This window comes from Falco rusticolus, chromosome 1 (genome assembly GCF_015220075.1).
Source record: "Falco rusticolus isolate bFalRus1 chromosome 1, bFalRus1.pri, whole genome shotgun sequence".
NCBI classification, from domain to species: domain Eukaryota; kingdom Metazoa; phylum Chordata; class Aves; order Falconiformes; family Falconidae; genus Falco; species Falco rusticolus.
The window spans coordinates 120,980,074-121,052,162 of record NC_051187.1 but is presented as its reverse complement, the minus strand read 5'-3'; the positions used below and the strand labels follow the sequence as shown (position 1 = coordinate 121,052,162).

The window sequence follows — 72,089 nt, the reverse complement described above, 5'->3', positions numbered from 1 at the left end:
GATCCCTCCGTTTTCAGCCCGTGCCTCTGGTTGTGTTTTTTATTTTTGGCCATAAGTCAGAAGAGATTCAAACGAACAGCTTCTGACTATGAGGGAGAGAGCCTCCACCACAAAGGTAAAAGGGGATTAAAAAGACAGAAAAGAGAGGGGGCATTCCCTGTGCCATTTTTATTGAAGCTGTGCTGTGTGCAGAAACTAGTTTTCCATCCATCTAGGGACACCCTCAAGAAGCAGCACAACCCTCCAGCTGAGACTCAGATGCCTTTGCCTGCAGCACTAGATGTGTTTTTAAGGACTCCCATCCATGCACAGATCTGGTGCAACTCTGTTTAACTTGTGAAACCTGATCAGAGCATAAGGTGATACGACTTAAGGCAGAGTCGTGGCTTTAAGAGAGAAAAATGTTTGTAGTGCAGTAAATAAACAGCACTAGAAGCTCTGTACAACATAACTTTCAGCCAGATTAAAGTTACCTTTGATTCCAAATTTGTATGATCTTCTACCAGTTACATTAACTGTTGGGACACTGGTATTGATGGCGTCTTTAGGACAAAAGAATATAAGTCCTAAGTCATGCGTACTGAGATCATAGACCAATTACAGGATCTTCTTCTGCAGTTAGCTCCAAACAGATTTCTGTGATTATAAGAATGGATAATTATGTTTATCTGAGAGGAACAAAGACATTATTTTCCATTATTATAAACCAAGTCAACAGGGTTCCCTGTAACATGTTCCTAGAAATAGAGGTTACCTTTCTTTTCCTCACCACCAATTTTAAATGATGATTCTAATCATGCATCAATCTAAAGTTAATTTACTGAACCTAGTCTAGACGTACAGTAGTGTAAAGGAAATTTGGTAATACTTGAGGAACATAACACTGATGAGTGTTCCTGGCAGTCTGAGATGATATCCCCATGTACCTTTATCCCTGGACAAGGCATCCAGATTCCATTGGCCATGCCAGATTCCAGGCTTACATATTTCTATGGCCATGGGTCTGACTCCCCTCAGTTTGACCAAGGAGGATAGGAAATGCTCAAAAAAATCTGAACTAATATATTCTGGGAAAGCACACATGCTTCAGTTAGTTTATACTGAGCAGAAGCTCTGAAACTTTCTACCTGAGCAAATAAGACACCCATGCTCAGATTTTATATCTGTAGGGTCCTTGGAATGATTAAATCAAGAGGAGAATATGCAAGTGGAGGAAATTAGTTTCCTCCCCCATGCTTTCTGGCCCTGTCTCACTTCCTTCTGAAAACTCACCACCTCTTCCCATAAAGACAAACTGTACCTTGTGCCTCTTCTCTGCAGTGGACACCAGCCACAAGAAAGCCAGAGAGCAGAGCAATGAGAAAATGAAATGTGCTTGTTCATAGTTCTGAGTGATGTGGAGAATAAAGCAAGCTGAAGCAGGCGGAAGCCTACATTGTGGAAAACCTGGTACAGGTTTTCCGTAGATTTAAGAGGTCCATGTGGCAAAAAGACACAAAAACTAAAGTTGGGTGCAGATTAAATTTTTGGTCTTTGAGGACTTCGGGATCAACATCCAAAAGCTACCCTGACCCAGAAATCTAAAGAGGAGGAAATCGCATCAAATCAGCTAAAAATTTCTGACCACTCATCTTATACTCTTAAGATTTTCATGCCTGTCCTTTACTTCTGTTTTTAGAGGAAGTTTTACTTTAAAAAGCTGAAGTAACAGAATTAGAAAATAAAATGCTTTGATGATTTCAAACCTTACAGAAAATTAAAATAGGAGTTTTCTCTGAATCTGTGATTTCTGCTGAACTGTTTCAATCTAGATGAATTGCCACTTCCAAGAGAACCGTGTAAACAAACCAGATCTTCCCTGGGTTTTCCAGGAACCCCCATGTTTTCAGCAACAAAACCTGTCTGAGACATGCAGACTTTCTGACTGTACTTGAATCAAGGTAGAATTTGAGAATCTAATCAGTTGTACCCAGAGGCATCTTTTTAATTGTCAGTGTAACACTCTGTTACCTGAACACAGTCTGTTGCTAGTGATATTACTTACAGTAATAGACCAGGAGGACAAATGACACTTATCTTTTCTGGTCCCAAATGCCTCCTCAGAGCAGTTAAAAAAGAAGTGTTTTCTATTTTGGAGGTAAAGATAGAGTGAAGAAAGCGTTGCAGATCCTTGCTGTGAGATTGGTACCACATTTTGCAGTCAGCACTGCAGAAGCGAGGATGGATATTTACTGCAGAGCGTGCCAGTGACTGCACTGGATGCTCGCAGAGCTAATGGGGAACATGTTCAGAAACGAGCTTGCACCACAACAAAGAAATTAATCATGATTTGTTGGCATGAGTCTGAAAACAATTTCTCTGGGTCTGAATTGACTGCAGTTATAGTTGGCTTTGAGTCTCATTAGCATTTATAGTTCTCAAAATACTGTAATATAAACATTATTTCATTGGGCTAAACTTCCATTAGATTTAAGGCCCATGAAAAGAAAGTGTATTTATCTTCGAAACAGAATCTAGATTAAAGCAGTAGCAATTTGCCAGAGGAGTCTCTGATGCCATGTGGTTAAGAAAGCCTGAAGAGCCAGTGGAGCAAAGCCAGTGTGAAAACAGGCTGGATTGAAGACCCGGGGGCTCGCTCTGTGCTCATGCCTCGGGGCTGGGACACACCACAAATCGCGCACAGTGCCACAGCCGGGACTAACGGTTACAGTCTGAACATGGTTAATGTCTTAGACACAAGCATCTTTTCTTCTCCTTAAACCCAGCCTGAGTACAGGATGGGCCAAACAGCATGAAAGGATAGCAGTGAGAGAGCCTGCAATCAGTTTTTCATCTGTCCCTTAGGATGAAAGAGGAATATGTGAGTCATTTTCTTGTACAATGGAGAAGCCTGAATCCCACTGCATCTGGTTAATACCAAGGACTGTCCAAACAGTATTCCATTGTAATTTGTCACAGACTAAAATGCGATCATAAATGTTGCTTGGAGTATTTTTTCATCAGTTTTGAACTTGGCAGTAAAATACTGTTGTTTCAGTGGAATTTCAGTTACAGAGCTCCTATACTAATAATGATTAGCAATAAAGCAATTTCATCAATAAATGATAAATGATTGTCATTATTTCTGCCCCTTTACACTGAACACCAGAATCCTGAAGCACAGTGCCAGAGACGTTCACGTGGGCTCAAGTTTATTGTTTTATGTGTCTTTTCAGACTCATGTTTTGAGTCTCCTTATGCTAAGGTTTCATAAACTGCTATTGCAGCCATAAAAACTGAGCTAGGGGAAATATCCAGGAGTTACACCTGTGTGTTTACAAATGATATTGCATAGTTCTTTCTGATATGCATGCAGGCTGGTGGGAGGAAAGGGACTTGGGATTTGTTCCTTTTTTTTTTTTTTTTTTAACCAGTATGGAGATTCTTGCTCTGTGAAATAGCTTTCCTTTTTAGTCAGCCTGCTCTGCATTCATAAAGATCCTCCAGTCCCTGCCAGCTGATGGCTGGTTGATGCGGTAACAGTCAGCTAAGCCGTATTCAATCCTGCTCCATTTGGATTGCTTTAAAGTAAACCGATTCTCACTTTACAGTAAACTTGAGTTCGAAGAGATATTTGGGGATTAAAGTAGTGTGTAAAATGAGCAGATACGTTGTTCTGGTTTCTCCTAAACAACCTAATGATAGAGGGGAATTTCTGCCAAGAAGCTGGTAACCACCTACCTCAAAAAGACAGTGGAGACAGGCTCTATGCTAATGATAGTACACACCTCCTGCTGGAAACTAATTTTACTTCTAAACCACAAAAACATGGGTGAAACTGAGACAAAAAGCTGGTGCCAAGCCTACATGAGATGGAGGCAGTGGGTTTTCACTCTACAGAATCAGTATCACAGAACGGCCGGGGTTGGGTGGGACCTCTGGAGAGCATCTAGTCCAACCCCTGCTAAAGCAGGGTCACCCAGAGCAGGTTGCACAGAGTCGTGTCCAGGCAGGTTTTGAATGTCTCCAGAGAAGGAGACCCCACAGCCTCTCTGGGCAGCCTGCCCCAGTGCTCTGTCACCTTCAAGGTAAAGAAGACCTTCCTCACGTCCAGAAGGAACTTCTTGTGTCGTGGTTTGTGCCCGTTCCCCTTGTCTTGTCACTGGGCACCACAGAAAAGAGCCTGGCCCCGTCCTCCTGACACTGGCCCTTCAGATATTCGTAGCCATTGGTAAGATCCCTGTCAGTCTTCTCCAGGCTAAACAGGCCCAGCTCTCTCAGCCTTTCCTCATCAGGGACATGCTCCAGGCCACTTATCTTCTTCGTAAACCTCCGCTGGGCCCTCCCCAGCAGCTCCCTGTCTCTGGAACTGGGGAGCCCAGCGCTGGGCACAGCACTCCCGGGGCGGCCTCCCCAGGGCAGAGCCGAGGGGCAGGATCCCCTCCCTGCGCCTGCTGGCCACGCTCCTCCTCACGCCCCCCAGGGCGCCACCGGCCTCCTGGGCCACCAGGGCTGGCTGCCGGCCCAGGGGCAGCTGCTGTGCCCCGGCACTGCCCGGCCCTTCCCCGCAGAGCTGCCATCAGGGTCTGAGAAGGGCTCACCAGTGACGGGCCACTCCAGGCCCCCTGTGCTGCTCCACCACTCCAAGATGGATGGAGCCAGGTCTTACTGCTTAACCTTGGTCACACAAACCAAGCCGGCAGGCAGGAGGCTGGCACAGACGTGACAGGGCTTGCAGGCCTAGGCAAGGAGCTGCACCAACAGGTCTCCACTGCTTCAAAGGCCAGCTCGGCAGCATCGCCTGGCAGTGCCCCCATCTAATGGCAGGGGGGCTGTTTCTCTGTGTTCTGGAGAGGGAGTGCAAGGCAGTAACGTATAGAGAAACACTTGAGGTCTAGCCCTGGTGCGGTGCTGGCACCACACTGCTGCCTCCCTGCCTGCTCCGCAGCACTTGTGGAAATGTCTTGGCTCTGGCACAGGGACCCACAAACACCCCAACGCCTTTGCCCGGCGGCAATGCTGAGCTGGAGCGGAGAGGCCCTGGGGATGGGCTGAGACACGTGGGGTCTCTCCGCTCGGTCCCCTCTCTGAGGATGTTGTGTGAGTTCAGGAGCAGCCCCGGCCTCAGCTGCCTCCTCGTCCCTGCTCAGTGTCTGCGTTAATTAGCCCTGCAGGAGCCAGCACAGGTCAGGAAAAGCCAGCGTGGCCTGGGAGCTAATAAACTTGCTGGCCGATATATAGGTGGATGTTTGCAGACTGCATTCCCACCCACATCCTGCTGTACCGATGTTTGAGGGAGCATACCTGGAGAATCCCAGTCTTTTATGAATCTTAAGTAGCAGATTGAACTGTTGTCATAAGCCGGCTGCATTTCCTACTTAGAAAGAGACTCAAGCTCTTTGAATAGCCCTGAACGACAGAACTTGTCCCCAGCCAGCCATCCCCCCCCACAGCACAGGAGGTGCTGGGAGTTACTGGCAGACAGCCTGCCTATCTGGAAGGATGCTTTGCTCTGGTGGCTGCTGGCACTGGATGCAGTTGCCATGTTGCAGTCCCAGCCATGCCACACGTGACAAGATATTGCTGGTCCTAATTGCACAACAGACTTAGGCAAACACCCCCAAAATAGAAGAAACCCACTTAAATAGCCTTATGTAATTTCACATTAATGAATGCATGGATTAAAGTCCACACCCTAAGGGAGTGGTTAAAATGTGCTAGCCTACTTTCTACCTTAATGCTAGAGCAGCATCCTGATAGCCAACCAACATCCTCAGACCAGCTGTTCTCAAACAGGGGATAGCCCAGACTACATTAGCAGCAACGTGTACACTCATTCTGTGACCAACTCGGTCTTCAAATAAGACCTTTCTTTTCAGGGCTTCTTTTGTCAGTTTCAACAATCTCTTGGATAGAGGAGCACTTCTCTCTTCTCACAAGGTAAAACTCCTGTGTCTCACATCTTTCTAGTATGGCTCTTGCTATGTCACCTTTCTCTGAACTGTCATCCCCTCCTCTATCACATTAAAAGAGAGCTGCTTGTGTTTGTTTTTGAAGACTTTGATTTCCACTGTCATCTCTCATTTATTATTAAAAGGTCAGCTCTCACTCTGGCCAGCCTGTGCTGCCCACCACTGCTGCCCGCCACCGAGCTGGATACCCAATCAAGGCATTCTGCACTTCCTCCTGGATTACTCGGGACAGTAATAAGCATCCACATAAAGGTCAAGCCTCTGTCTTCCACATCCATTCGTAAAATTACATTTTGTATCTTGAAGCATTCAAAATTCAATAAAACTTTAGCTGCTGGGAAAAAAAGAAAAGAAAAAAAAAAAGGAGTTATCCATCCTGGTGCCTTGCTGTTTCCTTGTCTAGGAGCTGCCTACATGTTGCCTGAGGTTGATATGTAGCACTGTGGCAAGAGACAGCAGGTTGTTCTGTTTGCCTGGTTCCACACTCAGCAGCACTTCACCCCCCAGTTAGGGGATGATTAAGTGAAGAACAGAGCAGGTTTAATTGAGACTGTTGTTTTGCCATGTGAGGAACAGTGCCCACAACTTAGTAGTCCTGCTGGAGTGGGAAAGCTGGAGCAGCCAAGGAATGCTTTGACCACAGCGTTATCTAAGTTGTGGAAACTAGTTTCACTTCTAAAGGAGTAATTAGGAGCATGGAGAACATGAAGTTTAAACCAGCTTGATGCTACTTGGCAACTTGTAGTCACTGTCCATGTGATCTATAAAAATCACAGAGTAAAATGAAAACAGATTGAAAAGACAGTTATTATTTCTGCAGGGTAAGAGCTTGATCCTGGGAATATGACTTGGCAAACTGGGAGCTTAGAAAACACAGGAGGGAGTACATCTGCTAGATTCATTTTCCTTTTCACCCAGTTACTGTCATGCTGCACAGTGGCATCGATGAGAAGTGCAAAGCTAATACTCTCTCGCACCTCTGCTCCCCTTTGTGCACACTGAATTTTAAAAACACTGATTTCTGAGAGCATGCATTCCTTATTAGTGACATCTGATGGCTATGACTAGTAGTTGATGCGACAGTGAATCAATATCCAAGTTTGTCCATGTTGTTAACTGGCAATAAGGAAACTAACTCTGATGTTTTCACTCTTGGGTTTGTCTTGTCTCTATGCAAAAAGACCTACCAGCTTCCCTACAAGGTTATGGGGTAGCACAGTGGGTTTTCTTCCTTGCTGCAAAACAGGTTTTTTTGCAGATGTGAGGAAGTTCTTTTGTCTCAAGTCGTATCTTTACTTTCTGCACTGTATAATGTTAGCATTAAGCACTCCGCATTTATTTCATACCAAACAAGATTTTTTTGACATACAGAACTCTGGTATAAATCAATTTAGAGATTAAAACTTGTGTTCAGTAGCTGATTGGTCATTGGTCTTACACTTACAGAACAAATATTAATATTTTTTTTTTTTAAATTACAACGTGCTTTCTCCAACTCAGCCACTTATTCCTGGCTGATTTAGTTAATACTGACCAACATTATTAAAGACAACGGCATTGTCTCTGGGTTCAGAAATCCTTGAAACACAAACTGCCAGAGAGCATTCAAAGGAAAAATCACTAAAAGTTTACCCTGTTCTAATACTCTTCTATTTACGTCTGATATTGGTCATTGCTAATGACAGATTCCTGGACTGGATGAATTTCTGATGTGTCCTGAAATGGCTGTTCTTAAATTCATCATCCCATCTTGGCAAAGGGGAAAGACTTACCTTTTGTATGAACAGACTTCATGCAAATGAGCTGGTGGAGTGAGCCAAAAAGATCTGTAATATCAATTTAGGTGCAGATTCTGCTACATTTCCTTCAAGAGAAGGGAACTGCACTCTTGAGGTACTGTTATGGAAAGCCGTGTTAACTACCTCAAGGAAGGAGTCTCCACCCCATGTAAATAAGAATATCCCTGCATAATTTTATTACTTTTGTATGTTAAAAAAGTAGTTGGCAAAATCATTTCAAAACCAACTTCATCCAGTCCTCTGGTGGGAAATCTCAATGGAAGACAAGTAGACTGAATTAACTATGGTGTTACCAGGGCAAGCACTGCAACAGAGCCAGAGCAAAGGTACTTCTGCCTCATCCCTGGTCTACAACGAACATCTCCTGTGGACAAATGACTCCTGCTCTTAATTACTTGCCCACTAATAATCTCAAGGTTTCGTCTAGTACTGAAGTGTTTTAGATGTGGCAATTAGTGAACTGTGTTTTGAAGACTTCTGAAATGATGTGAACCTTCTCCCCAGCCCTCGTCATGTTTTCTCTCACACAACCGAATTTGGTTCTGGTGGTTTTTGCTCTTGCCTTTCAGAGAAGTCTAACTGGAAAGATACGTAGACAGCTTGGTCCTATCTAGCTTATGAAAAATTCCTATGCTTTGAATATTTTGCCTGTAAAAAGATCTTGTCTCTCAATACCATGAATACCAGCAAATGACAGCCTTCAGAAACAAGACAGCCCCATTAATTTGTCAAAAGACCGACAGCTAATCAAGGCACAAAGGAGAGATTAAATGTTACCAGAGGCAGAAACATGCACGTTGCTTTGTACTCCATTCAATACAGAGTATTGCATTAGGAGAAAACTGGCACCAGAGCAGGAAGGCAGGGAGGTATGCTCAATTATTGCTCCTCACAAAGCCTGAAAAACTCTGGGGTCTTTCCGTATTTGTCAATCGGGTTCCCAGATATGCCTTTTTTTTTTTTTTTTTTTTCTTCCCAAGAGGGGCTTTTGAGAGATCTGATTGCAGTAGCAACAACGAGCACACCTACACGTGGAGCTCGGCTCGCCCTCCCAGGCGCCAGCCCACCGGGGCAGGCAGCCGGCGCAGTGAGGTGGCCCTCTGCCCGGCCCAACGCCCCGCGCCCCGAGAGGCCTCCAAATCGGAGCCGACTCGTCCCAGCGCAGCCCGAACTAGCCAAAGCTGGAGCTGGCAGCACCCTGCCGCGCGCATAGCCTCCAGCGAGTTATACTGCAAATACGGAAAAAGCGACTAAAAAAAGCAGACGAATTAATGCCAACAACAGGTTATTCAGGGCGGCAGGATTGCCTAGTGCTTTTCCTGATAGTGTTTTTGGCCTGTTAAGTGACTGAGAGGGCAAACATATCTTTATCTCAGTACCCCTCCTGTCTTTTCTGTGAAGTGTTTCGGGATTTATTGGTAAACAGTACCAGCTTCTAGAAAAGAGATACGAAAATTCAGCAATGTAATCCATTATTATTAATATCAAAGCAATCTCGAGCACCGTAGCATTGCATTTTGTCCAGATATACAGCTGAATATGCCTGGACTGTTTTGTACTTGGGGAAAACACAATGGTAAACTGAATAGCCAGTATAATGGAAGATGACAGAACAAATTGTAATAAAGGTCCACTCTGTCATCTATGGATAAAGCTTTGAATTTTAAACAGTCTCCCTATGATGTTGCTTAATATTCGCCAAGACATAGCAAGTACACAACAGCTGTGCTCACAGCCTTAACTAGTAATGAAGAGAATTTTATTTACATGGGGTTTTTTGTTTTGTTTTGTTGTGTGGTTTTTTGTTTTTTTCTTTTTTTTTTAAATCTCTTTACCCCTAGGAGATGCAGACTGAAAACAAACTATATCAAAGAAGTTAAAGGGAAAAAAACCCCAATCCAAACCCCCAACAGTTTATTCTGGTTTTTTTCCACAAAACTCCCCTCTCTGGAATCTTGGTATTTTCAGAGGATCAACTTCATCAAGAAATCGGTAATGTCATCAGGAACTGGGAGGTTGCTTTGCTGGCAAGCTCATTTAATAAAGGCACCAAGCATCTTGCAACAGATTCTTTAAAAACTTCCTGCCTTCTCTGGCAGTTCCAGATGAGTCTGCCTTTCTCAACATACATTGCCAGATGTGTATTATCACCACCACTCCAGCAGTAAAAAAAAACCCTAACCCCCACAAACAAACAAAAAAGGGAAGTCTTTAACATGGTGAAGTGAAATATTATGAATACCTACTTTAACTTACCGTGGTTTGGCCCTTCCGTTACACCCCTCACCAGCTAACTGGACCACCGCTTTTCTGTATACTCTCTTCTCTTTTGGGAATATTAGCTTTGCATGCAGAAAAAAACCGTATCAGCTTATGTACAGGTGCTGTTCCCCCAGAAGGCAGTGTTTATTATTTGTCCTAGATCTGTAATGAACAGAACTCAAGTAGCAATATAACCATATCTTTAAATCAAATCATAATCCAACTGCCAGGCTTTGACTGGAGACACTGCAATAAGTGCCTGTGAGAGCTTTCAAACTTTTTGCATTTTTTTTTACGTGCTCCCCAACCAACTTGTGAATCAAAAACTACTATCCTTAAACCCACTAACTTATTTCTTTGAAACTTTAGTTGTGGTTTTCAGGCTTTTTGATTTGAAAATGCCTAAGGCCCCCTTATGAATTAAAGTAGTCTGATAACAGGTTTTCTTTTTTTTTTTGTTACCTTTTTATGAAGCTCTTAAAATTCATTCATGAATCATGAGGGTTTTGCAGACCACAGCTGGAAAACCACTGTTTAAGGGGCAGCAGCTTGCCCACATTATGTGAGTCAGACTTCTCATCTTCACTCTGTGACCTATCATCATTTAAAAAAAAAAATAAAATTAAGAATAGTAAACAGACTGCGATGAGGATTTCTGGAACCTGGCCTATTTAACACAGGCCAACAGCAAGTGAAATAGAAGAACCCTGTAGCAGACTAACATGCAATTAAGAACAATTCTGAACAACACATTCGTAGACTTGGAAGCTAAAGATTTCAGTCTCCTCAAACAGGCTAGTCAACCGAGCTGCATACTGCTTCTTTGTAAAACCGTTTCCTCCAAGAAGTTTCTCAGGCAGAATTTATTTTTCCTCCCAAAACCCAGCAGATTGTTTCTGAATAAATACAGTTATTCAGCAAAGATCGACTTTTACTTGAAATGGCCATCTACCCGATACACCCAGCAGCACAGGGTCGCCTGCCCTCCGCCTAGAGCTGCGATGCCCTCCCGCTGGTGGGCTCTTAGTACTTTAGAGAAAGCCTGAATCAGTGCTTCAACTGAAAGAAACCGCTAAACCAGAGATAACTGCTTTAAACCTTCCATATTCCAAGAAGCGGCAAGTATTTTTCTGATTAGCCCTATCTGGCATAGGTGTTCCCTGCATCATCCTCATCTCCCCGTTTTTCAAGGATACACAAGAGCAACGGCCAAAAATACTGCACCTCTGGCATTCCCCTACGCAAACACTGCAGCAAGCCCAGAAAGCAACTACAGAACAGACAGGGCAGTCCAAGATGAATTAGTGAGGCACAGAGACGAAAAAAGATCCCAAACCAAACCACAGAGTCCTTTACTGTGTTTTTAATCCATCAGAAACGGTTACAGGATGCAAACTAAATTCCTGAAGGTGCATGATTTTATCACAGGAGTCCATTAGAAGTTGTTCAGCTTAAAATCTAACTGCAATTGTAGTTCTTTGATTTGGCTGGTCTAATACAAACTTACAAGAATAGAAGTGAGAACAGTAGGTCTTTCTGGGACACCAGCAAATTAGATTTTCGTTCTGAAGGTCAATTTATTTATAGTACCTACATATAAATTTGGAGATTTCTTTAATAAAATGATTTGCCAAGTAGATTTCTTAGTCTCATACCCTGTTTCTGTGACCCTTTGTAGCATAAAATGATTAGGATTTAGATCAATGCCAAATTCTCATTGCTGTCTCTCAAAGGGCCTCCAACTGAAAAGCTTTAGGTCACCGTGCCAACCAGTCCCAGCTTGCTTTCAGAAAATATATGTAATACACAAGTCAAATTGTAAAGATCTCACAGAAGATGTGAAGCATTATTCAACATGATTCTTTATAGTCCATAGAATAAGAGATTAAAAACAGGTGGTGAATAATTTTATTTGAATATTATTACAGTGATTATCTGAAGAAAATTAATTTGTCTCTGGAATGTAATGCTACTTACTCAAAGATTAATTCAGTGAAAATGATTTTTTGCCTCAATGAAAAATAGCCACTGAACTAATGTATCTCATACTTTGTTATTTCAGACATAAAGAACTGCACAAAAGAGGGTAAATAATTATTGTGACAAACCACAGAAATATACAGAAAACAAGTTAACAGTTACCAACAATTCTGTTTGTCATTCTCCTAATCTTGGAAATCAGTTGACCCATGAGCACCAACAGCTGGAAGCAGTGTGAACCAGAACACATGGAGCTAAACCTGAACCATCATCTGCAGAAGGCGAAGCCAAACTCTTCCTTTACACTCAACAACCCTCTGCGGAGAAATCATGATGGGCGTATAATTGTAAAAAAGATTATACCAAACGGACTTTAACTTCTCTCCCCCCCCCCCCTTTTTTTTTTTAATAACAAGTTAAAGAAAAATGAGTAGCCATTATCACTAAGTGAGATTTTGCTTAAACTGAAAATACTAGAGAAACACTGATCAGAGATCATTACCAAATGCCATTTGAAGTGGTAAAGAACTCAGAGTGACTGAAATATTGAATTTATTGCCCCCCTTGGTATATACAGTATATAATGGTAATTTTAAACAAAACATGCAGCACATTTTCTCCTGCAAATGCTCAGTATTGACTCAGATTAATGCGAAAAAGGTCAGCTGAGTGATAAGCAGGGTCATAAGAATTAACACTGGGATCTGAGTTTTGATAGCCTATACTACCTACTGGACACACACGTCATGTTTCATTAAGTACTACACAAATGTTAATCAAGTTTAATAACCTTTTCCTGAGATGTCCCAGGAAATGAGGTAGTAAAATTAAAACAGTTAGATGTCTGCTGAAAAGCAAATATATTTATTATGCACTTTCATATACACAGGGATTTTCGCTTGATATAATACAAGGAATAAAATAAAAATTTTACAATGTGAAATTCATTCAATGTACATTAAAAGCTATTTACAACCCACTCCAGGAAAAACAGTCTATCTGCAAACCAAGTTAACTGAGGAGTTCAGATGGGGAATATTAAGCATAACAGACATTTGCATAGCAGAGTAACTGATGAGGGAAAATACCTTTTTATTTTTAAATAAATGGTAATGTTTTCAATACTTATCACAGAGAAGACAAAAATTCATCAATTGTGCCTCTGTATCTCTTAATGCATTTTGCTTCCGTACGGTTTTTCCACATGCATACAGTATCGATATCTGTGTGTCCACAAAACAGTCTTTTTCCCTACCTTTCCCATCAAGAATTTTAGACGTCTTGCGGAGGTAACCTTGGAAGGACCAGTGAAATGGGATGAAAAGAAACAGGATCCATGTTTTATTCAGGATTTTTAGGTGGCGAGAACTGTTACATTACCAGAAGAAACCGTGCTGAGTCACAGCTATGCAACTCTGTTCACCTCACTTACTTGTACGGATGGGAAAGAGCAGAGCAGAACAGAGCGAACACCCGGGGAACAGCACCTTTTCTTTGCACGCAAACCCCTCACAAATGATGACACTAAAAAATCACACGCAACAGCAATGCAGAGTTACACAGACCTGCGGAAGTAGACGTTTTAAAGCAATTCATGCTCTGTTCCGAAATGATATTCAAAATCTGTAAGAATTTTCATTCTGAAAACATTTTCAACAGGTCTACTTTCTGCTGATTTGTATACAAGGTTTCCCCAGCAACTGTTTTGAATGTAAATATTATTCACACGAAAACCATCAGGCTATCTATAAGTTGTGGCCCCTTGTGAAACTGGCCATATTTTTACGCCCTCTGTCCACAAGGTGCAATTAATAACAACACAATAAAATTAAATAAATACAATCCCAATGACAGTCAAGTTCAGTAGAAAAATGTCAGCATTCAGGGATCCCTTTCTACAAAACAAAACATACATCTAATAACTAAGAAGAGTTGTATTCTTGCACAGTATTGCAAATGTACTATACTTGAGGTTCAAAACAAGTTTGCTGAGAACATTTTGGTACTTTTCTCTTTACCAAGCCACTAACCCTCTTAAGGCCATTCTGCCAGACTCCTGTTATGTTTATTTTATAATTGTCCCACGGGGACAAGAAATTCAATACATGAAACATTCAGAATAATCAATATTGCCGTGTGTCAACTTTTAACATCTAATTTTACTATATGCTGAACGCCTGACTATAAAAAATTATTTTTACATTTAGTAACAAGCAAATAAGAATGGAGGTGCAAGATATTAAAAAAAATGTTCTGATGATTGTTGATCATAGTAACAAGACACGGAGCCCTTTAGTGCTTCAGAATATGCACTACATATACATCCAGGGGCCATCTATCGAAGTTTAAGGATAGCCATACATCTAATTAATCCTCTATGAAAAATAACCTCAGCTTTCTATCATCTTATTTCTGGAATGATCAGAATTAGAGTATGAAAAAGGCGAAACCCAAGCCTTTAGAAGAAATACTCACATACAAAAATAGGCTTATTTTCTAAAGAGCAAGGCTGTGTAATGGTGAATAGTAGAATATAGCTTGCATTTGTAGGAGAAAATAACCCACTTGTTTCATTTTATCACACACAGAGCTGTGCAAGTAAGATGTGCACATTCAAAGGAAAAATTCATACTGTTCACTTTCACAACAATGGCCTTGATTTTGCCCTCTTTCAGATAAGTGAAATTCTTCTGCTGTAAGAGTGGGGAACCAGCTTTCCATTATCTGCACATGGACTACCCTGACTGCCGATCAACCACGCTCCAGGTACAGAGATACTCACGCTGGCTCTACCTAATCAATCTGAAGCAGTAACCACATTCATACAAGTTTGTGCTTTAAAGAGTTATTGTCTCAGAACAGAGCTCTCTCAGTGATCTCTGTACTCCCCACACAACGGTATTAGGAACCGTTTGCTTTTCCACTGTATTGTCACTGTATATTCTCTCGGCCTCATTAACAGAGTTGTCTGTATTTTCCACGGTTCGTTTTACTGACATTCTTAATACAGTCCTTTACCTTGGAAAAAAGAAAGAGCTGTTTCTAATGTATAAAGATATACATGAAAGCAGGATCAGACGTTTTACTTTAGCACCTAAAACATACCCATATTCAGTTACCTCATTGCCATAACAGTAACAGAGGCTATGTAAGATCAAGTGTCCTCTTGCTTTCAGCGGTCACAGTCTGCCATCCAGATTTGGTGCCGTAGTTAGTACCAGATAGTGGATTTTGCCTCTTTAAAATCCCAAAGACACTGCAGATGCTTGCAGTCTGACTCCTTCGCTACCACTGAACAGCCATAACACAGACAGAACACACAAGTACAGTATTTATAAAATACTGTTACAAGACTTGTATTTCTGGAGAGAACTTCTTGAAGTACACAGGGAACTGACCATACATTACAACAATGCAAATGTGACAAACTGTTTGCTTATTTTCTTTAGCCACAGGAAAATAAATACAAAAAGCACCGCTTTTCCATACGTAATTCACTGTGGCACATGCACCTCTACCAAGCATTCTGGAATAGGAAGTCAGAATTCCTCGTTCTTACCATTTTCAGCTGTTGCCCAGGAAATACAGCACATAACTTTCTGCAATTAAAAAAAGTGCTCATTCTGTGTATTAAATACAAAGTACACAAAATAAATTTTTGAAGCACAGAGGGTTATACTGAGAAGGCAGCCTGAAAATGTAGGCACGTTACAGTAATTAAGGTAACTGTACTGGGGTAATCACATTCTTGAATTTCGAGGTGGACTAAACAAGCATTGTATGCTTTCATCCCAGCCAGCTGATAAATCATTCGGAGCAGAAGCGCTTCTGTTCATAGCATCATGGAATTGGCCTAGAAGTACAAAATGAAAACATTAAGTTTTTGAAACACTCCATAATACGAACAGCGTTGTCAGAAAGCAAGCTGTATAATTTTCTAATTGAAGTTAAAAGCGCACAACAACATACCAAAACCAAGTATTTCCTTCCTAACTCAAATCCCATGACTGATTCCCTGTGCTCTCTACCATCCAAAGCAGCTACGAGGTCCCCACCACAGGAGAGCTTCTTGAACAGAGCTCAGGAGCAGCAGCCAGGGAAGGAAAGCCGTTCCTCAGGTGCTCTGGTAGAGTACTTCCGATGAGGTTCTCCACAGGTGACTAACTTACTCACTGGTCAGGGAAACTACAGTTTTTGTGCTCGAGACTTGGCAAAAGAGGAGGTAAATTATAGCCTGCACCAAGCAATTCACAGTCCACACAAAACTGTTTTAAACCTAAAATGAAGGTATGTAAAAATTGTTAAGAGAAAAAACAAAAGGAACCATTTAGTTATCCATCACCTCATATGCTTAGCCACTTGCATAACCAAATACTTCACAGAAACCCCCTGAATTTTCAAGAAAGCACTATTTGTTCCAGATAAAGCAAAGGCCAATTTGAGTTTTAAAGTTATGTGTAGAACGTTCACATTTTTTTACACGCTTTTTTAATATTTTAAAATCAACAAAGATGGAAAATTCATCAGACCTGGCCTTTTAACGGCAAGTCAGGTCAAATCATTATGTCCTAGGTCAGAACCACACAATTTATTTACAATAAAGTATAACACGAAAGCAAGTAATGAACATCAGGCACAGGCACATGAAAGTTAGGTAATACAGTTCTTAATTACACATTTTAATATGTTTTATGGAGGCAGGAAAAGAAATCACAAACAAATTTAAATCCTGTTTGGACATGATGCAGAACTGTGGGAATCTGAAGCCCTTTTGACTTCAATGAATATTTAGGGTCCATTCTCTCTCATCTGCTTATTCCCCTCTACTGTCTGCTCCCGTTGTCCTTCCTCTTCACTTTTGCCTGCCCCCCAGCTCATATGACCCTTTGCTAATATTCACATTTTACAAATGTGCAGGCTCCAGAATATAGCTTTTTGAAACGCTGCATTGTTTCAAATATTTTAATTTAACCAAAATATGAACCTGAAGGAAACATCTTAAGAGTCCTGCATAGTACTCTAATGCTCTGCAATTCACGAGAGATCTCTCAGCTACATCTAGAGAGATGCATCCCATTATAGTGAAATTAACTTCCAGGACATTTTGGGAAAAAAACCATTTATGTGTTTCTGACAGCTGAAAACCTCCCGTCTGTGGGTTCTACACCACATGCAATTGTCCTAGAAACGGCACCTGCAGTCTTTAACGTCTTGCAGCAGAACTGAGTCAGCTAGCAAGAACATTCTTGTTCTAAGGAGCAGCACACTGATCTGTCAAAAAAGCAGCATTTACATAAACAAAAAATGTTTTCAAAAATAAGCAATAAGGGATATGCATACATTTCCTTAAGATGCTGCTTCTCTGAAATTCAAATAGAAAACATATTAATTATTAACACATTCCCAATACCCTAAAAAAGATAAACCTCATCAGAAAGAGGGAGAAAAATAGTTCTATTTTAGCTGACTCACTGAGAACTCAGGTCTGGAAAAAAACTACATAAAACTCCTTTTACAGCTTAAAATTCAGTATGGGAGAGAAAATGACCAAACTAAATGAGCTCCATTGATTAGGAACTACAGAATGGTCAGAAAATTGGTACGATAACATAGATTCTAGTTTTGCTCTAAGGAATGCCATCTCTTTTATAGGAGGGTTACCCTCTCAGTAACAAAAATATAAAATCAAAGCTTTAGTGCAGTATTTTAACTTTTTAATTTATAGACAATTACGCTACTGAGATTTCACACTTAAAATCCAAACTCGCAAAAGTGGTTGCCTGCAACTTAAAACAATGTTCAGAAGCTTCCCCAAAAGCAATTTTGTAAATAATGAAATAATTACTGTATATGAAAATATCACATATTAAAATTCCCGGCTGTCCTTATGCTTGAAAAGAGAGTTCCAAATCAAATCTGCATGAAACCTGCTGTTTTAGTTGGTCACATATGATAGACAGGGGGTATGATTTGAGCAATCAGAATTCAACAGAAAATATGACGGTGATCCAATTCCTTTACAGCTGGTGCTTTGAAATTACAGTAAAACAAATACTCGCCAGGTTAGGTTCTTAATATTCATGGTCTTCACCATGAAAGCAATTATGATGCTAAATGGCAACGAAAGGTAATTTTAGTGTATTTAAAATGCACGTTATGAAATACATGCGTTTGCTTCCTTTGTGCCTGGATAGGTTACCTTCTATAATGGTGTTTCCTTCTTGTAGTTGAAACTTGGGTCGCTACCTTCAATCTGAAGTTTTAAGGCTTGCTTAAGGCTGAGTTCTGTCTCTGCAGGAGGATAGCCTTCCAGTACTTCCTGATGCCCTCTATCCTGCACTGTTCGTGGGACAGAAACCCTACCGAGAAAAACCTGATTGCTCTGAAGATGGTAATTTGGATTCGTCATAATTCCATTTCTCTTCTTCTGTTCTCCACTCTGTTGGTGAATCAGGAACTGTTGCTGAGATCGACCAACTTCTTGCTGAGCTGGCGGGACCAAAATTTTGCACTGTGGCTCTGCCGGCATTGATTTAAGTGGCACACTTGTCCCAGATTTGGCAATAGGTACTCGTTTATCAAACTGAGTCATTTCATACTCTAACACTTTTGGCTGGGAGGAACTATTTTGTTTTATTTTTTTTCCAGCCGACCCAGATTTGCTGGCGTTGTCCGTTTTCCCCCCTTTGTTAGCTTTAGTCGATTTCAAACTAGGTTTTACTTGGCTCCATTCAAATTCACTACTTGGTGAATTATGATTTTGACCTAGGGAATGAGTCGTGGAAGAAGGAGAAACAATAGACTGCCTACTCCTGCTGCGTGGCAGGGAATGCTGCTGTATTTGCTCTGTGAATGACAGGCTGTGGAAACTATCAATAGGCACCGTTTGAGCCGTTGCAGTCGATGATGTGGTGCGGAGAGAAGAATTCTTGGAACTCTTCAGGGAGTTGTTTGATAAAGATGACTTCTGACGGTCAACCGTAGAATCAGGCGACTCAGAAGGAGAACTGAAGGCATGAGCAGGCCCGTTAGATAAGCCACGCATACTAGGCTGCATATCTCCACCAGTACTCCCTGAACTATTGGACTTCATCGTTAATGACTGCATTTTAGAGGAGACTGACTGTAAGGGTTTTTGCTCCATTGTGTGGACTGGAGATGGAGTGCAACCATTCAGAGTAGATGCACCATATTTTTCCAGTAATTTAATAATCTGAGAGTGTCCATTTTTAGCTGCAACACGCATAGCAGTGCGCCCAAACTGGTCAGCATGATTTGGATCGGCACCATGCTCCAGTAATATCTGGACAACGTCAATGTGCCCTTCTTGGGCTGCAATGCAGAGTCCAGTAGCACCTTGATTACACGTATGGTCAACCAGAGCTCCATGCTCAATGAGAAGCTGCACTACCTTCACATGACCTTGCCATGCAGCAGACTGCAAAGCAGATCTCTTCTCATTATCTGCAGCATTCACATCAGCATGGTATGTTATCAGCACCTGTACCATCTCCAAATGGCCCTGCCAGCAGGAAACATGGAGCGCTGTTCGTCCCTCAGCATCACTTGCTTCTACGTTTGCACCATTTTCTAAAAAATACTCAGCCATCGTAAGCTGGTTTTCTAATGCTAAGATATAAAGTGTTGGCCGGCCATCAGCATCTTTGTAGTTTACATCTGCCCCGTGGCTGAGCAGTAGTTCAACTATATCTCTGTGACCTTCTAAAGCAGCAACCCGGAGAGCGTTTCTCCCATCATAGCCTCTCTGATCAATGTTGGATTTATTTTCCAGTAATATCTGCACACAATCATAGTGACCTTCTTGTGCAGCTAATATGAAAGGTATACGCCCATCATTATCAATTTCATTTGTCCTAGCACCTTGTTCTATCAGAGCTTCACATATCAACCTGTGACCTTCAAAAGCTGCCATATGCAAAGGTGTCCAGCCCGCATCATCTCTATGATTTTCATCTAGCCCCCTGTCCAGCAGAGTCCGTACTACTTCAACATTGCCTTGTGCAGATGCTATGCTCAGAACCGTTCTCCCCTCACTATCAATGCTATCAACAGCTGCACCCCAAAATAGGAGCGTATTCACAACCGAAGCGTGGCCCATGGAGGCTGCTGCCAGAAGCGGTGTACGACCATTGTTGTCTGTGTGATCAACGTCAGCTCCTCCTTCTAGAAGCAGATCAACAACATCTACATGTCCTTCATATGCAGCTACCAGCAGTGGAGTCATGCCATCTTTATCACAATGGTCAACTTCAGCACCACGGTCAATAAGAAGACTAACCACTGAGGCATGTCCCTTACTGGCTGGTACACAAAGGGCAGCGACAGACAGCGCAGTCCTTCCATCCACATCCTCATGGTTCACCTCTGCACCATGATCCAGCAGGTGCTCCACGATCTCTTTATGCCCCATGTATGCAGCTGCAATCAAAGCTGTTCTGCCCTCATTATCAGCTTTATTAACTTCAGCACCATGTTGAAGCAGATTCAACACAATATCTTCATGTCCTCCCCAGGCTGCTGCTCTCAGTGCCGTTCGACTATCAGCGTCTGCACAGTCCACTTTGACTCCAGCGTAAAGGAGCGCAGAAACCACCTCCGTGTGCCCACCCCATGCTGCAGATCGCAATGCCGTCCAACCGTCATGATCGGTGTGATTAACGTTAGCCCCACATCCGATCAAACAATTGACAACCTTGGTATGGCCCTGCCGAGCAGCTAAGGTAAGTGCTGTTTGCCCATGAGTATCTTCTATCTCTAAATCTGCTCCCCTTGAAACCAGTAAGTTAACGACATCAAGATTGCCACTGTACGCTGCATTGGCCAAGAGCGTTCTCCCATTGGAATCGCACTGGTTTACCGATGCTCCGTTGTCTAGCAAGGTGCGAATGGAATCTTCTCTCTCCAGAGCCTGCCGAACAATGCAAGATGTGCGGTCATCTTCACTGTTGACGTGAGCACCAGCTTTTACCAGCAGCTGCAAGACTTCTTGTTCTTTAGGAATTAGGGTTGACAGAGAGTCTTTGACAGGTGTGCCATTCCATATCATCCATAAAGCCAGCTCTGAAGTCTCTAACTGTAAATTTGAATTAATTAGATGCAATGCAAACTCTTGAGCTTCTAACGGCGTTAAATCCTTTGCTCGGCAAGTGTAGCTCATTGCCAGCATTCTGTGTCCCTCTGCTGCGTTACATAAGTATTTCTGCGTACAGTGCTTTACATCTAGCAACCATTCTGCAAAACTGTAATGAAACAAGATTTTGGTATTTCCAAGTCCATCAATAAGGACTTTTGACAGGACATCCAATTTGCGTTGAAAGTCTTCCATCGTCAATGTCATATTTTTGGTCCACACTGCATGATACAGTTCCGTTGTGGTTAATGGCCTACAGGCTGCAAGAATTACGTTAAGAATAGGCTGGACCTTTGCAAACTGTTTTCTCACAAAAAGTCTCTGACAGAGCCAAAGGTATAAGCCGTTTAACGTTCCTGGAATATCACGGATCTCTCGTAACATAATAAAATTCTCCACAACTCCATCTAGGACACGTTCCAGATACAAAAAGCAACCACTGCTTTTGATGTGGAGCTGATTCAGCATTTCTGCAGTTTCTTTTGTGAGATGTTGTCTCAGTGCTTCTTCCTGATCTAAACGATGCAGAATATATTGTTGCACATCTTTCACAATATAAGCCTTTCGCAGATCATCCAGACTTATTTTTCGAAAACCTATTAAAAGGGAAGAAAGTTATTATTATTTCTGACCTAGTTTTGCTGAACTCAGTGTTAAAAAAAAAAAACAGACATTTCTGGGTAGGGAACATCCATAATAATACATTTTGTGTGTACACATAGTGAATGTAAATGAATAATAATAGCAGAGAACTTTGATTATAGACACATTTTTATCATCATCTACTATATAAGAATAAATGCTACTAATGAAGAAAATTTCCAAGATCCCTTTGAATCAGGCATTGTGTGTCTACTTTGACTAATACCAAATACTGAAGCAAAACCACTAAAACTGCAACCAAAATAGGATTATTAAGTATTATTAAATTATTAAAGGAATAATCCCTTCTCCAATGTGGTTAACAATGGAATTCCAAATAATTTTCAGCTATTTAGTTTACGATGACTATTATATTAATATAATTATAGAAGATGTTATTCGCACCTGGTGCACATGCATGATGAAATGTACATAAATCTCTAACTTGACCATGTTAGTTTCTTTAAAAAAGTTTTATGATACAGGAGAGAAAGACACTCAAAAATAGTTTTAAATTTCTTTACACTCTGCGCACTGAAAATTACCTAATTTTTTCAAATAAGGACTGAGTTTCAGATAAATACGCTGGTTCTTTGGTAGGTGACTCATTGTATAAGGAAACAGGTTTTCTCACAGTCATATGATCTCATTGTTTTTGCAATCCGTTTACTCTTTAGAGGAAAAAAGGAAATTATTTCATACATGCATACCATGTACATCTCCCTACACATGCACACGTATGCGGCCTTCTGCCCAAACCAAAGAAAACTGTTCTTCACATGTGCTAAGAAGTCCCTAGGGCAACCTTGGTGGCCGTAAGGCTCTGAAGAATGAGGTGGAACGAAGATTTAGTTGTATGGACTACAGGGCTATCTCTGTCATTAAAGACATTTGCTTTGGTAGTGCCAAGTTAAGCATGTGACGAAGACCTACCCTTTTTGATTAATGACATATTACGTGTTACATTGTTGGAACACTACTTTTCTGGAAGCTATGGGAAAACCGCAGAGGTCACAGGCACAGCAGCTTAAACTACCGTGTTTTAGGCCAGAGCTGTACCTCCCTTCTCCAGGGACAGGCTGTAATCTCTTCCTCCAGTGTAGCAGACCGCACACATTTCCTTACAGTCAGCTCAGCTAGTCATAAAAACCCCAACTTTGCTTTTCAAACCAATGCAGTTCCTAGCCTCCAAATTGTACTGAAGGAAAAGCAACCACAGAGCAGTGCATTCAATGCAATTTTGGTCCCATCTCCACGAAACAATTTGAATTGAGACCCTGAAGAATGTTACTTTCAGATCTAGTTTTTTATTGTCTTTAAACATTCTGTGGATCGAGCTGCTCAGTCTGTGAACTCGTTCCGACTGACAATTCAGCCTGATAAGAACACTAAATTTTTTGTTCCCGGGTATCTTCAGCAGAGGTTCTGAATGTCACATTATGGTCACTCTGTTAACTGTGTAGTCTACATGAGCACTGTACAAACACAATAGATTAGGACTGAGAGGCAAACTATGGCAGTGTTACTACAGTATTTCTGCTTCCCTTATTCATTATGGTAGCATTACAAATCTAACAAGATTAAATCAATAGAATATTTAAAACAAAATCATACTTCTCCCCAGAATAAAATCACTGAACAGGACACTTTCGCGCAGCAACTTCTCAGGCTAAGACTACACTAATAAGATTGTCTAATTGAAGATTTTTGAATGAGAAGGCCAGGAGGCAGAAATTAATTATTTGAGGGGGATCTTTCTTCATTCTGCAGAGGCATTTTTTTTTCTCTCAAGAGAATCACCATAATTTATCACAACTTCAAGTATTGTCCTAACCTGACCTGCAGAATGGCATAATTAATTGATTAACTATGCATTTGATTAAAATATTGTGTATGTAACTTTGTAGAGCCCTTAATTTTCACAAATAAGCCAAATAAGAAACTCTTTTGAGTAAGAACAGACAGTGCCCTGCGATTCTGCAGATCCCAAGCTTCCACTTCAAGAGAAAGACTGTTTCCAGGTTATGATCCTTCAGAAGATCCAGAAGTGAAAACAGAGGAGTAAAACCCAGGGCATCGCTTGGTGCGTGCATTCCCAGTCGCATGCATACACAGAGCTGTAAATAGAGACAAGTGTCCCTTTGGTTGTCTCATGTGCAGGCAACAGCTCTGTTTTGCTCGATTCAGAGCAAATGCAACCACTACATTCGCTCACCTTCCAGTTCTTTGAACCTCTCTGCTTCTCCCAGTAAAGATTTGTATCTCTCACTTGGCTGGACAGGTAGAGAGCTCTGCAAACGCCTTCTCAATGTGTTTAGTACTAAGTGACTCTGCTCACACCACCTCCAATCTCACACTAACTGCATGCCCACATCCTTCCTTCTGATACGTTATTTTTACATCACTCAAGTGTTTTTTCAGTAGTTGATTCCCCCCACACACAAGAAAACCCCTGACTGACTCGCATGACAGCAAGTCTGAGATTTCAGCTGGTGTTCAGTGCTGCCTAATGACTACACCTCCCTTGACTCCCGGCCTTCACATGAAAACCTGCGGAGTGATAACTGTTTGTCTCAGTCCCTGTCTGTGTTTTTCAAAAGCAAAATCTTGCTTATCTTGCAGTGTTCTTCAAATGCTATTTTTCATTTTGCTTCCCAAGATGGGTGGGAAAGTGAACAAAACCATTTCAGATGTGATAAAAAAAAACAACAAACCCAAGCCCTCCAAAAAAAAGTAAAAAGGGAAGTGTTTGTGTGTTTGTTGTTAGGTTTCTCCCCTTTAAATGAGGCTGTATCATTACTTTGTTCCATGTTAGGGTTAAAAATACAGCCTGCTCTGTACTTACCTGAGACATACCAAATATCAAAACACCTCAGCCAAGCAAATACATTTCAGAAGACTTCAGAGCAGTAAACATTCCAGAAGTCAGTAACTCAAACAAATTGATTGGTTGTATGTTCAGAAGCTGTATATTCACAGAAGCTAAAACCTGTTTCTTTTCTTTTGCAAATTTCCAAATAGCCCTTGATAATGAGATCCTATATATTATATTTGAAGACAAGTTTGTATAGCAAGAAGCATACTACACTCATACAGATCTTTGCACATCCCAGGGATGATATGCTCTTTAAGTGCTGAGATTAACAAATGGCCATTGTAACAGACTTTTGAACAGAAACAGGTTGTTAATTTTAACCACTGCACGCTATACCATAATAAGCAAATAATTCAAAAAAAGGCCACATAAGATAGAATTATTTATATTTTTTTAAATCTCAAATTCTCATTGCTAGCTTGAAGCAGGAAAACAAAGCCATGGTTTTTTTTCCCAAACCTCTATCTAAATGAGGTCATTTTACATTTCCAAACAAAGATCCTGCAAACTTGCTTTTCAACCCTACCAGATACAATAAGTCACTTTCATGGACAAGCAGCACCAAAACATTAAGAGAAAGCTCATTTTGTTTCAGATGCATTCCCATGAACTACTTAAGCTCAGCAAAACAGGAGTGCAGCAGACAGAAGTTGCAGTCCCACGACCCTGCTTTTTGCATTGTTAAAATTTTTCTTATAACACATCACTTTCAACCCAATGGGAGCTCCAATATGGATTTTCCTGATTTATTAAATTCCTGGCAGTTCTGTAAACAAATCAGTTCCAAATGTATTTCTTGGCAAGATATAAGGTCATTCAAAGGGAAAAAAAAGTATCTTGGCTACATAAAGACTTCCACAGTATGTCAACCTTTTCAAACTTTAATAATAACAAATAAGCTATTAACTAGCAGGTTCCCGTAAATACTTAAAAATATCCTTCTACTTTCATACCTTTAAATACATTCACATAAGTATATTACAAAAAAATTTAATACATTTTAATATATTTCATTTAATTGAATTGTTAACTTCAAAGTAATTTAAATGATTACACACATGGCAATGTTCTGGCATTAATAATTTACACTGCTGATCTAAGCATATATTTAATTAGGTATTTCTATGGCCGTTTATTGCTCAAAAAGAGTAACGTATCCAGCAGAGTAAAATGCACCTGAAAATGCAAGCAGCACACAGCTCTTAGTGCATTTGCAGCATACTACGTGTTACACATTTCACTGCGTCTACCCCAGAAGCTAAGAGCCACTGAGGCTGAAATCTGCTGCTCTCACTTGTCCGTGTCATTGCACAGACATTTATTTAGTTAAGATTTACAGGTAACAGTCGATTTAAAACAATTTAGTCTTTCCTCTTTAATTACAAAGCAGATTAAGTTAAAAATTCCCATACAACCTTTTACTAGGAAATATGAATTTCCCTGGGATCATGTTTCCAAAGCGGTAATCAGAAGAAAGCAGTCATGAGAGGAAAGAAAACAGTAATTAAAAACTCCCAGTTTATTTCCCAAGCCTTCCAAATATTTTTTTCCAAAACCCAAACCAAAACAACAAATAAACTTTTCCGAAGCTTTAAGATCATAGAAGTAAATTTTACAAGTACATAAATATATAAAAATTACGTTTTACAGTAAAAATTCAATCCCCACAAAGACTTTAAAGCACAATGATATCACCCAACTAAATTCCAACCTACTAAGAAAACTCAGAGGACAACTTAGAATTTCTTTTTTAAAGCAATCTCTCTTGGGTGTGGGCTCCTGCCGTGTATTTTCTGGAATGGCAGCTAATGAGAAAAGGTTCAGGCAACTGATTTAATTTCGGGATTCAGCAATATGACTACCTCAGTAGCTTCAATTACCAAGCAGGATGAGTTTTCTGGGTTGTGATTTTTACTACATTTCTCTGAAGTTTTCATATTTTCACTTCTTAATTTTCAGAAAGGCTACAAGAAAAAAACCCACAACCTAACGCTCCACATCTTTTCAGACCAGAACCAGCAAACAGCAGCAATATGGAAAAGACCTATGCTCCCAAGATTTCTAATCCGGCATAAATTTGGATAAATATCAGCTCTTAATAATATCTAGCCGTCTGGAATTGCATGATAGAGAAAAGGAAGAGTGAAAAATGAATGACGGATTGCTTGCTTTTGCCTAGGGATTTTAAGAATGGAAATGAAGCTCCCTCTGAGACTAAACTGAACCCTTTCACATCCCGTTTTTGATTCTTCTTACTGTATTTTCCAGTATCTTTCTCGTATCTAACATTAACTTTATGGAAACTGGCTCCCTGAGATGTGACATCTGCATGGGCTTTACCACACTGGTGCACTCATGCCCCACACTTGACATGGAATTCTTTGGATGAAGAATGTCAGTGTTCAATTGAGGGCTATAATCAAGCCAGATGCCACAGATACTTGATTTATACGTGTAGCAAAGAAGAAGAAATTAAGTAAATGCCTATTTAAAAAAGTCTATTTGAACCAATGAACAGAGCATTTGTACATATGCACTTTTGTCTATTTAACTTTATGCTGTTAATGAGAAATTACCTGCTTTTCACTCAAAGGTATATCTACATAAAATACCTTATTTTAAAATGCCTAAAGTTTTTTAAACTAATATGATAGATCTTTAAAAAAGGAATTTAGTTTTGTAAGAACAACAGCTATGCTTTCAAGATTTAGCCTCATTTTCAAAGAAGCATTTTTATTAGCTGATTAGCTCATGCATAAAAAAAATAAAATTGTATGTTCTGCACCACTTTCACATTAGAGGACTTTAGTTATTGAGATACAGAAAGAAAATTTTTCTGACATGTTAATACAAAGATTAGAATGACTATGTTTAATGTAGCTGCTTGACTGTCCATACTGGTAGCCAAATGATAGCAAACAATGGCATGGGAGATAATGTGGATAATTATGGGCACAACACAGAATTATTAAATTTAGGGCAAAGGTCCACAATAAAAACAAACAGGCATGATGTGGCAGTTGGTAAAAGCGCACACGCAAGAGAAGGCAGGAGGACACACATTATCTGTTCCCCTCCTTTTTTACTCAATTGGCTGGCTTTTGCTCACTGTGGAGGGTGACCGCAGACTCATGCAGGCATCATTTTACATTTGGTTCATATTTTTGAGGTTGTCTCTGCAGCCACAAGAGGCAAAACCTTTTTTTTTTTCTTTTCTTTTCTTTTTTTTTTTTTTTTAAATTAATGAAAGCTGAGAATCTCAATAACGGGAAAAAAATCTGAAGCACATTGTGCTACTACAGAATCTGGGAATACAGAAGGTCCCAGAACACAAGCTACACAAGATGCAGGCACAAATACTCAATTTTCAGAAGTCACCAACAAAAGTGAAGGAACAAAGAGCATCAGAATAAACACCCCTCCTCCTTTTCTCATTCTTACAGTGGTAGGGATGATATATTCACCACTGGCAGTGGCAAGGTGACAGTGGATGAGAAATACTGCACTCTTTCTTCCACATCATCTTCACTATTTTTGGCTAGGGAGATATGCTTGCACAACTGTCATCTGTACTGGACACCCAAAAAAGAGCACTCGGGACCAGGCCACTGCAGCAATCCTGCTCCCAGTCATTATAAGACTTTCTGACAAATAGGTTTAGCTCTCATTTCAGCAGATACTTGGAAGAAGTTTTCACTGCATGAAAATTTTAAGTGAAAAATGATACAAACTGATAGTAAACAATATTGGTTCATATGTGTTTTATATTGTATTCTAAAATTTTTAACAGAAAAAAAATACAGATGGGACACATTTTCCCAAAATAATCCCAAAGGGATTCCAATCTATCTTACTGAGTTTCACTGTAACTGATTTTTTTTTTGGTTCCAAATTAAAGAAACACATTTGAAGAAAATGTACAGTGATTATATTATCATTATGGTTGGAAACATTGATTTGCTGGGAGGTCGGAAGTATTAGAAATTCAGTATGATAGTGTCCCAGAGTGCAGTGCACATTATACACGTTTTATTTCTTCAGTCACGAGTCCAAAAAATACTTATTGTTGATCTTGAATTCTGCCTGCCCACCAATGAAATGGCTTTATAAATTGGCTTGGCGAAGAGTAAATATTCAAATACCACAAAGGAGGAAAAGAGTTTGCCCCATTAGAAGTGTTAATGACAGTCTAGCCTTTTCAGGTTACAACCAGAAAAGAAATCAACATTATCTCAAGTTTTACAACACAAAGTTGCAATGTATCTGAAGTTCATAGAAGCTTCAGCCATGCTCCTCACATCCTCACTATACCTTTAATGAACTTGAATATCAGCTCTAAACAGGAAAATCAGCCAACCGTGTATAAAGCAGGCAACCGCCGCATTGGCTGTAACGTCACAGTTTTCTGTGAAAAAAGTGGAAACGCCACTTCCTCCAAACAGACCCTAACATTTCTTCTCAGTTTGCATCCAATTATTTCAGGATTCATTCTTTCTTTGCTGTACCTCTTCCACAGCGAAGGTGGGATTATAATATCAGAAGCCAACTTCCTTTATGCTATTCATCAAGTCATTCTCCGTGGAAATGAGAAGTTAACTTATTCAAATTAAATTTACTTTAAAGGCATATCCATTAGTTCTGCTGATTTTTCCCATCAGGAATTCCATCTGGAAACATACTTAGAAGACAACAGCAATTTTTTAGGACTAGTTTGAAACATTATATGATTCAATGGAAAGGAAATAAAACTGCTCTGAAAAAAGTTTTGTCTGTTTTTTTGGCAATGACAACGTATCTAATCAGCCAAGCCTTGACAAAACTATTCCCATATGAATGTCCAAAGGATCCCTGTGAAGCTACCCCAAAGTTTCCTTTAGTTCTCACATACTTTCAAATACCAATCTTCACGTCTGCCACTGATTAATACAGTACTTCATTCCAAAATGCAATTATCCCATTGACCTTTAGCCACCGTGGAAGCAGGCAAGCCTATGGGTCTATGTTCTAATAATCACATTTTTGTCCTAATTGTACCCTTAATACACACAGGCTTTATACATAGGTCTGGAATCCAGTCTAGATATCACCCTTTATTAAGTTTCAGAGAACTTCCAGTAACAATGTCATTATAGTGAAGAAATGCTCTCATGACACAGTAAAGCTTAGATGAAGAAGCTGTAAAGAATTTTTTTACTGTGCAACCTTGGCCAAAAATATTCTCCAAGAATCTACATCTACACTGCTCCCCTCTCAAGTTGCACCTTCCAAGATTACTCCCTGCTTTCTGAAAATAAGGGGAACGATTTTAATAGGAGATGAAAAAAAAATATCTTTTGAGGTTGTAAGTAATGGGTGTATGCAGCTGACATACTTAGACATCACCTACACTGTTTCAAAGCTTTTTAAAGCTAGCAAAGCAAGAGAAAACTCAAAGCAGCCATATTCCTTGCAGATGTATTGCAAAGACAGAATTTACCTCTAAAATACTTGGCTGATTCAAGCTTTCTACAATCTTCAGTAAACTGGAATGTGTGTTATTTAGAACTGTCATTTTTGTGACTGTCATTTTTAGAACTAAGCATGCATCAGCGCTTTCAAGCATCACCAAGGGTCATGTAAGTACTACGTACTTAGTTACAGGCACAGGTGACAAACACCTCCTATGCCCTGTACTCACCTGTAAACATTTTTGTAACAGCTTTACTCTGCTTGCGGGCAGAACACAGAAGGAGCAGCCAGGGAGGGAAGAACTCAAAGTGGCCAGCTAAAAGCTCCGCTATTGTTCCAGATAAACTCGTAGAAGTTTGTTCACCTTCGGAAACGTTACAGCCCTCATCGACTGAATCTATGAGCAGGAAGAGGCTCTGCTGAGGGGGCTTCATTCCCAAGAGAGGGAGCAGAATGCACCTGTAAGGAACATGAAACACCATCAGTCTTTTAAATGCACTTAACAATATATTGAGTACTATGTAGTCATTCAAGTTGAAGCTATGATCAAGTTAAGATGCAAAGCTATTTTTTAAACAGTCTAAAGAAGTTTTTTCAATAACACAGAAAATACTGAGGTAGACTGAACTAACAGTTTGAACAGTCAGTGACGTAATTCCTGCTTAGGCAGTATTACTTTTTAATGAACTTGTAATTTATAACAATTCTTTAAAACAATGTAATGTTGTTCAAGACTCCTTAGAAGATTTAGAAAAATGTTACTTCACTACGAAAGAAGCTACCTGGCCTAAAGTTTAAGAACTTCATTACTGTTGCCTCTGCCAAAGCTGCTATTGCTTATCAGAAACCAATAGTAAACAATAGCTGGTCATGAAACAGAAGTCTAAAAGACACACAAAATATCAAAGCTTAGAGTTCAAGTCTGAACACCTAACAGTTTTACAAAGAACAGAATTTCTGCCATACCTTCACAAATGAAATGCAAATTAATTTAGTAGCAAACTGAAGCATTTGGTAGTGACTTTGACGTATTAGTTTTTATTTATATTGAAGTTACCAAGTTCATATTACTGGAAGAGGATTATAGCATGCTGAGGATGCATAGCATCTATACCAATGCATCTGATTGTGCAACCAAAACACTAAAATTTGCACGTATTGTTGCCACCCTTAATGGTACTCCTTTAAAATATATCTAACTCAGCACTTAAAAGTATTTTTAAATAGCTACTACGTAACTGTCACGCATCTATCCAGTATTTCCACACTACGCTACTATTTTTTGTGAAACTTCATAATGCTTTAGGCTCCTAAGTTTCACTGAGTAAATTATCTTTAAACACATTGGCAAGTAAAACTTTGACTTCATAGTAGAAAGATTCAGAAAATGAAACAAGGTGGAAAAAAAATTGTACCTAACAGTTTACTCTCTTTTGTAGATTTATTATTTACACATGTCCAGGAAGCATGCACATCAGAAGTATTTTTTGTTTTACTCAAGCCAGTAATAATCTTTCTTCATCTGTTTTACCGAACCAATTTTTCTTCAGAAGACTTTGATCAACACATTCTGACCTACCAAGCATTCAAACAGGAATATAGGCAGATGTTGCCTGGAAGAACACAACCCACTTCAGACATAATTCGTAAGCCCTGTTAGTGGAAGGTTTGTTATTTTCTGGTTTTCTGACTGAGAAGAAATGGAAACAGAATGGTGCATGCCCAACAGTAACAGCAGAATCTAGCAGAGCAGACTAGGTGATCTCTTACACTTGGAAAAATTTTCCCAAAGGTATAAAGGTATAAAAAGGAAGGACAAAATACTTGTGTTCTGAAAGCACCCCCTTTTATGCACAAGACTACCGAGAATTCTTCGGTACTTCCATAGCTAGCTACTCTTCCAGAAGGTGCCTGAAGTACAACTAAAATCACTGTTCACTAAGCTGGGAAGTTAAGCAGCTACCCATTTACAGAACAGGAAATTAAAGTAGCCATAAGGTTAAAATTACTTTCCTAAGTGATGCCAATCCCACAATGAAAGGAGGCAGTTGGAAATGACCACATTTTCCACCCCTTCCCCCACCAGAATGCTGCCTTGCCCCCTCAGCTATTTATGTCAAGGCATTTTCCCTGCAACATTATTTTTTCTATCAAAACCAATTTTTTTTTCACATAGCCCTCTATAAGAAATCACTTTTTGAGTATGAATGTTACTAGGAATATGAAGAAATGGTAATGGTATCTCAAATTAAAATCTCACTTAAAATCTGTGTGACCCTAATGAAGTGCCTACCAAAATACCTTAGGAGCATCCAACAATGTTCTTGTGTCAGGATTTACCTGTTGGGAATGCCACCAAGAAAAGCTAACTGACAGGTCTCGGAAAAGGGTCTCAAATGATTCTGCTTAATTCCTGCAGTAAGTAGCAGCTGGCTGTAGTAGGTTAAATCAAAAGGTTCACCCTGCCTCCAAACAGGGTTGAAAACAGACATCTAAGGAATAATGTAAGCAGCAGGCAAGCAGTAAGCCACATCTTCCCAGAACCCTCAGGGACTGCAGCCAGCAGTGCTTCCAGGGACTTTCTGAACCAGGGATTCAGCCTTCGCATTTAATGTCCCTTAACCGACCAGGTTTGCCTAAATCTATGAACCGATCTAAGCCTTCGGCACATACAACATCCCACGGCAAGGCCTTCCGCAGCTTAGCTACACACTGCATGAACAAAGGTCTTCCTTTTGTGGTTTAAAATCCAAAACCTCCCTGTTTAACATGATACCTTTCAGCTTCTGGACTGGAAGGGATGGTGAGCGATTATGTCATATTCACCCTCTCCATGCCATTTGTAATCTGACTTGTACCACAGCCTCTCTGAGCCACTTCTTTCCAGGCAGAAGTCCTAGCATACTGACAGTTCTTCATAGAAAGCTGTCCTGCAGACCCTTCGTCTCCCTGTGCTTTGCTTCCTTCCACTTCATAATACTTGGATTTCTGAACCTTAACATAGCTTAAATTCCACTAGGAAAAACACAGGCATGTATACATATGGATATAAGAAAGGAGGCACAATGATTTCTCCCAACTTACAGCAGTATTATTACAAGGGTGACATTGACAAGACTTTGTTAAGACTTTCTCTTAAAGTGCCCGTAGAAACTGTCCGATAACTTCTGTTCTTCCTAGAAATTTTATATCTCTTGAGTTCAGAGTAGATGCCAAGTAACATAATAGTGAAACTTTGTAGAGGCAGTAAGTGCTGTGTTAATTTGCCAGAAGTCATGTTATGTGACAACTGGGGGACCGGGCCCAGCCAGCATGGGTTCGTGAAAGGCAGGTCCTGCTTGACTAACCTGATGGCTTTTTACAACAAGATGACCCATCTAGTGGATGAGGGAAACAGACTTTAGCAAAGCCTTTGACACAGTTTCCCACAGCATTCTCCTGGAGAAACCAGCTGCTCATGACTTGGATGGGTCTACGCCTCTTTGCTGCATAAAAAAACTGGCTGGATGGCCAAGCTCAAGGACTGGTGGTAAACAGAGTTACATCCAGTTGGCAGCTGGTCACAAGGGGTGTTCCCCAGGGCTCAGCACTGGTGCCAGTCCTGTTTAACATCATTATCGACAATCTGGATGAAGGGATTGAGTGTACTCTCAGTCAGCTTGCAGACACCACCAAGCTGGGGATCTGCTGGAGGGCAGGAAGGCTCTGCAGAGGGGTCCGGACAGGCTGGACCCATGGGCCAAGGCCGACTGCATGAGCTCCAGCAAGGAGAAGTGCCGGGTCCTGCCCTTGGGTCACAACACCCCCACACAACACTACGGGCTTGGGGCAGAGCGGCTGGAAAGCTGCCGGGTGGGAAAGGACCTGGGGGTGCCGGTCAACAGCCGGCTGGACATGAGCCAGCGGTGTGCCCAGGTGGCCAAGGCGGCCGGCAGCATCCCGGCTTGCATCTGAAATGGCATGGCCAGCAGGAGCAGGGCAGCGCCCGTCCCCCTGTGCCCGGCGCCGGCGAGGCCGCCCCTGGAACCCTGTGTTGGGGTTTGGGCCCCTCACTGCAGGAGGGACATGGAGGGGCTGGAGCGTGGCCAGAGCCGGGCAGGGGCTGGGGCAGGGGCTGGGGCACGGGGCTGGTGAGGGGCGGCTGAGGGACCTGGGGGGGCTCAGCCTGGAGAGGAGGGGGCTCGGGGGGGGCCTGATCGCTCCCTGCAGCTGCCTGACAGGGGCTGTGGGCAGGGGGGGGTCGGTCTCTTCCCCCAGATAACAAGTGACGGGACAAGAGGGGAGGTTTAGGTTGGACATTAGGAAAAAATTCTTGGAACAGGCTTCCCAGGAAGGTGGTGGAACCACCATCCTTGGAAGTATTTAAAGACGTGTACATGTGGCACTTAGGGACATGGTTTAGTGGCTAACTTGGCAGTGCTGGGTTAACAGTTGTAATCAAACTTAAAGGCCTTTTCCAACCTAAATGATTCTATGTTTACCTCCATAATGTGACTTCATAACTCTACATGCTACAGTTTCTTGCTTGCATAGAATTGCATAAATCAACACAGAATTATCAATGCCTTAAAGTGCTTCCGTAAACGGTGATTCATCCACAGGCTGTTGTAACAGACTGCCTAATTTGCAGAGTGCCTCTCAAAAGATTAGAAGTTGATTTTCTTTACCTTCTGAAAGGGTAACAGCTTTATCTTTATAACTTCTATATTCAATAGAGGTATAAAAGTGGTTATCATTACAGAAAGTTTCTGAAATTAAAATTTTGTCATTTAAAACAACAAAATTAATTAGTAAAAACACAAAGTCTCTAGAGAAACCAGCACAATTAGGCATTTTAAATGACGGAATTAATTTTAATGGCAATGTAATGTAACTACTTCTTTATGCAGAGCTAAGATGTTTTACATGTTCTCTAGCAAATAAGGAGTCCTCAGAACAACGAACCATCCCACAGAATTCTTCAGGATTGCTACTGAGTTGACTGTACCCATGCAAACATGATTTTCCACATATGGAAGGAATATATATAGGCTATGCTGAAGTTCTGCTTATGATTATCCTTGACATTTTTAGACTGAATCCACAAAAATACCAAGGCACAACAGAACAAAGCAGAAAGATAGCAGCATTGTCCACAAAGGCTGAAAAGACAGTCACAGTGGAATGCACATACTTGCTAAAAGAAAAAAAGCAAACAAAAATGCCAAACAACAATTAATGAATAGTTCTAGGAGCAAAAGAAGTTATAAATCCTGGCTACTTATGAATGCATTCCTCCTATTTGATTATCTTTGGTGCATAGGAAATTCAGTTGTGTCCCCACTTAAATTCTACAAAGCCTGTTACAGCATGAACGTAGCTTATCCCTAAAACGGGTCCCTCTTCCCTATGCAGCTGCTGGCATTCACTGCTGACAAACACATGGAAAAGATGTATGAAACTCATCTACTAAATAATCCAGAAGAAGCAAGGAGGAAAAAAAAAAAAAACACAACAGAAGAAAAAAAGAAAAGAAGAAAAAATTCCCCCTCCATTTGTCAGACTCCAAGTGCTGCTACCTTTAGCAAGACATGAAATACTTCACATTTCATGGTAGAAATGACCGATTTGGAAATCTGCTTAACTACTACTACGGCTCTTACCTTTTTTTTTTTTTACATCAGTATGACAATTCTTTAACAAACTCTCTTTTGAGTCACCTTCTTGCCAATTGGTTATAGTTTAGCACTTGTATTTCAGATACAGTCGCTGATGCCAAGAACCATGCCAGAGATCTGCATCGGGAATTTACAAACTCTGCTCTTTTCAAAGAAAGTTTGTAAAAAAGCAGACAGTATCATTATCCCACACATAGCTTTGTTTTCTCCTCTTGCTTTTTTGCAAATGCTTCTACACCAGATTCCTTGAGCAAATTCACCAGCTATTTGACATATTCCTAATCCCTGCATATTAAATTAACCTCTTCCCCCCACCCCTTCCTTCCTTCCTGAATTATTGAGAGGTTAACTTTTCCTCCTCATTTTAATCTATTAGATGTTTCCTCTGAATAAGATTGTTTGGAGGCAATCTCTCTAAACTCGAGCTAGGGAGTCAGCTTCAGGATTAATTCTGAATGTGGGCATGGAACCTGCACTCTTGCAAAGGTGGAATGTGAAATCAATTTTGCATCCACAGATCAAAACCGTAACATTTTCACCAGTGTTACAGAGAGAAGCCTACTGTCCCCTTCCAAGCTTTGCTGCTTCTTTGGCCAAGCCTGCAGTGAGCCTCTGAATTGGTGTAAATGCAATCGGAGAGGTGCAGTGCTCCAAACTGCCCATGGAAGCAGGTCCTGCCCGCAGCCCAGCAGACCTACAGCTGATGGAGCACGTTCCCCCAGCAGACCCCCAGCCCAGGGGACTACATTATTTTCCACACCAGGCCAATGCTGTCAGATAGGTCAGGGATACACTTTTGCCCACACAAGTTGCTTTGGGCTGGCTAGCAAGACAGGAGCCGTATTACCCCAAGCACGCAAGCAGCAATTACTTTTCAACTAGCAGCTAGCTTACGCTCAGACTTTGCATATGTTGTCCTCTCCCGCTCTGCTTAAGTTTTTCTTAATAGTACTATGCTGTGTGCTTGTCCTGCTTTGGACCATGTGCAACATCATCACGCTGAACATGGCTGGATCTGCTGCCTAAGTTGCATTTTGTCAGGCTGGAAAGAACAATCTGTCATTGGCAGTGCTGCAAGTTAACACACACCACTGCAGGACCCTAGTACAACAAAAGTAAGGCAAACATCCCAAACTGATTTTTAAAAATTATGCTAAATGCTCTGAGTGATGCTTATTGCTGTCAGGTAAGGTTACCCTTATGCTCTACTTCAGCTCACCTGTCACCCTCTGGTTTTGGGAGTTCTGAAATGTTAGGAAGCTAGCATTCTGCTTGAGTTCACCATCACCTCCCTGCTGAGAACCCCACAGAACATCTTAAAAAAACCACCAAAACCAAAAAATCCATCTTTCCATTCTGAAACGCAGAGTCTTTAAGAGAGTTATATTCCTTGCCAGTGAGACAGTTCATATGCGATATTTACAATTAAGTTAATATTAAGGCCACGATTCTGTCACAAAAAATAGTAGACGATCACACAGAGTAACAGAAAATAGCTGCAAACTCTGTGAGGATTGTAATTTCTTGGCATTTAAGCAATTCCTTGAGGACTGTAAATATATGCTGAAAAAATGTATTCATAATACCTTGGATGAATAGGTTTGGTGATAACCGGCAACATGGTGGAGCTGACCAACTGCTATCAGCAATCAAGGTCACACTGATTTTTCCCTGAATTCATTATTCTACTGGCAACAATTTGCCAACAGAAATTCATAAAACATTCACCTTTCATATGAGTGACAACACAGTGCTGTCCTCTGTATGAGACCTGAATGCCTCAGAGTTTACAAGGGAATTGCTTGTTTGCGTATTTGATCTAAAGAATTATTGAAGATCAAAGTAAAGGTGGAACATGCCTACATATATATTGGATGGATATCTTTGTGTATATATATATATTTATCTATAAAGGGTTTAACAATACCTAGTACATAATAAAACAGACAATTCTTCAAACACTAGTCTCAATCTTCAGAAAAGCTGACAAGCATCTTCTTTCTTATGGGTGGTTTACAGCGTGATGTATTGCAGCAATTCACCATCTAATTTTTAAGACACTCATTTCCATTTATGTTGTATCAGAAAATACAGAAAATGAAGTACATAGTGAAACTGTAAATAAGCCAGCTATATTTACATAATGTTGTAGTAATTTTTGCCAGCAACATAAGTAGTAGTGGGATTTTTGCCTAAAAATCACACACAGAGACCTAAGCAAAAATCCTAATGAGTAAGTGGAAGGCTGACGCTGCCTCTGCCAGCTCTACATCAGGTGTAGCAGAAGCTCCACCTTCCCCAGTCCACTGCTGGGGGACACGCAGGGAAGAAGTCTCTCTAGGGTAGTTAAGAGCTGGAGGTGCTGCATATCAGGAAAAGGGGAAGAAATTGTGTTACACAGACATTACGGAGGGGAACCCAGCTCATCGCAAGATACCTAAGGATGCAGGTGCCTAAGGGCACAAATCTATACACAATAGGGTTTTCACTACTTCCGCTGCTCATGGAATACAAATAAATGTATAAGAATAGAAAAAAAATGCAAAACTGGATTTTTTTTTTTAATCCTCTGTACTTAAAGCATTCTCACAAGTGACAGCAAATACCCCACCCTGCTCCCCACTGCCTTGTGAGTTTACAGACACATGTTCATTTGTGTATTACAATAAACCTGGGGGTGGTTAGCAGAATATAATCCCTTAAATCTGTGTCCATCCCCCCCCCCCAGTTTCCAATTTGCATTTAAAAGAACGAAGCCGGTACAGAAAAAGCGGTTAAAGACTGTTAGAAGCTTCAGCAAAGGCAGACATATACCAACAGCAGATTTTTTTTTTCTTTTGTTTTCCAAACTGCATATGGGGTACAGGTGACAATAGAAGAAAAAAAGGTAAATTTCACTTCTAATAAAACTGACAGTTCCTGCTGCTCAGCTGAAGAAATATTACCCTCTTTCCAAGAAGACTTTCAGCAGCTGTGTTCACACCGAAAGCAAAACTAGAGCATCTTTACAAGTTACTTGCAGTACTGTTTGTACATTAGTCAGTTTTACTTTGTCCTATGACAAGGCATTTATGTCCTGTGGATGACTGACAGTAAACAGTTTGTTTACCTCCCTCGTAATGCATTCTGGCTAATGATTAAAAGGAAAATTCTAATGGTCAAGCCCAACAGCTTCTTTCTGTATAATAGCACCCCAATTCCCGCAATGTATGCCTGTGCAATACAGGTCTTTGCTGCTTACTAATCGCCCAGCTGCTCATACTGGTAAAAACACCCTTTAAAAAATATATATATACACGCACAGGACCCTTAACTAACAGTGGAAATGTTTGAGAAATACAAGGGCTGTGAAGCATAGGCCACTTCCACACTTAAAAAGCTGCAAAATAAAACATATGGCTAAGAATGTTAAAAGTGAAACGACCCAGTTTGACATGTGCACACCTGTGTACATACCAACAGATTTTATCAGGTTGCTGAGGTACTCATTCTGTAATTTTTCAACATGATAAAGTATACTGTAACTGATTATGATTTTCTGACAAAGTGCAATACTGGAATTACAGACACTCATGGACTACAGTATAATATAATTATGGTTTCTAGTAAATTATTTATTTACAGGCTGCACAGAAAGACAAACTGGCTCTAGTTAGTTAAAGGAAGAGGCAGAATGCAGAAAAGAGAAAAAAAAACCCTAACACCTGAGAATCACCTATTGGGAAAGCTCTAGGTACAGTACACGGACATAAAGCTAGGGTCTGGTCTTTTCTGAAGCAGTGAATTAGAAGCAGCAGGCAAGTCTTGTGCAATTCAGTACCTGATTTTGCAATGTCTTGTAGCAACCTGAATTTTATCTGTAATCGTAAAGCAGACTTGCAGTCCCACAAAGAGCGCAAAGCTAGCTGTAGGCCATCGGGCCAGACAAAGCAAAGCTTATCGCAGAACTAGCGCCATCCCTCACAGGTAAACAGAGCATGCCAGCCACAGCGTATTGATTAGAGAACTCCTGCTGTCTCATACAAATATATTGTGGTGATTTTTGTCTGTAAAGCATTACCAGCCGATCTACTGGTGGATTTACTTGAAATCTTAGAAAAAGAGAAACCTTAAGGTCAAATATTTTGGCATAATAGCTGGACTGCCTAGAACAGTTCGCAAACAACTCAGCTATTATAAAGGACAGACAACTGTAGCTGAAAACCATTCACACACCTGCTACCACGAGCAGGTTAACACTCTCTATTTTTAAATGAAATATATTTGCCATATGTGCTAACATATACAATATGTTCTATACTCAGTCTGACATACAAAAAATCTGTGTCCACACCAAAGGCAGAGAGAAGACCAACAAAGGAGAGAGAATGCAAACGTTTCCCTGAACACGTAATATAAAATTGTAATTTATTCTACATGAACTCTCCCAGTTGTGTTCTTTAGTGGTGGAAAGGTCATCCAGTCCCCTTCCTACAGCCAAATCAGCTCTACATCTGTCGCCCCTGAGAGATACTATTCTAGGCATTCCTAAAGACTTCCACTGATCAATACTCTGTCTCTCCAGGCAATCTATTCCAGTGCTTCAATATTCTCGTAATTGGGAAGTTTCCCCCTTCCCCTCCACGTATCTAACCTTAACCTGTTTTCCTGCAATTTAAGCCTTGTACTTTCTGCCCTATTACTTGTGTCCCAGGGATAACACTAGGGTCATTACAAGGAAGCCAGCTGCATCCAAAATTTATAATCATTTCCCTCTACTCAGCCAGCCAGACCATTAAGTAACACCCAGAAGAGACGGATGTAGGACAGACCTCTATGAAACATTACATGATGTGCTGTGTCAGTTTGAAAATTAACTACTGGTAATTACTCTCTAAGTACAGTTACTCAGCTCTTTTTACACATAGCCAAATATAGTTCTATCTTGCACACAGCCTGTTTGCACAAGTCTCGAGTAAGCATCAAAGCCTTCCTGAGTCAAAACGACATTTATGGTTATCCCTTACCCACAAGCAGTATTACCGTCTCCTACAAAAAGAGGTTAGTCAAAACCAAACCATATCATACCACAGTAGCTGTTTTTCAACTCTTATCTTCCAGCTGCTTGCAAATAATTTGATTACTTGTTCCAGCACTATTTCAATTGACACACTTCTAATTCCCCACACTACTTTGTCCCTTTTTAAAGCAAGGCACTAAACATACATCTTTTTTCTTTCAATTCTGAATGTTCAGCCATCCTGATAAAGATAACCTGTCCTTTTCATCCGCTGAACAGTTTGAAAACATCTCACCTATTCTGTGGTGGGGGTTTTGTCCAGACTATGTTTCTCTGTAATCTTACTTCTTTGTTGCTAGTTTTTAATTACGTTAGCTGACTGCAAAAAGACTGGTTTCAAGAAAGGGTCATACACACAAGCATTGAATATTTTAGCTTTCCCAGTGCTATCAGGTTGTCCTCCCCAATGTATAGCAGACCAACACCTGGTGGACGTGGTCTTCCTTTTGCTAATGTATGTATGGAATTATGTATTACCAAATAAAACACAAATCACAGGAATATGAACAATGCACCTTGAACTTCCAGTTTACCCTCATTTTCACACTACTCTTTCACTTTCATATTCAGTAGTGGATCAACGTTTTTTCTGCCGTCTTCCTCCTAGTGGTTAACACATGAATGATGAGGAGCTCAGTTTCACCAAATTGGACATTTAATGTACTGCTTGGAGACCTCAGTGTTCTTTACAGCTAATTCCTTTCTATCATTATACTTGTCTTCATGAGAGCTTTCCCACAAATTATCTGAGGTCACCAGTATCTCCAAGTCCACTGCTTTTAGTTCATCCTTCTTTCTCCTCCTCTTCTAAACATCACATATTTAAGATAATTTCATAGTCACTACCTCCAGGAGTTGTCTTTCATTTTCTCAGCTGGTTCTTTCCAATCTGATTGAAGCAGATTTATGTCTTCACGCTAGCTATTTTCTCCTCTCTGACATTAGAAATATGAGTCTCCTGCTTATATCGTCCTTTCCAAGCCAATGTTCATCTCTTACGTTTTCTTATTCAAAATTTTCAACCATGTAGACATTATCACCCAAATTCTGCACCTTGGATAAGTCCATTTTGGTATCTTAAAAAAACCCTTTGCTTACTTGATCTTGCTGGTGTGGGATTCTCTCTTAGTTACAGAGAACTGCTCCGCTTGGACAAAGCAGGCAAGTTTTTAGATACACAAGATGTTCTCGTGGGTAGTTGGTAAGTAGTTTTATTTACAGTCCATAAAAGGAAACACTTTTACCAACAAACCTTTAGGTAGATATCACATATGTAAAACTATTACCATGTGTAGTGTGTATCTTCACAGATTTTTCAGTGGCTTTAACTAGTTTATTCTAGAACTACAAGAAAGCATACGATATACAAGGCAACTCCTAAACCAGTTATTTATTGTTGTTTTTTTATACATACCAGTTATATATCTTATCCTGACAAATCTTTTAAGAGCATTTAAACCAATCTGGACTGTGTACTAATATTTCCAGTTCTGCTTGTTTACCCCATATCTGTTTTTCTGTTAGCATAAAGACACCTAAGGCATTGATTACTACCTTACTTATCTTCCTCTTTGTCTGTCCTGTGACCCTATATGAATAACCTTATTTCCTCTCCTCCTCCACCCCCAGTTTTTGAGCTGTTGTCTAAGTTGCTGTTATCTATATTTACCCCTGGGATTTGTAATCCACCAGGTGTTGTTTAGAAGCTCTCTTTTATTAGGGTCAGAAATCACTGCTTTTCTTTGTATTAAGCATCAACTAAATTCTCATTGTTTGTTTCCACAATTCAATCTCTTTCTTTAAAAAAAAAAAAAAAAGAAAAAAGGTAAGGGGTGTCAAATCAAGTACGCTTTACGTTAAATGCCTGAGATAAAACCATCAAGTCAGATTCACTGAAAACTACTATTAAGTGAAAGAATTACCTACTTTCCATACCTGTAAAGTTAAGACAGTAACTTACTTTGTAAATATTCGTAATTCTGTGGTTAAAACACAACATGTAGAAGTGGGGTACCACAATAAGAAAACTTAACAAGCTTATATATGCGACAGAATGTATTGAAATTATGAAGTTAGTTTAAAATCATTTATGTAACCAAAAGGTACAGCACCGTGAAATATACAGTCTTTTCAGCTTTTCATATTAACTACCTGGTTCCTTAGCCATATAAAAATTAGTATTTGTTAACACTGCTTGTATTAGATATATTTGTTTATCTGAATACATTAGGATACGACAAACGAAATTTTTGTAGCTTTACAGGCATTTGAATTTGTTGGTAGTATTTTACATTTTGGAGATAGCAAAATCCATTTCTTCTGTCTCGATTTCTGCAGAGCATAAACACAACTTAAGAAATAGATATTGCTTTCCTTGTACACGATTGTATTTTTTGACATAAGAGAAATGCTAGCCACAAAAAAAGAAACAAAAAAAAAAACCCAGATAAGAGAAGTAGAAATCCATACTGAATACATTCAATTGTGTGGCTTTTGTCAGGCTATATTCTAGTTTACTGCCCAGCCAACCCTATGTTTTATTATTCCATGACCATGTAGCAGAACACAATAGCATAATGCACACAATACAAAACCAGTCACTATTATTACCATAGTTCAGTCTGACAATTGCCAAATTAATTAGATTTTTCCTATGCATTTGATTCCAAAAGAAAAATATGTATCACTGATTGGGAAGCACAAAGAAGAGGTGTTGCAGCAGCTATTTCAGCAGTAAGATGTTTTTTCAGAACAGGGGTTCTTGAATTGCAACAACAGACATGTGGAAATCTTGATCGTTCCCTAATCAAGTTGCTCTATACCTGCCTTCGTCTTGTATCGCACACCATCACAAAGCACCCCACATGCAACTGTTGAAGTGACTGCAGGATTGTACTGTCCAACCTCATTTTCAGAAAATCCTCTGCACAGATACCAAATGAAAAGCTGTTAAGATTTTACCTTACTAGTCAAGTACTTCAGATAGCTTTCCTTCTGTGTTTGCATTATCACGTATCTTTTTCCATGTTATTTTCTCAAGTAAAAGGGACTACCCTAACCTTTAATTGCACTTAGTTGAAGAAAGAACAGATAAAGCAACTTTCACGTGTCCCATTCAAAATTATTCTCCCATTGCTGTGCATTCTACTTTGGGGAACATGTTCCTAATGCATCACTCTGAGTCTGTATTAGTTACCTTATGGTCTGTTTGTCCTTCTTTTTTCCTCCCCCATCCCCAAGCAGATATGGTTTCCTCAGTTTTAATGTAAATCTCCTATAGATCCTTTTTGTACCTTCTTTGTAATTGACTTCAAAAAACATTGTTAGGTTAGCACCATGTGAAGCTGATTCCATTATCTTACAGCTGTGATACATTTAGCTTTGGAACTGACTGTATAGCTTTATATTTAGTAAAATCTATTTTTAGCTTTAACTACAATACAAGTGACAGAAGCTACATGCTCCTCCTCTCCCCCTGCCCCACAACAAATTATACACAAAATGTTTACTGTGGATGGCAACATTGTAATAATTTAAAATAGAAGCAGGTACTAAGGAAAAAAGTACATCTGAAATCATAAAAATCAAATCTAATGTGAATGTGCAGTACCTGTTACAAATCTGGTGAAAAAATATTTTTGTCTTCAACTTTTAAGAGGAAGTAAGTGGAACACGGCTGAAGCAAAGAAAGAGGCAACACTCTCCAATACACAGTAAAGCAACTGAAACCAAACCGATAAATAGACTTGTCAATGGAATGCAGTAAAAGTTTGGGAAGTTTACCAAAGTATTTCTAGACTAGTCAAAACTAATGCATGTTGGTACCACTGCCATCATACATACCAGTGCAACAGCAAGGAAAAGTAGAGTTCCTAACATTCCTCTTTCTTATTTGTGTTGTTGACTACTTCAGTCTCCATCTTTAGTGAAGGCAGAACGGATACTCTCTTGCTAATTTAGGGTAATTAAAAACCATATAGGACAATTTCTTTTATCGTGTATCAGCTGCACTTTACCTACAGAGGTTTTTTTTCCAACATCCTGTTGAACTCTACTTCATCAAAGTGCAGAAGGATAGACAGCTTAGTGATTGTATCATGCTCACCATCACTGCAGGACAGCTAACGTAGTTAAGCCAAGATTTGTTAATTAACTGCTTTAAGATGGAAATCATGCTGTAATCCCATTCTTAACAGTTCTTCCTCACATGGTTCATTCATACCTGCCCATTAATGCAGTCTCTATGCTGCTGGTATTTTCCCTAACCAACCTGGAGCTCCCTAACAGTTTTCTCTTTCTTCTAGGACAGCTCCCCAATTCGTCAAGTAACCTTAAATAAGATGCTGCCACGCCCCCTTCCTCTTAATCTCTTTTGACTGCAAAGATATCCCGGATCTTTAGCATACAAGCCTGCATCTGTGCACCCAGATGCTCATCTCCCCTTCTTCACACAAACAGCAGTATTACCAACTCTTATTAGTACGTGACAAAGGAAAAAAACACAAGGAAAAGGCACTGTTCATGGGCCGCGGATCGAAAGTCCACTCACATATGACCCTTTACTCCCAGTCCTGTCAATTTAAACGACAGCATCCAAAACTGAGCCAAGAACTTTTATTGCCTACCATCAACAACAAAGACTTTTTAGTCTTTGTTTTGTGAGAAGGTATCTGCAAACACGCTACACAGAGGACTTCAATCGCAATTGTTTTGCCCCTCTCCATCATTTATGTGATTGTATTTATTGACATGAGAGAAAGTAATTTTCCCCATTTGCCTTCTTTTCTTGATCTCATTTTCAGTTCTTCTTTCATGCCACCCCATCACATTCTGATGTCATCAAGTGTACCAGGAACCTACCCACTCACATTCTCTGTGGCACCTCCTCTTTAATACCTTTGAACACCTATATAAAACTCAATGCCTATTTCAACATAATTACCTTCTAACACTTTTTTCAATCACACTTGCCTTTTTTTCCTAATTACTTCTTCTTGAGCAGTAATTCTTCAAACATGAAGTGTCTCTGCATTAACTACTCAAAACATTCTTGCTTCTAGACAAAGATAGAAGATTTCTCACCATTCCCAGTGTATTGTATACATCAGCACATGGAAGAAACTGAAACCTCTTCAATGTATTGCTTCACTAACACTTTCAGAAGGCAGTATCTCAGTACTATGTTTTCCCAGTATATTAGACACACTAAGTCCTTTCTACTTCACAATCCACCAAATCCTTTTCATTTTTTTCATTAAAAAGGAAAGAAAGAAGAGAAACTTAAACCCTTCCACTCGCTATGAACATGTGCATAGAAAACTGGAGGGAAGGGAAATAATTAACAAGTGAGAATTGCTATGAAGGTCCACCTAACTAAACAGCTTATAGGAAAACATGTAAGGTTTAAGACTGAGCCACATAGATTAAAGGCAAAATGTTAATGCCTATAGAAGTAGAAGACAAAAAGGTCTATGTAAGTTGTCATTATTAAAATGCCTTAGGGAAACTTTCTTATGGTAATTTAAACTGAAAAGGTTAAAACCTTAAATGGTATTATGCTCAGTCTGTATGCAGTGCTCCATACAATGAGAGAAGAACATACAACTTGCTCTTGCAGAAACACTAACTGTTGCTATGTGACCCGTTAACTCCACAGATTTAAGGGAAAAGCCTAAAGAGAAACATGCCACAAAGTACTTAAGCTTCAGGAAATGCTCAACTTTCTAGTAGTCTAAAGAGCACCAGAACACAGCGTTTTCTATGAAACCTAGTGTCCGTTAAAAGTCTAAGGCATCAGTTACATATTACAGGTACATACTAGGAATCAGAAGCCCCAGAGTCAAGATGTTCTCACAAGAGCAAGTTTATGAAATACCAATTTACCTTCTGCAACTTCACTTCCACTGAGCTGGAAATACAAGCTGAGTTGGCAGATTCTTTTTAACCTTCTGTGCATGCTCTTACCAAAATAGTTTCATTTCACTCACAAATGGGTGTGATTTTCCGTTGGTGACCTGCCTCTGTCATCTTTAACTATAAAATAAATCATGTAACTGAATAATTAAAACATAGACAAATGTTGTATTTACTAGAAGCCTCTAATATACATGACAAATATGTAGATAATTTATAAATTAACAGACTCATACCACACAAAAGTGAAAGTCAGCACAGAAACTGTACTCAATTCCTTGAACTGTTGTAACTAGTAAGCTACACTGAAGACAATTTGACCACAGATTTAGCATTAATACACTGCAGTTCACATCTTTACACGACACCACTACACGGAAGACAGTACCAAGGTTCAGTGCAATACTTTTTTTTTTTTTTTTGGTACTGTTCCTGACTTCCTTCATATAGACCGTCTTGCTCACCATTTTTCTTCATTAGATCTCAAAACTTCTTTTGAACTTGCAGGTATCAGCTTACATGTAGCTGCTTCCTACAAAGAGTTGTAAAAGGCTTTATGCTGAAGTCTGTCTGCTATTTTTAATATTTTATATCTCTCACTACACAATCATTTTAAGTGTAAGCCTCCACAGCATGAAGATCAATCTACTAGGGAGCTAAAGACTGCAAAACCATCCAGTCCTTCTGATGAAATTCCACAGGAGTTAACAACTTATTTTTAAAAAGTACCTCTGCCACTTGGTGCTGAAGGTACGCATTTTTGACACAACCTTTCTTCACCAGATCAAATCCTAATTATTCCATTAAAATTGAGTACACAGTACTGTCAGTGATAGAGGCATGTTTTCCTTATGTTTTGGCATGACTACATTCGCCAGCCTTAAGTTCTTCAAAAAGCAGAGAGACTTAAATCCTTTCACAAATCTAGCCTTAAATTGCACAGAATTGAGAGCTTGTCATTCCAACACCCATCTTCTGCAGAATCTCAAACTGAGACTAGAAACAGGCAGAAGACTACATGGGAAAGACCACCAAGAACCTCGCTTGCTAGAGCACTGCTTGCACTTCCTTGACATGCCGTAGGTGCCGAGACCTTGAACAACCCATCGATGCACCACAGGAAGTCTGCAACAAAGGTACCTAGCACAAAACAGCTCACTTTTAACTGAAATGAGCTTGCTTTTAACTGAAAATTATTACGGCTCCTACTAAAATGAGAATTCAATCTTGTACCAGATCAAGTTCCTCTGGGCTAGGATCCAGCTTAGCTTCAGGATTCTAGTCAAGCAGAAGTGAAAGATGTAGGAACGGACAAAATTCTGGGAAAGCACAGAAGTAACATGTTGCATATTTACACATTTAAAACGTTGCTAAGAAAAATTCCCTTTACATACAGAAAACTTTACTTAGCTAAGGATTTTTTAAATGTCACACTCTTAAGGTGTGACCTCTGAAGGAAGACTAACAAGTTGGAATTTTTTAATTTAAAGATGCAAGCAAATAAAGCAGTATTCAAATACGTAAAGGGCTGTCCCAAAAAGGAAAGATGGCATCTATTCTCCATGTCTCTCAAGAATACCGTAGGTAGTAACAAACTTAGACTACAGCAAGAAAAAAACCTCAGGTTAGACATATGGAAATTTTTTTCTGGTAGGAATTGTGAAGTGTAAGAGCAGATGAAGCAAGCATCTCTTAGAAACAAACATGGTTTCTTCTGTCTGGGGAAGGAGATAGCAGGCTTGATTTTCTGAGGTCCCCTTCCAGCCTTCTCTCTAGTGGTTGAAATCGGTCACTTGCACATTTCAACTTTACAAGTGGTAAATGAATAAACATACTGGAAGTTTATCAACTGTCTTCTTTGAAGGGTCTTGTAAATTAATTAATTACGCATTCAGATCTTTCTTCACATGGAACAGGATATAGTTAGTCCTTGGCTTTGTTTCTACCACTTATAGCTCTGCAAAATTAGAGAGTCTGACAAGATCTATGTTAACACCCTCCTTGTCACTGCTGCAGAGCTGCAGCTACCGAGATTGTACCGGAGCTGCAGAAACAGAGGGAAAGGCTGTGTAGCAGCCCTTTCCAGAAGACAGCAGAAGACTAGAGAAAAAGATGTAGATCACTTCCAGAGAGTCTTTGAGACTTGGAGATATTCAAGGCACTTCTTTGCTATAAGAAGGTTAATATTGAATTACTAATGTCTTATACAATAAACTGATAGAAATCCCAGCAGCTTTCAAGTTCCCAGTAGCCCAAGCTCAAGCATCTATAACTGCCTCCAATATACTGCCTCTCAGCGTATCTTTGATTTCAATCCCTCCTAAGCTCATGGTAAACCCACACTTTTACTAAATGCAGTTCATGAAGAAATAAAGCTGAGAGTAGTCCGAATATCACCTGCTACCTAACACCTCACCCCCTCCAGAGCAACATTAACACTGTTTATTTTCACAGCAGTCACTGAGTGCTACGAACAGCAGCAGAACCATGTATTGGTTAATTCAACAGCAAGAGAAATTCAAATTTTGTAGGGTAAAGTATCTAAGACTAATCCCATGAAAGTCAGGATACTCTAATTAATCTCTGGCCTCAGGTTTAAAGTAGATTTGAAACTTCCACATTGTCTTTGGACAACAGAAAGTAAACCAGTTAAAAGAGGAAAAAAAAAAAAAGAGAGAGAGAGAGAGAACTAAAGAGGGCTGGCCTTCAACTTCTCAGATTTACTCCAAGAAACACTTAAGTTATCGCAATTAGCAAGACAAGCTACTCCAAAAAAGTGAAAAGCTCACTAATTAATTGCTCAATACAGCCTATACAATCCATGATAATTTGAATTATATTTCTGGCTTCAAAGATCATACAAGAAGTTCTAAAGAGAACAGCTTCTTCACACTTCATCTGTTATCGCATACAGCTCAATTTCTAAACCTGTTCCTTCATCTATGCTAAATAAATGGCAAGAAAAATGGCATTTCAGTACTGCAGATTGAAAGTCCCCTGACAACAGTCACAGAACATTTGCTGAACAAACCTGTGTTTTTCTACATTGTCCAACAAACTATCCAGAACTTGAAATAAAACTTGTTTTCCCTTATCATTTACATAAGGGTAAAAGCTCTCTCAAACACCTACAATTTGCAACCTTCTGATGATATACCACTCTCAAGGGAAACACAGGGAAGGAAAAAACAAAAAAACAGTAGCATGGCAGCCAGTACAGGTGGTGGTGGTGCTGGGGAAATGCCTGTTGGCATTGGCTGACAATCCTAGGTTTTACTCCGAATTCTGCTGTTTGTGAGATTTCCATCATATCACCAAACATGAAATACCAGAAGCTTGATCCTTTGGAGTCCTCCTCCAAACGGGTAAAAGTAACTTTGCATAGATAACAGCTATTGGCACAAAATCTGTTGTACATTAATGCTGTCCACGCAAATGACTCATACAAGGCAGCTTTCAGTTTTAATCAAAATAAACCCCTGCTTCAAACTTGCAGTCAGCATGAAACCTTACATGACCTCTCATACTTTTTACTATCAAGTCTACAGATATTTGCATATTCTAGAGAACTATAAAACTGCTTTAGTTTTTATATCACTTAGCATTACTGGTCACATTCCATTACAATGCAAATCTGTTGTGCACGCAGACACAAAGGAACTATACCATAGATACTTAGTACAGCTTCACAGAGCGCTAGGGTGTGGAGAAACTGCAACATCCAACAATTCTTTATTGCTGTTATTTTAAAGTTCTGGTGTGTATGCCTCTTGCCACCTCTCCGGCTTAGTTAACTCTCTGGGCTTTCAAGTATGAGTAGCAGAGATCAGGAGTTAGAAGTAGAAGAAAAGCTGTGATTGTCTGGGAACCTGCGAAAGGAACCATGACACTGAATTTAGCACCAGTGTGCACAGAAAAAGAAAGAAAACTGGTGTCCTTAATGAGAAAAGGATACTTAAGTTCTGGGGCATAGTTCCCATTGTTACATCTCCTTTACATAATCTAATACATTAGCTGGAGAAAAACCCCATAGAATCATAGAACAGTTTGTGTTGGAAGGGATCTTAAAAAGCACCTAGTTCCAACCCCCCTGCCAAGGGCAGGGACACCTCCCACCAGACCAGGCTGCCTCCAGCCCCATCCAGCCTGGCCCTGAACACTGCCAGGGATGGGGCACCCACAGCTGCTCTGGGGAACCTGTTCCAATGTTTCACCACGCTATAAATTTCTTATACAATCATAAGTTTGTTCAGCAGCTTCTTCTAGGGTTGTTTTGTCCTGTCCTTCACCCAACCCCACCCCCAACCAAATTTTCTTTTCTTGAGTCCCTACTGATCAGGGATGGCTGTTTGCATGGGAATGCAATTTCAGTAATGCAAATCAGTGGAAATCTATTTCATAGCTTCATTCTGCCCCCCAGTAAAAACCTCTTTGATCAGACCATTTTTCTTAAAGTAACTGTATTAGAAATACCTTAGTAGTAGAGTTTCAGGACACTTCACAAATAAAAGACATTTGAACATCCGTGACCAAAATGCAGTATGTGAGAAATAAGTATGTGAAAACAGTCTTACAAGATTGGAAGTGTCTTGAAAAGACACAAGGAAGACAAGAAACTTATTCTGTAAGTAACAGGAAAGCAGCACCATCTGCACCAACATACCGGGAGATCAGAGTTTTGGGGGAATTTATTAATGTCCGCAATTTATTAATTCCAGTAATTCACTGAAACGAAATTCAAATTTTGCTTTAAGTTTGTACTTGACCAAGGCGCACTAAAGGTGAGTTTAGTACAAGCTTAAAACCATTAGGTTACTTAACAGGCACGTTCTATCTCTGAGTTCTCTGAAAGTGACTCGGGAGCTCTGGTCACAGATGGCTTTTAACCTCAGAGCAATAGCTGCAGAAGAAATCAACTCTGAAGGGTAAAATAGGTCTATATTTCTAGTAACATCCACTTTCTCGGCTGTGAATTAACCAAGCTCTGCCTTCCACCACCAATACTGATCCTAACTGTAGCACAAGACATGAGAATTATGTGCCTTCCCCTACTGCCTGAAGATGTTTCACATTATCTCCTTTGTCTGGAAAACATAAGCCAGGATCACAAGGGTAGATGTCTTTTTACAGCCTTGCCTGCATAAATTTCAGTGTTACCCATCATTTATATCAGAGCTCCTCTATATATCTGCATGGCCTTGGATAACTGAAAGCTGCCTGCACTCCTACCAATTGCTGGAAGTATAAATTTGCTGAAGCAAACCCAAAAATCAACCCCCATTCACAATCCTAGTATTGCAAAATTTGGGTTATTCTGATTTTGACTTTTCTATTTAAATAGGGAAGAATAGCCTAATAGACCTTTTCAGTTCTTTCAGTTTAACAAATCATTTCTTCTTACTTTTGGAGTCTGTAACATGCTTTGCCATTTCCTTCATACTTTCTGCTTCACTTTCACATAAAATTTGCCTGTGAGGCTTCAGCATTTTCCCTTACGTTTAAGGCTGCTTTCTGCTCCAGTACTGCACGCATGAGAAAAGGCCTGAGGAGGGGTCCTGTAAGTAGCAGTTCTTCCTCTCAGCTGTCAATGCAGCAACAAATGCTTGTTAAATACACCTGTATAAATCAGCCCTTCCAGCTCTCTAAATCTGCAAGATTCACCCCCGAACAAATTTTTAGGGCGTGTTGAGATTATAAATACATGAGGAAATCTTAAGACTTTTCTCCTGCTTGAATGTCTTCTCTTAACTCTCCAGGTCATCACGTGCACTATGACCATCAGAGTTTCTGAAAACTTACTTAAAAAAAACCCAAAAAACACGTTCTTCAGAAAAAGATTCACAATATAAAGTCTGTTAGTTAACTGCCACGTTACAAGGCATTAGAAAGATTTTCTTTCTTACTATTTGTAGGACAATTAGCACAAAAATAGAATGGTGTAATCTTGTTTAGCACTTTTGAAGAGAATTCTTTCCATTTTAGGCCATGAATACATTGCCAAGGCTGGAGCAGCCACACAGAGCAAAAATTCACCAGTGTCTTTAAAGATTCTCCCCCTCTCCTACTGAACAAATTAAAATAAGGTAAAATCCAAGCAGCATTGAGCCAAGAGCTTTATGCTGTTTCAATGCCTTTAGACAATGAAAAAGGCAATCAGCTGACTGATAAGTCCTCCTAGAACTCATTTCACATTACAACAACCTTCACTTAACAGAGGGCATACATAAACACATCAGACCAGAATACGTAAGTGCTCAGTGCTAAGTCTAAAAAACCATGAAAAACAATAAATTTTTGTTAAACATTTATTGCATGCTTTATATATGAACGGAAGTTCAATCAACAAATGATTGAGGTATCTGATGGTGGAAAGGGGGTTTCCAGGTTCCTCTTGTTTGTGGACAGTTATGGTATCACAGGCAGCAGAACAAGCTCACTGTTCTGCTGTCAACAGCTGTCTCCTGGTCCCCTGCCACAGTGCTGAAAACTTATATTCCCAGTACAGGACCTTGTCTCCTAACACCTCATCTCCCTTAAATCTGAAACATGAGAACGAAGACTATCTACCACAGCTGCTTTTGCGAGCAGGAGATCAGGGTAGATAGGCTGCAAGGGAATACACGAAGGGCCAGGAAAAAAGAATATATAAAAAAAAAAAGACAACTGTACTACAACACAAGAATTTTAGCATAATAATAAGAGTTCACAATCACTGCTGCAAAATTTGAGAAAGCAAAGACATTGTGTAGTATTTTATTCTTCCAGTACAAAACCCAAGAACCCTGTATACTGACCTCAATACTCAACCCATCATTATTAAACCCTGCGTTCATAAGAAGCAGTCTTATCTGAAAAGCCGAGTCTGACTCACAAGTATCTTTTGTATTTCTGTATCACATTTAAGTCTAAAGACATTTTTCTGACTCTTGTTCTTTGGCGCAAGACAATCATCTTGAACAGAGGAAAGTTTCCAGCTCTTACAGAGAACTTGCCTCTACTAAATTACTAAGATTTCCTTGTAATAGACTTTTAAACATAAACAGGCTATTTAGTCCTCAGATTAATCCACTTCCATGATTTTTAAAAGACTGCCTGAAGCTAGACATCCAGTCTGCTATTCCATTTATAGACGCTTTCACCCAGTTTTTAGTCATTAGAAATTGAGATGGCTTAATACTTCTGAAATTAATAGCTGCTAGGAGTTGCATCTTCACTTAGCAAGAAAAAAAAAAAAGACGACTTATTTTTGGTTTAGACTATTTGTTTTAAGACACTACACTGAGAACAATGTAGACACGCATCCTGTTTATTCAGTGGGCAAGGACGTAACAGCCATCAGAACAAGAAGGCTCTTTTACACAACCACGACAATATGAGCAAGAACTATAGTTTAACCTCAGTACTTGTTTACTCAAACAGTAGTCGGGGAAAAAAAAAAAAACAAAAAGGAAAAGAAAGGCTTTTTTTTTTATATATATACTGCAAATACTATCCAATAAACTCTTAAGTACCGCAAAAGGTACTACACAATACTAAAGAACTTCAGTTTAACTAATATTCCAGGAAAGTTTTATACTGGCAACACAATCGATTAAAGCTCTGTTGCTACATACAGGCCTTATCCTCTCTGAACTTTCCTTCATTGTGACTCAAAGGAATAAAAACTGATCGACCCATGCTTGCGAAGGCTATGCTCAAGACAGCACCTTGTTCTAAGCGATCTACAGATATAAACACTTACATGCATATTAATGCAATTACAGTAACAATATTCTTAATGACATACTCAAGCAAGTTCAGTTAGGGAACACTAAAAAGAATATTTTCATTCAGCTTAGACAGCTGACATACCCTGCCCCTTGGAAGGTAAGCCCCCTTGATACATTTCTGATCCCCTCAATGCTTGGGAGTACTTAATTCACAAGTAGCAATAAAGATTTGACATAATCCGTGCATATTGCGAAAAGCAACACAAGGAGTTAATTGACACTTTCCTACCACATATTTTTAGACAAACCTAAAACTGATGTGATGGATCAGACCCAGAGATCCATTTAGTCAAGTTTCCTCTTAGACACAGCATGGTATTGGAAGCTTTTGCAAGGGTCCTGCAAGGTCAGTTTCAGGTTTACGAAAGACAACTGTCCTACCTTTATTGGCACATGAAGGCCACTGACTAGGTATCTTCCACTCTGAAGTCATTTACTTTAAAGTCTTTCCAAAACACCAGTTACAACTGAGGGTATTAATACACACATAAATAAATTCACTATTAATAATAAATTTTGTTTACAAAGCAAGTATTTATTTATGTTAGCTATAAGGACAAACTTAGGTTTTTCCATTGTAGGTCTGCAAGCTCGGACAGAGATTACAAGCCAGAAACAAACATGTTTTAAACTGTCTGCATTGTAGACTCTCTGGAAGGAAGACCTAAACAGATGCCAGCATTTTTTTTTTTTAATTTGGGTTTTATTTTCAATAGGGTTTTTTAAATTTTTTTTTTACCTTTTAAATGCTTCAGCAGGGTTCCTCTCACATTCCCCGGGTTGCAAGAGACTTTGAATAGCAGGATCTCTTAGTTTGTCCTCATATCCCTGGATCAGTCCACTGTGGCAGATTTGTGTAACTAAACCTCTAATAAACCCTCCAACACACAGCGTGTCAGAGTCCTGGGCCCTGCAGAAATGGAAGGCTAGAGCCTGACGATGTAAGCCTCTTTGTAGGTTTGCAGGTGAGCTTGGCCACAGTAGCTCAGTACAGAGGGCCGTCTTCCCACTACCAGGCCCTCCTACCAACAATACACCCCAGGCAGCTCCTTTCCCAGAGACAACACTGGTATTATTCCCAGAATTTGCTACAAGAGATGGTTTGTTGGCAGCAATACTGCTGCAGTTAGCCTTCTCCTGGAGGCAATGCTGAAGCTTGTGGAAAACCCACTCCCTACAGTAAAACTGCTTTCCCTGCAGCAAGCTGGTTTGAGCCATTTTATAAAGCTTCTTCTCTTGGATTTGTCATAAGCAGTACACGTTCAACATCTCAGAGGAGGGAGACAGGCATTCATCTTGCACAGGAAAAAAAAAAAAAAAAAAAAAGTCTTCTGCACAGAACTTGACAGAGGTTACGACAATCAGTTAACCTTTCCTGTAAAACTTAACAGCCTCTTCTCAGGAAGGGTGTCACTCCATTTGTATGTTTTATTATGATTAGCATAACACAATCACAGTTCAGCTGACATCATGAAGCGGTGTCTGATACCAACGCTCAACAATACTTCTCATATGGCTCAAAAGTTCACACAGCTCCATGGCTGCATCTGCAGTTTATGCAGTTGTGTGTGTTCCCAGTATACAGGGGAGACAATACATCTGGAAAAACTGAGGGAAAGCCAACTTTTCAGTGTACACTAAATGCCTTTCAGCTCTAGGCATTAATCTATCTGGATATACATCCAGAAAAAGCTGTCCATAATAAAATGTTCCTTCTGGGAATTTTATAGAGAAAGAGATTTTTCTTCAGAGTACTATATACATACCACAAATGTGGGTAAGCACCACTTGCTAAGAAACGGTCAGTTTGGACAGTGAGCTTTGCAGACTTCATACAACTGGGCAAGTGTCTGAAAAGTGCTTCAGATTATGGTTTCTTACGCAGTACAGATGACAGGAAAAAAACCCATATTTACAGCTTCTTATTTCAATAAATTCATTAAGTGTCGTCTTCAGGAACTTGGATTCTTACTGAACCTGTTCTCAGGTATCTTAATCACAAGATGTCAGGAGAGACAACATCTTCCCCTAGAGCTCTGAAATAAAGAAGACAGCACTTTTAACCCTGCATGCAAGTCATAATTCAGTAAATTGCAAAGGCAGACAACAAAGAGTAAAACCAAGGGCTCTTATTTTTTATTTCTGTTTGTCCTATTAAATCAGATTTGTCTAGAAAGCCTTTAAATTTTAAGTAGATTTGTTATTACAAGGTACAGTTAGCCACGTACAAAAAGAGACAGGACAAAAGACAATAAACAGATTTGACAGTGGCCTCAAAACCACAGGAGCAGTACGTCTTTCGTTTTCTCCGGAGGAGAACTGAATATACCCCTTCACCTCAGAAACGTTCTGCCGAGCAAGGCTCCGCCACCGCATTCTCTCTTCACCCAATTTTCCTGCTGCCGGCTACGGGATTTTGTTGAAGTTTATTTTACGGGGCGAGCTGCCGAGGGCTCCCCGCACACTTCTTTGTTCGCGCCTGGCCGGCAGCGGGGCGACCGGCGGACTCCGGGGTCACGGCTTCACCCCCCCGCCGCCGCCCCTGTCACCGCTCCGCTCCCCTCGGCCCTGCTCCCGCCCCACCGCGACACCCCCCGGCCCCGGCCCCAAACCAACCCCCAAAACGGCTTGAACCCCGCGCTCCGGTTCCTCTCAGCCGAGGCACAGTCACACACACGGCTCAAAAGTCACTTCGGCAGCCCGCCCGCCTCCCCTCCAGCAAAGCCCGAGCCCAGCCAGCAGCTGGGAGGCTCCCCCCTCCCCGCCCGCCCTTCATCTGCTGCTCACAGCCCCGGCGCGGAGCACACACGCCCTGTCCCCCGCTCCGCTCCCCTCCCCCAGCGCACACACACCCACACCCGGCTCCGCACAAAGCTCCCGGGCACCGCACACCCACCCCGCCGAGCCGGCCGGCCCCCGCCGCCGCACCCCGCTGCCAGCCGGCCGGCGGACACCCCGCACGCCGCCCCAGCCCGCCCCGCCGCCGCGCACCGGTGTCAGTCCCCCGCCCGCCTCGGGCGGCAGGTACAGCGCAGCGCCGCCTGCCCCGCCGCCCCAACCGCCGTCCCAACCGCCGCCCCGCCAGGGGCGACCCGCCGCCGCCTCCCCCGCGGCCGGGCGAGGGGCCTCCCCACCGCTGCTCCCTCACCTCCAGCCGTCGCCCCAGCCACCGCTCCTGCTCCAGGCTCGCCCCGCGGCGCGGCGCCGCGCCCCTCCTCTTCCTCCGGGCTCCCGCCCCCGGGCCGCCGCCGTGCCAGGCCCGCGGCCAGCCCGGTGCGCGGCTGCCTCAGCCCGTTTGGTACTCTCCTCGGCGCCTCCTTGACCCTCCTCCGCCCGGCCCGGCCCCGCCCCGCCGCCCCGCCCCCTCCGGCGCCCGCCCCGCCCCCTTCCTCTCCAGCGCGTGCGGCGGCAGGGGCGGGGGTAGATGCCGCCTGACATCTGGGGACAAGTAGTCCTTAGGCGGAGGGAGACGGGCGCGCGCTCTCCGCTACTGCCGCGCCGGCCCCTTCACCGCCCTTCCCGCTGCCCCGGGCTTTGTCCCGGCCTCCGCCGGCCGCCCGCCCCTCCTCAGCGCCCGCGGCGGCGGGACCCTTCCGGCGCGGCCCTGCAGGGGGCGGCAGCGCGGCTCCCTCCGCCGGGGGCCGCGGGCACGGCCGCCGAGACCGCCCCGGGGGGCGGCGGGCCGGGCTGGGGGGAGCCGAGCGCGGTGCCTGCGGCTCACGGGGGCCGGCCCGGCCGCGCTGGAGAGAGCAGCAGAACTTGAGAAACGAAGGTTCCGGAGGGAGAGGGCCCAGCCGGCAGCGCAGCCCCGGGGCGCCTGATGGCAGCGCGGGCGGCCCGGCGGGGTGCGGCGGCCCGCTGGGGCTGGACCCCTTCTCTCCCTCTGGGAGCCAGCGCGGGCCTCGTCGCCCCCCCGCTCCCTGCCGCCGCACTGCTGCCCCGTTCTCGCAGTGCCCGGCCCCGGCCCGTTCCAGGCGGGGTGCCGTTGCCGGGCGGAGCAGTGCGGCGGGAGGCGCGGCGGGGCGGCCGAGCCCCCGGCAGCGGGGCTCCCCGGCGGGGCACGCCGGCCCTCAGCGGGGTTCCCCGGCGGTGGCGCCCCCCGGCTGCCCAGGCACCGCGGCCCGGCCCGGCCCCGCCGGCGGGACGGGGCGCATCGCGCTCCCCGCCTGGCACCGCCGCCGTCGTGAGCGGCCCTCGGGCTGTGCCGCCGGTGGAGCCCGACGAGCCGTCGGAAGCGCGGCCCTTGGTGTGGGCGAAAGCAGCGCTTGCCCCGTGGAGAGCTTCGGAGGGGCTCTGTGAAGCCCCCTCCACCCGCGACAAGAAAGCGAGCGCTTTCCCTTTGTTTCGGCTGCATGATATCAAGGGAGGGAAGGATCTTCATTAGAAGTCGCTCCCCTTGGAGCTGGCTGCATTATTTATGATAAGGCGCTTTTCCATTAACTGTTGGATCAAGGTCTTTATGATTACTAAATAGCCCTTCATTTTAGCACGGCTCTGTGTGGTTTCGTATACCAGGTAATTATTGTGGAGTACACACTGAATATATCCATATGATACAACTGTGATTTAGGGCCCTTCAAGGAGCATCCCAAGATTCTTTGTAGGAACAAAATGAAAAATGAAATAAGTTCAGTTGGTATACTGAAGAGCTTAGAAAAACAAGTCTGTCTGCTTTTGAAAACCAGTAGAACAAGTTTGAAGAACCTTTGGAAGCAGTGAATTACAAATTTGCAAAGCAATTGGGAGTGGGGGAGAAACAGAAATCAGAGTACTAAGAAAAAGTTATGCAGTTATTTTGATGGGGGGGGGGGCGCGGGGGGCAGTGTTTAAGCTTTCTTGGTTGGGTTTTTTTAACCATACACTTTAGGCAGATAGTCTTCTCTAGACCTTTTTTACCCGCACCCCCAACCCCCAGCTGTACCACCCTTCCATTTTGAAAAATTGTGGAAACTGAAGACTTCCACATTTATATATCCAAAGCTATAACAAGTTCCAAAAGACTTCAAACTGTAAAAATATTTTCTTTTCTTTTTTTTTTTTTTTTTTTTTCTTTTAACAGGAAGGAATAGAGAGAGATAAAATTTGGATTGATGGAATTGCAGGTCTGGTCAGCTGAGTTGGCTAGAGACAAAGCAGAGGCTGACAGAGGGAAAGAAAATGTCAAAAAACCCACAAGAGATAATTGCATATTCAACACGTGAAGTAGACCTTAGGCACAAACATTAGACTGGTAGGTGATCAGGACAAACAAAAGAATGAAATTGGACAATGGTGAGACCCAAGAGAAAGTGCAGCTTCTGCTTTTCTGGTGACCAGGACAGAAATGAAACCCCAATTTACATGAAAAGGTGCTGTCAGATTTCACAACATCTGATATGAATATACCCCAACAGCAGGAGGAATAATAGCATGGTTTGCTAAAATCAGAGAGATTTAAATGTAATCACAATGGAGTTCCAGATAATAATTGTAAAAATACTAACCTTTCCATGCTATGAGGTAAAACCTACAACTGAACAGATGACAGTAATTTGATTTTAACATGAGACAGAGGACACAAAATAAGTACCCCAACGAAACTTAACTTGCGGGTACTGTATCTGAGCAAAGCTTCCCTTTAGGTTATCGCTTCTACAGCTAACGTAAGCAGTATTATGTATGTGTGGGAATGGCATGGGGAAGGAGAAGAGGGGGTGGGAGGGGGGAATAAAAGTAGGAAAAAAATGCAGCAGGCCTACAATATAATTACACTCTTGTCACTGGTGGGATTTTTAGTCTTTTTCAAAAGAAGGTAAAATATTGCAAGAGCCAAAGTATGATCTGCACAATTCTTTCCAAAAGGATGTACGTACCACCTAAAGGGGAAGGTTGGTAGTGGCCTTGTGTTGACCTCCGAAAATTCTATTGGGAAGCAAAAGCATATAGACATTTTTGATGATAAATATTTATTTATATTTAAAACCAAAAGAATAAACCCACAAAAAACAACAAACCTAAAAAAACTTCAAAGGGTTAGAAAAATGAGATTGTCAGGAACTGAGAGGCACAGCCGCTTAGGCTGGGGTCTTTCATCTGTACACAAACTTAAGACCCTGAAATCAGCCTTCAAAAGCGAGGAAGGCATTTTGTTATCAAGTTTATTTGCATAATACCTCCTATATATAACATGACAGCCTACATGACATGATCCTTGTGAATTATTATAGCTAAGGGTCAGATACTACTGATATAATTGTGCAATGTTGTAGTTAATGAGATATCAGGATAAGAACCAAACCTTATTTTGTGGTTTTGTATAACTTAGTTTGACACAGATAGCAAACCAATGATGATATAATTGGATGCAACCTTGCAGGCTACAAGACTGACAGATAAGACCTAAGAGACACAAAGATGATGAAACCATTCAAAGTTTCCTATCTGAAAAAAAAACACAAAACCCTCTCTCTTCTTTCACCTTCAGTAGTCTGAAGCTGTAGCAAACTTCCTGCTTAACCTGAGCCACGCTGAAGTACCTGGTTTCAAAATATGATGGGAGGTTTGTATCATGCGTGAGTTTAGGTATGGTTTTATAGCTAAATACTGGTTAAAGCTAAGAAAATGGGAAGGAACGTTTAGTAAAAAGTTTACACAAAAAGTTGTAACGTTATGAAGTCTACACTGATACTGAAAAACCTGAGGGGGTGGGTTAAACAAAAACCTGTTATGCTGCATGATTTGTCATATCTTTTTCAGATTATTAGAAAAGACTATTACGCGTTTTTCAGTTGTTTTTAACAGTTTCAGTATGATGTGATTTGGATATGAAAGCAGTCGGTCCTGGTGGGCAAGAGAACTCAATTGATTACAAGGAGAAAGACAGCATGAGACTGGTACGTAAAGTCATCAAAATCTGAGCCACCATATGAAAACGTAAACTTTTGTTCGCTGTGTATGTAGTTTGGAGCACTGTTACCAGTTTGTCTCTTCTATTTCGTGCATGACTGGGATCCGCTGCGGGTCCCACGGTCCAGGTGTGCACACCTTCCACCAGTTCGGAGCCAGCTTTGCACGCAAAGGGAGCAGAGCTGCAAATCCTTGCAAGCTTGTAACGCCTTTGGTAAAGCTTTTGGTAGGCAGTGATTCACATCCAAAACTAAATGCTTTGCAAGGGTGGGCCTGAGGTGTGATTATCTATTTAAACATGTAGTAGTCATTTTAACTACTTTTCTAACTTTAAGTTACCAATTCTCATGCATAATTCTGTATTAATTCAGATACTTTCATTCTCTGACAGGTAAAATTAGTGAAGTTGATGGTAAATAAAGATAGTGTAGACTTAGTATAACGTAAGAACATTAACATAAAAATTTTATAATTTCCCAAGCAAATTGTGGAAGCCTTATCACAAGAAATATTTAGACAAAGGCATGTCTCTGATACTGATGTTTCAGGTCTCAGTCCCAAATCTAGGGTGAGATGCACTTTCATCTTGGCCCTCTCAGTATCATGTAAGATGCTTCCACAAAACCGTCTGGAAGTCCTATACGTGAGCAGCTGGTGTCCAGGCTGGTATCCATGGCAGTGTCTGTGGGTCCCTTTCCTCAGGACTGCCACTCCACTGGTTGCTTCTTGAGCCTAGGGAGATGCCTGTGGTTGCTCTGTCCCCCATACAGAGCTCTTCACCTCTCCTTACCGAACTTCAGAAGGTTGCTGTTGGTCTGGTTTTGAAGTTCAACAGGCTCCCTCTGGACTGAAGCTTGCTGTTTGCCATGCCGGCAACTTCTCTTGTGAGGCGCAGTGCCCTCCACAAGTTGCACTGTGTCATCATCCAGGCTAGCGGTGAATATAATGGAAAACATCAGGCCCCAGTATTGACCTTGGAGGCCCCCACAAGTCACTGGCTGCCACATGGATGTTGTGCTGCTGATCCACAACACGGATGTTGTGGATTCTCTGAACCAAGCCCTGCAGTTTCCGACCCACCCGATCATCCATTCCTCCAGGCCATAGTTCCTCAGCTCCTAAATGAAAATGCTACGGGGGGTGTCAAAAGCCTTGCCAGGGTTTGGTTAGGTCATATTCATCATTTGCCGTCCACCCACACAGTCAGTTGTGCTGGCAAAGCACAGTGTGCCTGACTTTGTCACATGCTTGGGAATGGGCTCCAAAGCAGATGTGCTTCAGGAGCTCCTCAGAAACTGAGGTGAGGCTGACCATGGAGTTCCCTGCATCGTTCTCCTTGCCTTTTTTAAAAAGGAACATAATGCTGGGTTGGTTTGTTGGTGTGTTGGTTGTTTTTTTTTTTTTCCCTCTCGTTTTCAGGGACTTCCCCTCACCGTTGTGATTTTCAGTAGATGAAGGCAATAGTGTTCTTTTACATAAGAATATAGCTAGGAAGTATAATAGTTCCTTTCAGCTCCTTCCTCAAGCAGTCCTCATTACCCAGTAATTTGGGTGAAAGTACTATCTATCCCATCTATTGAAACTGGATCTCTGTGAACAAAGGATGCAAGAATGATTGAGCTGAAGCAAAATTAAACAAAAGATCCTGGATGCGATAATGTGGTGGCAGGAACATTTGGCCAGGAGAGGAGGGAGCTGTATTCTCATTTGCCCCTGAAAAGGAAATTGTTCCCATTTCCAGGCTGACAGCATTAATTTCTAGGTCATTACAGAAATGCCACCACAACATATTCTAGTTGCACTTTGGTGGCAAATGGTTGCTGTGCTTTGGGTTGAAAAAGCAATTATCTGCTCCTTGATAAACAAGGGCCCGGATCCGTGCCCTCTTTCAAACAGCAGCATCTCTCCTGTAGCCACAGAAAAGGGAAGAAGAGGTTTGCGTCCACGTATCCTCATCCTTTGTGCAAATACGTACGTGCATTGAATCCCCCAGCAGTGGTGGATGGTCATTTTGTAGCTTACAAGTGGAATTAAGACAAACTCAAAAGACCTGCTGCCCGTGCCTGGAAGAGATGGTGGGTGGGAAGGGGGGCAGGTAGGGAGAGGAGCCCACGCTGCCTGGCTTAAGGCACTTATCGGCTGGCAGCTCACCCTCCTCTGCAGCACAGGAGCAAAGAGGCAGGGCGGGCAGGCCTACCCGAGCTGGAGTATCAGCAAGAAGTAATGCATCGAAGTGCAGCCAAGCCAGGCTGCCAAAACCAGAGCAGAGCACAGCAGCAGTATTGCAGATACCATAATTGTGTGAACGCCTGATAGCTTAGATATCTTTTCTGTCAACGTGTAGTTATAACTGTGTTTATATCTACTACTACGTGATACTATCATCCTAGTAGTACAATTGCTCATCACTGCTATGCTGTCAAGAAAAACGCTTCTCCAGATGGCTGGTCAAAATAGGAGCCCAGTTTAAATGCTCTGCATTGCTTCTGAAGTAGCCTTTTTCTTCCTCTCTCTTGACATGAGAGCACCATCCTCGCAGTGTAGGCACCGGATTGCACACTAAATCTAGCCAGCAGTCTAGGAGACACTTTTATGCCTCTTGGGCAAAAGGCCAGGTGTTGGCTTTCAAGATTTTCTAGGATATCTTTTTATAAAAAATATATATACACACTAATATGCTTCTGCACAGAACTAGGAAGAGACAAATCTATTTAATAACTGATACTAATTTTCTGACAATTATTGGGCATGGGTTTAGCTGGGTGTCTGGAAAATACATTGGAATTTTTAGGCAGCTAACCAAAAAAAAATCCAAAACGACTGCTTTTAGCGTCGAAGAAATGGATGCTGATGTAGTGCTCTGGAGTGCTATAGTCTGTCCAGCCTGTGTCATTCTAACCTTGAATACTGCTGTGTATGCAGGAACATGAATATACTTCAGCTTTCTCCTACTTTGAAGTAACGTGTTACCCAGTATTTGTGCAATATGAATTACAGTGTAACATTACCATTCTGTTTAATCACAGTTGACAATGCACAGGTCTGGTCAAAATTAATAGTGAAGTATACTATTCTGGAAAACAGGTACTGCAGTTGATAACTAGCTCTGTTGGATGAAAATGTATAAGGAACTGGGAAGAATTTGAATGTTGTTAAATGATGGGATGAAAATGCCTATGCACTGGAAAAAAATCTGCAGCAGTAAGCCATAAGAGAAAAAGTCACTTTGATTTAGTTACATGAGTGGGATCAGAAATATATTCAACATCATTCTCAGACCAGGTATGAAAAAGATGAACAGTTGCCTAAGAATATAATACATATATGAGTAATCAGAATTGCTACAATAACAAAAGACTTTATGCTGGTGCAAGATTTTGTATAAGCTTAGTGAAATCTAACAAAAAACTTAATGTGAGAAATGAATCAGCTGTAAACTTCGGGAAATTTTGTGTACAGATAGTTTAAGAGCATCCTATATGTTCCTCATTTAGTCTCACTGTTTTCATCAGTTTGCGTTGCAAGCAGTGTCTGAATGCTTGCCTTAACCTGCTCTGTGATCTTGAGCAGCTCACATCACCTTACCTGCTGCTTTTTCCCCGTCAGTACAATAGAAATAGAAAATCTTTCCTATCTCCTTTCTTATGCCTGGTCAAATGACAAGCTATAGCAAGATTTGCCAAAATATTTTGTACCACTTTAGTAACAGAAGGTAGCCATAAACTTGCTCTAGCTGGCTAAGTTTGGCTGATGTGTCATCGAATCAGCGTGAGCTATTGAGGCTAAACCATAAGTAATAAATAACCAAATGTATATGGTGGTCCTGTGTATGGTCTTACAAACTTCTACCTAACCTTATAGCAGCTCATAAGCTTTTGTGCGACAAGGCATGCTGATATACTATAAAGAGTCAATTTAACTCATTTTCTCTCCATGAGTTTACCCTGTCTCAAGGCAGTTTCTTGTTATTTGTGAAGTCATGCATTTTAAACACTCTGCTGCAATCCTTGTGCAGGCAGGCTGCTCATTTGCCAGAAACCCCCAGGTCAGTAAGCACTTGCTGTTACACTTCTGTGTTTCTTCTGAATTTGTGGGTGCTCTGTAACTCATCATTTCAGGACTGAGATAGTAACAGGATTTAATTTCCCCCATCCTTTTAAATAAATTTCACCCCAACAGGGAGCAGCCTGCTCCATCTGAAGCTGGGTAGATGTTCTACTAGTCATTGCACTAGCTGCAAGACTACTACATCTATCAAATGCAAATGTCGTTTTATCTATAAGCTAAGCTTCCAGCGTTATCAGCATCTTTGAAAATAGTATGGAATGCAATCATGCCCATCTTTATTCCTTAACATAAGGCATGCTTAAAATAGCAAGTACAGATCATCCTTTCTTATGGGGAGACTCAAGTAATGCCAAGCATATACAACAGCTCAGCGAGAGCACTGGAGGAGCAAGGAGCAGAAGAGCTCAAAGCTGTTGGTGGCCCTTGGCCAGCAGCATTGCTCCTCGGGTCACAGGGCAGCTCAGGCGTTTGCCCTACCCAGGCTAAGGCAGGGAAGAAGAGGGTGAAACACTGCTTCAGCATCTTCCCTCGCTGCACCGAGGTCTATTTGAAAAGTCATACCCATTGCTTGTAGATTTATTTTTGTGCTTACAAAGTTAGTAACTACAAATGATCAGCCTAATCCTAACAAAACTAACTTTTTTTTTTGGCAGACTGGGGCCACTAGAGTGTTATAGACACTCAGAAAATGAAATTATTAATGACAAATTGAATCAACAGGGATAAAGATACAAGACTTTTTTTGTTTAATCTGTTTCACTGCATCTATGAAATCACTTGATTTAGTCCTTTTCTAACACTTTTCTAAACAGAGAAAATACATAGCGAGATGATGTATTTTTAGACTGTATTTTGGATACATTTGCTTAGATTAATTGCAGATCACCTTGATCTAGAAGAGGAAGCTAAAAAATATTCCTAGAAGTGTCCTATTAGACTTTGAAAATAAAATAAAAACCAAATTAATGTCAATTGAAAAACAGTATTTGCATTTTGTGTGGGAATTAATTTAGTTTGATCATTAACGTCCTTTGATAAGCAGAATTTCATTCACTTCCTCTAAATAAGAAACTTGCTCTATTTTCCATCTTCCAGACTATCTATTCTAATGGATTTTACAAATCCAAAATTATTCCTTTTATAAAGGGAATAAAAAGGAAATAATCAAATTATGTTTCCTCACACAACACATTAAAATAATTCAAAATTGTAGGCACATACTAGAAGAGAAGACTCGTAAAGCAACTAGCTTTTCCACTTGCTATTTTCCAACGTGACAAAAATCAAGAATTTTTTTATGGGCTAAAATGTAGTTTGCCATGTCATAATAGTAAAAAAAAAAGATTTTTCTGCACCTACCAAACACAGAAGTCACATGGTTTACTTACACTTTACAAGCTGAAGGTGACTCAGGAGAGATTCAGAAAGTACATAAAGTTGATTCAGGGCAGATACTAACTTTGGATATTAAAGGTATTTGTAGAAATTCACAAACCCCACTGTTCTCCAAAGGGCAGTGCCTGCAGATACGTAGATAGCATCAGTGAAGATGGATATAGAGCTGCATTAAACACTGAAGCACGAAATAGAAAATGTGGGTAGCTTTCCTCCACAGAACAGCAGTCAGAGCTGGAGAATGTTCTTTTCTGTGCCTGTGAAGCATGCAGTAATCCACTGCAACCTAAACAGCAGAGGTAATATAAATAACAGCAACAACTTCCAGAAATACCCTCTTTCACAGTAACTGGCCAAAACTTCTTTTAAATTGACAGATACAGATTTTTCCAAAGTAGTTTGGATTTCAGTGGCGTTTGTTTTGGACCAGTGTACTGGGAACCTGGAAAACAAACGTCGTGATGGCTTTGAAACAGCTCTTCAGCAGCACCGAGTGTGATGATACATTACTGGATATCTTACTGTTTCGCTATTAACCATCTCCTGCTGTTCAGCATGCGTTGCCAAATACCCTACCTTTTCTGCACTGCATTAGCACGCTGTAGAAATCCAAACTGAAGTAAAAATCCAGGCCACATCTTTAAAGCTCCTAAGGTTTGGGTACGGGTTGTTTCCATGAGTGCCTCATCTTCATAAAATCCTGTTAACACTCTTAGGCGGACAATGAAATTGAAACCTGTGAGAAGAGGTGAAGATCTGGCTTATGCAGCAGATGGTTTATGGCAATGGTTTATGGCTATGGAATACACTGCCCAAAAGGATTAAAGGATATTTAGATGTAGAGCAAGGCTCGCCTCATAATTTTAGCTTTCTCTTGAAAGCAAGCCTCCAAAAAAGTCTGAAAAAGGTACAAATGGAGTTGAGGTTAAAAGAGGGGGGAAAAAAAAAAAGCATGAATTTGACAATACGGTTCCTCTGAAAAAATTAACACTAGTCTGTGCTGAAAGTGGCATATTAAACTAAACAAGTTACCAGCCTGACCTATTCAACTCCTTATAGGTGAATTCCTGTGATCCTAAATGTGCAGGAAAACTGGGAAAAAGTGCAAAGTCCCCTGTGTTACACAGTCATAAGCAGCAGACAAGGGCAAAAGATAAGTTGTCTTTGCTGGCTCTACTGAGTCTTGACAAGAACACTCCAGTACCTGGGTGCTGGATGTGCTGAGAAACATTAAGAGTTGGCACACAGGACCTTGAAGTTGAGGATTTAGCAGGAAAAAAAAATAATAGAAGGATTTAAATGGATTAAGTGGGTGATGAGACTCAGGCAGAAGGAGGTGGAGATAACTTTAGCTGTCTGGTAAATGAGAAGAGGGAGAGGTGATAAATGGAGCCTGAAGCCTCCACAGATTAAATTATCTGGGAGGAAGGCAGGTGTGAATTACTGGAAAGGCACAGGGAGCGAAGGGATTTCTCTGTCTGCTGGTGTAAGGCAGGTTCCCCTTCAGCTGACACTGTCACGGTGGTGGAAATGCTTGGAGCTGTGTCTACCCGCAGATGTATTATCTAAAGACTGGGGAATAATTCTCAGTGCAAGAGGAGCAAGAACTTTTAGCGTCCCACTAGAAACTCAATGAAGTGAAACAGAAGGGCAGCAGAAAGATCAACCTTGACATATATAGGAAAACGTCATTAGTTGCCGTGGAAAAGACAATCTTAGTATAAATGGAGAGGATTGAAAGCAGTCTGCAGAAAACCAGGGAAGCTGCCTATACAGCGGATAGACATGCTGAAAACGTTGCTAGAAATCAATTGCACATTCATGGCGTCAACAGGTTTTCAATCACATTGCCAAGAGTTTCATTCTAAAATCCTTTTGCGACTATTTTCAGATCGATCTGTATTTCTCAAGTGGTAAGAATCTGTTTGGTGGCTGTGACTCCATTATCGTACCTGCCATGTTTTGCCAGTTTTTAACGTGTTTATTTTCTTCCCCTTTGACCGCTAATCAAAAGGGTAATCACCACTGCCCTTAGAGTAAAACAAAATAAATAGATTAAAGCCAGGTGTATCAGGAGATCTGTCAGGTTTGGCAGAAAAATAGAAAATAAATTCAATGACTTTCTAATTAAGAATGATAAATTACATCCCTGTATTAAGCCACTATATTAAGTCCCATGTTAAGACACTAATTAGTGTCATTGCCATAACAGAACAAAAAAAATAGTTGTTTCAGTCCTTTGACAAGCATTCCAGATTTCAGGAGTCACTGAAAGTCAGGTAGACACTTTCTACTTTGCAACAGCTTTTTAAGGAAAGTGAATAGTTAAGTGGCTGCTTTTCAAGGAGTTTTAGACTCATCTGTTGTTTTTTTCTTGCACTATATTCACAGCATTAAAATCAGTGGAAAAGGATTAAGTTTTTTACTACTAATTCGGAGTCTTATTAGTGGAGGTAATAGCATTCATGTGTATCAACTGCTTTATAATCCTATTGACACAAACTAAAGTCAGATGTGAGTAGTACACAGGTGCAGGGTGACCACAGCAGTTTTACCATCCAGCAAGTCTCTATGCTCTCGTTTAGTAGAAATATTTTTTTTAATCATTTCATACTTACATTTTCTTGTATTCAAGCCGTGCACCTTATCCACATGCATGGGCTGGTTATGTTCCTCAGCATTTTGACTGCATTTGACAACCCTCTCAACAGAAGGTTACAACCGCTAAATCCTCTGCTAGCTTGTTAAGTAGCTAGCTTGATTTTTCTAAACAGTCCTTGAGATCCACCCACACCATGAAGAGTAATTCCCTGCAAATGAAATCAAATTATATTTAATCGGGGAATTTAATTATGCCATGGCAATAGGTATTTTTTGAATGCCATAGATTAGATGGATTAATCAGATGCTCAGGAGGTAGGCGGTTGATATTAATAAGGCAAAATTTGCTTGCACTGTATGTACAGACATTTCTGAAACTGCCAGCCAAATCAGAAAGGAAGGATTTGCATTTGTACTTTTAATGAGAAATAAATCAGTAGAAGCTGTGCAGTTAAAACAAAAGCAATCACCATTTTCGGCCAAGCAGAAGAGTGCAAAAACAGTATACATTTTTAATAAATACAGCTTCACTGGATGCTGACTGACACTTCAATATTACCTCACTATAAATGTATAATAATTAGTTGGGTACTTCAGCTTTCTGAGGAACATTATTAACTATATTAGAATTGCAGTCAACTCAGGAAATCAGATTCCTAAATATGCTGAAGCCGATGCGTGTTTTTATACACATCATCTGAGAAGGAGAAGGGGTAATGAACACAAGTACAGTTAGGACGATACAACACACATTTTAGGAACTTAGACACAGATTTTCCTTAGCTTATGCCTGAACTGGAACTTTTTCCAGCTCCACAACAGGGCAAGACCCCAGTATAAAAGCAGTGCCTGCCCTGGAAGCGGCACGCAGCCGGAGTGGGGAGGTGGCCCGAGGTGCCATGGGGAGAGTGCAGCAGCAGCAGCAGCCCTCATAGGTATGGTGTCAGGGCAATATGATATATAATTATATTCATGTTCTCATTATATAGCCAGATGACTCAGACACATGTTGCTGCCGTTCCTAGGAGCATAAAAAAATTTGGACCACACCAGCCCCCACAAAAAAAAATAAAAAAAAATTAAAAAAAGCTGTCATCACACTGGTTTGTAAGCAAGGCACATTGTCACCTTTATGAAAATATATTTCATTAAGAATAACATCAATGTGACATTTTCATTTAATCCTAATAACTGCATAATTATTAATTACAGCAGCTACAGAAGCAAAGTCCCAGGGAAGCGGAGATCTCAGTCATATCTTCACAGTTGCCAGGTACTTTTGCATTATTTAGCCAGGGGAAAAAAAACCCAAACGAAATAGCCATTATTTTTGAGAAACAGTCATCGTGAATACAGAAATTCTGCCATAGTCACTGGAGGTTCTTTCATGTCAGTCTTAAAAAAAAAAAAAAGCATTATATACATCTTTTCTTTTGTAAATGTTATGATCACACCTTGAAGTTGCCAATATATTGAACATACACATCAAACAATATTGTCAGCATCGGACTAAATCCTGCTGAGTTAATAAGTCAGCATGATTCTCATTATGAGTTACACAATTATATTATATTATTTATAACATCTATGCTAATTTAAATCTACTTTCTTCTGTTTAAGCAGTTGGTTCTTCAAATATTTCATTTAAATTAGTGAAATAAGACTTTTGTTTTAATCAGATCTTTTTCAGATTGAGCTATGCTCATTGCAAATAGAGAAGCCAACTTTTAGCAAGTTGAGGGAGAAAAATTGAAATTGTCAACCACACAATATAACTTTTTATAGTTAGTTTTTCGAAATTACAGGATACTTTGAAAGGAAGAAGCATTTCCAATGCGTTTCAGAATTGTCAGTATTTACATCCATTTTTTTTTCCTTTTTGCTGCATTAAACAGATTGTATATTTAGAGTAGAAGCTGACACAGAGGGGATGATGTAGCTCCCAGTATTTCTCCCATACTGAAGTACAGAAGACAAAAATAAAAGTGGATAAAAAAATGGATTAAGCTACACTAATTGTGCTCAGTGTGGTGGCCTGAAAACGTATAAAGAGATACCGTAAGCACCATTTTTTATGAAGGTTTCACATTAAAATTGGCATTTTTAAGACCTCTTTGTGGAGTTAATTTTGAAAGATGGCAGCGATAGCCTGAAGTAACCTTCAGATAACTTTCAAACTTCACTTCTGTATTTTAGATAGAGACACATTTCAGTAGCCTTTCTGCTTTAATCCTTGCTCACATGTCTAACTGCATGAATGGGTCATCTCACAGTCCTATTAGACTACCAGTGTCTTTAAAGCTGAACAATGAGGTTCACACATAAGGTTTGAATCTGGCTGTGTACCCTAAATAACTCTGTGCATATTTGCCTGTGGAGTAACATCTAGCATTGTGAGTATATATGTGTATTTGTGCCAGGGGAAGCTGTCTGCAGGCAGGCATTGAGTGCATGCTTATCTACCACACAAAGGTGTCTGTCTGCCTGTGAGAACCCAGGTTATTTCTGAAAGGATACCCATAGTGAAGATACCATGGGTCACTTAGACACCTATTAAAAATTTGATCCTTAGAGCTGAATATTTTTTTTTTTTTGGTATTAGGTATATGCAACTATTCAGATTCGTACTCAATA

General features: G+C 40.9%; 1 protein-coding gene across 1 annotated transcript; it reads right to left on the bottom strand.

Moving 5' to 3' along the window:
* Nucleotides 1–11,903: 11,903 nt before the first annotated feature.
* ANKRD50 (ankyrin repeat domain 50) lies at nucleotides 11,904–57,833 on the bottom strand. The gene is made up of 5 exons (XM_037398273.1): nucleotides 57,655–57,833; nucleotides 55,246–56,542; nucleotides 30,338–30,567; nucleotides 18,192–21,739; nucleotides 11,904–15,845 (listed from the first exon to the last, which is right to left on the bottom strand). The coding sequence occupies exons 2-4, from the start codon at nucleotides 55,722–55,724 to the stop codon at nucleotides 18,195–18,197; spliced, it is 4,254 nt and encodes a 1,417-aa protein (XP_037254170.1). The 5' UTR covers nucleotides 55,725–56,542; nucleotides 57,655–57,833; the 3' UTR covers nucleotides 11,904–15,845; nucleotides 18,192–18,194.
* Between the last annotated feature and the right edge of the window lie 14,256 nt (nucleotides 57,834–72,089).

Excerpts from the sequence above, each read along its gene's own strand:
- ANKRD50 (XM_037398273.1), bottom strand. The coding sequence starts at position 55,724 with ATGGCTCAAACCAGCTTGCTGCAGGGAAAGCAGTTTTACTGTAGGGAG. Across the intron at positions 30,568-55,245 it reads CCTGCTGAAGCATTTAAAAG|GTGCATTCTGCTCCCTCTCT; the intron begins GTAAAAAAAAAA and ends TGTTCCTTACAG. Across the intron at positions 21,740-30,337 it reads TGTTACAAAAATGTTTACAG|GTTTTCGAAAAATAAGTCTG; the intron begins GTGAGTACAGGG and ends CCCTTTTAATAG.